General features: G+C 48.4%; 2 protein-coding genes across 2 annotated transcripts in view; one reads left to right on the top strand and one right to left on the bottom strand.

Moving 5' to 3' along the window:
* Positions 1-27,680, top strand: part of ARHGAP39 (Rho GTPase activating protein 39) — a gene marked incomplete at its 5' end in the record, with an annotated part of 73,785 nt that extends 46,105 nt beyond the window's left edge. The window contains 6 exons of the mRNA XM_083358207.1: positions 2,934-3,026; positions 9,580-9,653; positions 20,916-21,115; positions 23,364-23,455; positions 24,450-24,619; positions 25,082-27,680. Coding sequence (XP_083214333.1) covers positions 2,934-3,026; positions 9,580-9,653; positions 20,916-21,115; positions 23,364-23,455; positions 24,450-24,619; positions 25,082-25,276 — 824 coding nt within the window. The 3' untranslated portion in view covers positions 25,277-27,680. The remainder of the gene's footprint in view (positions 1-2,933; positions 3,027-9,579; positions 9,654-20,915; positions 21,116-23,363; positions 23,456-24,449; positions 24,620-25,081) is intronic.
* An 11,818-nt stretch (positions 27,681-39,498) lies between these two features.
* On the bottom strand, positions 39,499-70,166 carry RHPN1 (rhophilin Rho GTPase binding protein 1; the record flags this gene model as incomplete). Its single annotated transcript, XM_083358206.1, has 15 exons — positions 39,499-39,818; positions 42,387-42,545; positions 43,608-43,754; positions 45,852-45,928; positions 50,075-50,269; positions 51,675-51,794; positions 54,515-54,671; positions 56,004-56,191; positions 57,282-57,448; positions 58,546-58,670; positions 59,541-59,618; positions 60,080-60,155; positions 64,798-64,926; positions 69,590-69,705; positions 70,152-70,166. 15 exons carry the CDS (start codon positions 70,164-70,166, stop codon positions 39,618-39,620), a joined length of 1,950 nt encoding a protein of 649 aa, XP_083214332.1. The 3' UTR covers positions 39,499-39,617.
* Positions 70,167-71,144: the final 978 nt, after the last annotated feature.

Here is a 71,144-nt window from a genome sequence, read left to right as displayed (position 1 = left end):
GAACGTTCTAGGGTCTCCTGCTTGAGGAGGTGGTTGGACTAGAAGACCTCCAAGGTCCCTTCCAACTCTGTTATATTGTACTCTGCATGTTCATCACTTTGTCCAGGTTTTTGCTTGATGGAGACCTTATAAAATCAGCAGTTATCCAACATCTATCCTGACATCACAAGAAGGTAAGGAGAACAACCACAAATGGTTTACTTACAGGAAGCATTAGCCTAGTTGAGGGGTCTTCAAACCTTGCCCTTTTATGACTTGTGGACTTCAGCTCCCAGAATTCCTCAGCCTGGGAGTTGAAGTCCACAAGTCATAAAAGGGCCAGGTTTGAAGACCCCTCGGCTAGCTGACGAGTTGTGGTGTCTGTGTCCTAAAATGACCGTAAGTGGAGTCCATCCCATCAGGAAAAGCTAGTAAATGCACACACACATGCTTTCCCACGCTGATACTCCTTGGAGAAGATATTGCTTAGTTGACAGAATTGGATCTTCAAGCATCCCCACTTCCCAAACACTTTCTCCGACATCACTGCTTTCATTTGATGTTGTGAGTTGCGAGAACTCGACGGTGGAAGGATTTTGTTCGTTGTGTACCCTTGTGTTGTCCTCTCCCTTCATTGCACGTTCCCTTGATTGGCCAGTGATCGATCCAGGAAAGGTAAAATACAGGTAGTCCTCGACTCCAGTGGCCACAGCTGAGGCCACATTTTCTGTTGCTAAGTCAGCTTGGCCCCATTTTATGACCTGTCTTGTCTCATTTCCCCCGTCGTAAATACGAGTCAGTGTCGGTTTTGATCACGTGACCCCGGCGAATGGCTGCCACGGTCGTAAGTGTGAAAAAGGATCGTAAGCCCCATTTTTCAGTGCCCTTGTAACTTTGATTGGTCAAGAATCCCAAAGGGGCTTTTTTCAGGAGGCAACTGGACTTTTTTTTGTTTCTTCTCTGAAGACGTTTTGCTTCTCATGCAAGAGGCTTCTTCGGTTCTGAAGTACTTCTCCCAAGAAGCTTCTCCAGAACCGAAGAAGCTTCTTGGATGAGAAGCGAAACGTCTTCAGAGAAAAGATGTTTAGATGTCTAGTCTACAGAAAAGAAGAAATAGGGGAGACATGATAGCAGCGTTCCAGTATCTGAGGGGCTTCCACAAGGAAGAGGGGATCAAATTATTCTCCAAAGCACCAGAGGGAAGGACGAGGAACAATAGTTGGAAAGAGAGAAGCAACCTGGCATTAAGGAGAAACTTCCTGAAAGTGAGGACAGTCATCCCAGTGGAACAGAAGTTGCCTCCAGACATTGTGGGCACTTGATCTCTGAAAGAGAAGAGAAGAGACTGAACAGTCACTTGTCTGAGATGGTATAGTTTCTCCTGCTTGAGCGGGGGGGGCTGGACTAGAAGACCTCCAAGGCCCCTTCCAGCTTCTATTCTATTCTAACTGATCAAGGAGAGAAGCAACCTGGAATTAAGGAAAAGGTTTCTGACAGTGAGGACAATCAACCAGTGGAACAGCTTGCCGCCAGAAATCGTGGGCGCTCCGTCACTGGAGATTTTTAAGACGAGACTGGACATATATCTGTCTGAGATGGTATAGGTTCTCCTGCTTGAGCAGGGGGCTGGACTAGAAGACCTCCAAGGTCCCTTCCAGATTCCTATTCTATTCTGTTCTATTCTATTCTGTTCTATTCTATTCTATTCTATTCTATTCTATTCTATTCTATTCTATTCTATTCTATTCTATTCTATTCTATTCTATTCTATTCTATTCTATGCTATTCTATTCTCTCTTCTATATTCTATTCTATTCTATTCTATTCTATTTCTATTGCATTCCATATTCTATTCTGTTCTGTTCTGTTCTGTTCTGTTCTGTTCTATTCTGTTCTATTCTGTTCTATTCTATTCTATTCTATTCTTTCTATTTCTATTTCTATTCCTTTCCATTCCATATATTCTATTCTATTCTATTCTATTCTTTCTATTTCTATTTCTATTCCTATTCCTATTCCTATTCCTATTCCTATTTCTTTCCATTACATATTCTATTCTGTTCTGTTCTACTCTGCTCCTACTCTACTCTAGTCTACTCTATTCCTATTCCTATTCCAATTACTATTCCTATTTCTATTTCTATTTCTATTGCATTCCATATTCTATTCTATTCTGTTCTGTTCTGTTCTATTCTATTCTATTCTATTCTATTCTATTCTATTCTATTCTATTCTATTCTATTCTATTCTATTCTATTCTATTCTATTCTATTCTATTCTATTCTATTCTATTCTATTCCAGTCCAGTCCAGTCCATTCCATTCCATTCCATTCCATTCTCTATTCTATTCTATTCTATTCTATTCTATTCTATTCTATTCTATTCTATTCTATTCTATTCTATTCTATTCTATTCTATTCTATTCTATTCTATTCTATTCTATTCTATTCTATTCTATTCTTTCCATTTCCATTATATATTCTGTTCTGTTCTGTTCTGTTCTGTTCTACTCTACTCTACTCTACTTTACTCTACTCTGTTCTATTCTATAAACAAGAAAGTCTAGTTGCCTCCTGAAAAAAAGCACCTTTGGGACAAGCGTGACCTGGATGGCTGAGAATCTCCACATTTTGGTCATTAAATCAACTGTTGTTAAGCCGAGGACTACGAGTTGCCTTTTCCTGCCCTTGAGGAACGGTTGATTTTTAAAAAAATATTTATTGGAAATCAAAAGACATTTTACACTGGCTTCTCTGGGGCTCGGGGTCTCAGGGCAAGTTCCTTCTCCTTCCTGGATCACCTGGCCAATGATGGAGGAGGCCCAGGACCTTCTGAAGTCCATTTATTTGAGCAGATGAGCTTTGGAAATGCGCCTTGTTTCCCCGCCCCCCCCCACCCCTTTCTGTCTTTGCCCTTCCACCCCATCGTCCTCATCCTTCTCTTTGTTCCTCAGTTACTCAGCACATTAAAGAGCTCCTGGAGAGAAAGAGTAAGAAGAAGTCCAAACTGAGAAAAAAAGCCAAACCTTATGTTGAAGACCACGATGGTAGGGCCTCGGCTCCCGAGTCCTCCTCCTTTAAGCAGCTTCTTCTCCTTAGTCTAGTCAACAAGTCCCCTTTTTCTGCACCTTCTCGGCCTCTGCTCCGTCTCCCCTTAACACGGCTTCCTCCTTCTCCTAGCTGCTAATTTCGGGGTGCTCCTCCGGATCCTGTTTTTTTTTCCGGGGTGGGGTTGGGGGGAGACCCTCTGCTGTTCACATTTTCTCCGGCACCTGCTAATCTTCCAACGTTTCTCCTTTCGCTCATGGTCAAGGCTGGCTCTGCCACAGGTTACTCTTCGCAAGCATGCACCACCTCACTGGCGGGGCGGAGGGGGGGGCTGAGGGAATGTGGGGGCTCAGGGTTGTAAAAGGGAATCGCAGTCTTCCTATCCAGGAAGGGTGAGGGGGAGGGTGACCTCCTTCCAGTCGTCCATCATCTGGGTCACACCAAAACATAACCTGTGATGTACGTTCACGTGCAAGGTGGCTGCGCACCGTGAACCCCTAGCCCCAATTGCAGGACTGACTGCGTGATAAAAGTTACTTCTGGTGGGGGGGGGGCGGGTCCCCAACCTTGGCAACTTTTAAGACTTGTGGACTTCCGACGCCCAGAATTCTGGGAGTTGAAGACCACGAGTCTTTTAAAGTTAGCGTGGTTGGAGAGCCCTGATTTTATGGAGCCCAAGGCCATGTTGTGACGGGTAAAGTTTGATAGGCGTGGCCCAGCTGATTGGCAGTCATCTTGACCGGGGGTCACCCAAACTTGACCGCTTTAAGACTATGTGAACTTCAACTCCCAGAATTCCTCAAAAGGCTTGCTGGGGAATTCTGGGAGTTAAAGTCCACAAGTCTTAAAAGTTGCCAAGGTTGGAGACCTCTTCTGTAGACAGAAAGCAGAGGTGGAGAGCACTTGCAAAGGACACCTGGGGTGTGAAGAGGAGGGTGGGGGCAAAGTCTGAGTGCCTGGTCAGAGGTTGGGCATCCTGGCCAGAAGACAATCTCCCAGGGCCCAGCCCACCATCTTTCAGGTAAGAAACTGACCGGGCCTAACAACGGTATCTCCTTTCTGCTATGGGTCAGAGTTGATGCCACCTGGGTCCTGCAGAGGTCACAGTGATGTCACGCCATGTGTGAGCGTTCCTTTCTGTACCTGAGAAGGTCCATGGAGGGTGGTGGTGGTGATGGTGGCTTCATAAGATGTCCTAACTCTAGGCTACCTCAACAAGAGATACTTCATCTGAGCATCCTGGATGAGAAGATCTCTCTCTCTCTCTTCCTATGAGTCCCTGGGTGCTCTCTGACCTTGGAGGTTTTCTTGCAGACGTCTCATGACCCAACTAGGGAACATCATCAGTGCTAGAAGGGAATAGACCTGGGTCTTGTGTGTTTTCCGAGCTTGATTGTTTTTTGGCCAACGTTTCATGACCCAACTAGGGAACATCATCAGGGCTAGAAGGAAATACACTTGGGTCTTGTGTGTTTTCCGGGCTTGATTGTTTTTTGGCCAGCCTTTCATGACCCAACTAGGGAACATCATCAGTGCTAGCTATGTTTCCAGGCTGTGAACAGACGCTAGAAGAAGGCCAGCCTTGTTTGAATGAATTGAAGAGAGGGGTTGTGGGAGGTTCAAAGCCCTTCCGAGTTGCATTCGAATCTTGCGTTGTCCTAACAGGTAGAACGTAAGAATTTAATCAACGCACAAATTTCGTCAAGTATAGAATCTCTGTCATTTGTGCAATGGCGACATGATGCGTGTGACATCATCATCATGGCACGCTTGTGCGCACGGTCACACACCAGATATCTGTAGCCTTGAGTATTTGGGGTTTTCTCTTCCGCTTTGGCCCAGTCGGCTGTTGTTGGGTCTGGAAGTAGAACTAGTCACCAAAATACAGATATTGCTCAACTTAATGGCCACAATTGGACCCCAAATTTCCATTGCTAAGTGGCTCAGTGAGTTCTGCTCTGTTTTACGACCGACCCCCTTGCCACAGTTGTTTTGCAGCCTTCTAGTCGGTGGGGAAGCCGGCTTGACTTAACAACCTGGGTCCCCGTCTGTACCCCTGCAGCGGTTCACACAACAAGGGTGACAAGCCAGGTCATGAAAGGACGCTCCACAGCCATCTTGGTCAGCCACAGAAGTTTTGGCCTCACCTGTGGTCGTAATTCGAGGACTACCTGTGTTCTGGGTTTTTTTTTAAAAATGTTTTACTGACTTTCTAATTTTACATTGAGGGACATGGTGGCTCAGTGGGTTAGGACGCTGAGCTTGTCGATCAGAAGGTCGGCAGTTTGGCGGGTCGAATCCCGAGTGCCGCGTAGCAGAGTGAGCGCCTGTTACTCGTCCCAGCTTCTGCCAACCTAGCAGTTCGAAAGCACGTAAAAATGCAAGTAGAAAAATAGGGACCACTCCGGTGGGAAGGTAACAGCGTTCCGTGCGCCTTTGGCGTCTAGTCATGCCGGCCACATGACCATGGAGATGTCCTCGGACAAGCGCTGGCTCTTCGGCTTTGAAATGGAGATGAGCACCGGCCCCTAGAGTTGGAAACGACTAGCACGCATGTGCGGGGGAACCTTTACCTTTACTAATTTTACATTTAAATATTTAAAAAGCAACATGGCGGCTGGGTTAACCAATAATACAATGACATACGAATATCTTTAGTACAAGTCCCAAGCTGCTACATCAATTTTTTCCTCTCTTTTTTCCCCTGTAGTATTTACCGTCTCCTGTTTTAAACTAATGCAATTCTTATTAAATCCATTAAAGAAAAACGACATTCTTAACATTTATCAATAATTTTTGGCTTGTACGTATCCTTATTATTTTAACATCCAGTCCTTATAGACAAATCAGCGTCCTACTGCTAAGCTTGTAAGCCACCCTGAGTCTTCGGAGAAGGGCGGGATATAAATGGAATTAAAATAAAAAAAATAAATAAAAAAATAATTAGTTTCCCCCAATTTTTAACTTCCCGTTAACATTTAACTTAACATTTAATATTTCCAGTTTCCAAGTTTTGAGTAACCAAAGTTCCCTTTATCGCAATCCATCACAAAGTCTAATACTCAGAATACACATCTTATCTTTTTTAATGTATTCTGTTTCTCACCATCTTACATCCACTAATTAATAATACGATATAATTACATTATATATAACATAATAATACGTGTTGTTGTTGTTTTCTCTCTCTGCCAGCCTTATAAGGAGGGTTTGCAAAGGTGGTTGCAGGCAAACTCTCTCCTGGGTTTTCACGCCTTATTGCCCAGGATTGGCGCATGACGTTAATTGTGACAAGGACGCAACCTGCCCTTTCCAGATAAGGCCCCTGTTTCACAATTGATACAAAGGGGTGTGTGTGTGAGAATGAGCAAAAAGCATAATTTTCGCCTTTTGTCTCCTGGGCTTGGTTTTCATGGAAAGCTGTCACTTTTCTATCCAGGTGCGTGGGAGGGAGGATCAACAGCAACAAAAAAGATGACTTTTTTGACCTACCTGGCCCCACACCCCGGACCTTCCTGCTTCCCTATAAAACAAGGGCTGATTTGAATATTTTGAGGAAAGCCGAAGGGCTGCAGCCGAAAAGTGCACTTATTAAAATGCGGTCCCACATGCTAAACGCGGGTTGGGTGTGTTTCCCTCCATGCCACGTATATCCCAAGCCAAATCAAGGTTAAAACTAACCGTGCGTAGCCTATGCATAGTAAATTGCAACCAGGAGGAAAGAAACGAGGATCAGAGGCACGCTCACTGGCGTGTCTCTGCGCGGACACGCAAGCACACGTGTTCTCCTCCTGTGCCGCTGATCTGGGGAAGGGCTTAAATTAATCACAGTTAGGTCTAAGTTAAATCACAGTTAGGGAGGCAAGGGACCGGTGAATCAGCTGTTCCTATGGCTACCAGGTAGTCCTCGACTTTACGACCACAACGGAAGCACACACACACGCAATATCTGCCGTTACGTGAGACATTTGTTAAGCGAGTTTTGCCCCAGTCGACGGCCTTTCTCTCCACGGTCGCTAAAATGAATCACCGTCGTCGGATCAGTTAATAACCTGGCTGTTAAATGAATCAGGCTTCCCCGTTGACTGCTTACCAGGAGGTCACGTGCCCAGCGCCTGAATTGGGATCGCGTGACTGTGGCGGAGGCTGCAAAGGTCGTAACTGTGAAAAAAACGGTCGTAAGTCTCTTTTTTTCCCCTCCGCCGTTGTAACTTTGAACGGTCATTAAGTGAACTGTTGTAAGACGAGGACTGCCTGTACTGAGTGTGTTGTGTGGCTCGGCACCGCCTCTGTCGGTGACCGTCCAACGGAGATACCGATTTTTGCAATCCGAGCAGAGGTAATCCTTGTCTTATGACCACGACTGAGGCTGGGATTTCCATCATTAAGTGAAGCAGTTGTTAAGGGAGTCACAGGTAGTCCTTGACTTAGGACTTTAGTTGGGACTGGAACTTCTGTCACTAAGCAAGATGGTTGTTCAGTGAGTTGCAAGCAGTCCTCAACTTACCGACCACCTTTGGAACCGGAATGACGGTCCCTAAGCGAAGCAGTTGTTAAGTGAGTCACAGATAGTCTTTGACTTAAAGACCACAATTGGAACTGGAATGACTGTCCTTAAGCGAAGCAGTTGTTAAGTGAGTTGCAGGCAGTCCTCGACTTAATGAACACCATTGGAACTGGAATGACTGTCACTAAGTGAAGCAGTTGTTAAGTGAGTCACAGATAGTCTTCAACCTATGACCATGGTTGGGACGGGAACTTCTGTTGCTAAGCAAGGCCGTTCAGTGAGTCGCAGGCAGTCCTCGACTTAATGACCACCATTGGAACCAGAATGATTGTTCCTAAGCGAAGCAATTGTTAAGTGAGTCACAGATAGTCTTTGACTTATGACCACAATTGAGATGGGAACTTCCGTCACTAAGCAAGGTGGTTGTTAATCGAATGACAGATTGAATTTCGATCAGCTGAGTACAGGGAGGCTGCAACAGCCGTAAGGGTGAAAAACAGCCATAAGTCCCTTTTTTCCCGCGCTGTTGTCCCTGCGAACGGTCACTAAACGAGCTGTTGTAACTCCAGGACTGCCTGTAATGGCTCCCACAGGAACTCTGAAGAGTAGTAAATGAGGCACAGCTATTGAAACTACAGCCAGTCCTGGACTTACCCCAGTTAGTGACCGTTGGAAGGGTCAACGGGATTGCAAAAAGCAGCTTACGACCATTGCCCACCCTTATGGCCATTGCAAGCCTCCCTGCGCTCACGCGATCAAAATTTAGACGCTGGGCAACTGACTCGTACTTACGACGGTTGCGGCGTCCCCGGGTGTGTGTGTGTGTGTCACGCGATCCCCTTTTGCGACCGTCGGAGGAGCAAAGTCAACAGGGAAGCCAGCTTCGCTTAAGGGCCGTGTGAGTAACTTAACAATTTCATCCATTCCCTTAGCGACGGTGGTGAGGAAGGTCCTCAAATGGGGCAAAGCTCACTCAGCCAATGTTTCCCCTGAATGGCAGAAACGTCGGGTTCCACTGTGGTCACAAGTTGAGGACTCCCTGTACACCACTGGACAATGGAGCAGGTGTCTCTCGTGGCTGGGAGGTCCAAGGCTAATCATCCCTTTGCTTGTGGTCCCAGAGTGCTGGCCGCCATTCTCCTGGACCTGAAGTTAATGGCCGTTGAGGAGCAGGCAGAAGAAGGAGGAAGGGACACATGGCCAAGAGTTGACTTGATGGGACTCCAGAGAAGGTTGCTAGGATGGGACCTTCTCCCAATAGCATCTCAGCCCCCCCCCCCCAGGGGCCCTTCTTGAGTAGGGACGTCAGGAAGATGCTCAAGACAGGGGAAGAAGCTCTGCTTGCCCTAGGACCTCTTGTCTACTGTCCTCCAGGTCACGGTTGTCCCATGGTTGCATTTTCAGGAGGCAACGGGACTTGCTTGTTTTTCTCTGAAGATCTTTCGCTTCTCCTATGATAAGCTTCTTCAGCTCCGACGGGACGGTGGGGGAAACGGAAGGATTTTTACTCCTTGCGGACAGCCGGTCATTTGCATCCTTTTTGAGAGTCGTTGAGGCCACCTGGAGGCTTTTCCAAGTCCACATTCTGGACAGAGAAGACCGCTGGTTTGAAAGTTCCAAGAAGGCTCCACACCCATTTGCACCACTCAGGTGACCCTGAAGGCACAGATAAACCTCCAAGTGGCCTCAACGACTCTCTAAAAGGATGCAAATGACCGGCCCTCTGCAAGGAGTCTAAATCCTTCCGTTTCCCCCACCATCCCGTCGGAGCCGAAGAAGCTTCTCGGAGGAGAAGCGAAAGGTCTTCAGAGAAAAACAAGGAAGTCCCATCGCCTCTTGAAGAAGCACCTTTGGGACGTGGGACCTCTTACCCAAGACCCCTCTCTGGTTGCGTGGCTTCTTCTCGGTCAGCGGCTTGGGTCTCTCCTCTTGGCCTCTTCCTCTGGGGGTGGCGGCTCGTGAATTGTCTTTGCTCTGACTTTTTTTTTCTCTTCCTCTCTTTCTCTTTCTCTTCCTCTCTCTCCTTCCTCCCTTTTCCCTTGTAGGCGTGGCGGTAAGCACTTACGCCAAGTATTGTTACAGCAAGCTCCAGAAAGCAGCGTTGACGGGCGCCAAGAAGGTATCTATCTTTCCCCTTCTTTTGCGTTGTCCTTTGAGGTGGCCTTGGGAGATGGGAGTTGTGTAGCTCCATGAGCCTGGAACATGTGGGCGATTGGGTCAGAGTTGGAAGCCTAACCCGGGGGTCCTCAGCCTTGGCCGCTTGAAGACTTGTGGACCTGCTGGCTGGGGAATTCTGGGAGTTGAAGTCCACAAGTTGGGAGCTGAAGTCCACAACTTGGGAGTTGAAGTCCACAAGTTGGGAGTTGAAGTCCACAAGTTGGGAGTTGAAGTCCACAAGTTGGGAGCTGAAGTCCACAAGTTGGGAGTTGAAGTCCACAAGTTGGGAGCTGAAGTTCACAAGTTGGGAGCTGAAGTCCACAAGTTGGGAGCTGAAGTCCACAAGTTGGGAGCTGAAGTCCACAAGTCTTCAAGCAGCCAAGTTTGAAGGCCCCTGGCCTAACCCCAGAAGGCTTCCCCAATCTTGACCTGGGTGGATCTCAACAAGTGGGCCAAGACATCCAACTCAACCTTTTGGCCCTTGTGCCAGGGGAACGTTGGTGAAGATGTTGCCTCAAGGGCTTCCCGTCCAGATGTGTCATTGTGCTTACCAACCCTTGTTTCCTCAAGGAGCATAATAATGCAGGAGATTTCAAGGTTGAAGAGGAACCCGGAGAAATCCAGAATCAAGAGGCCATCAAAAACGTACCCGCGATTGTGGGTTTTTTTTTTAATACGTTTGTGCAATATACACAAGCACCCATCTCAACGCCTGTGGCCTCTGGGCAGCTCACAAGGTTGACAAAAATCAAAACCCTTATAAAAGAAAAACCAGTAAAGGAAATGAAAGTTGTTGTTTTTTTTAAAGCAATTGGCCATTGACCATTAAACTTAGAATGTGTTAGAGGACCAGATGAGGACCATCTCATCAGCTCCAAGCCTTCAAGAGATTCCCCAAGTCTAACAACAGGGCCGTCTTCTTCGGGGTCCACCCAAAGGCCAGTGCCAGACCTCGAAAGGGTTGGCTGGGCATTGATTCCCCGCTTGTGTCCCCCTTCTTGGCACTTTTGACCCACCCCTTGCAGATGCTCCTTGGACATCCAGAATTCTACGTCCGACGAGAAGGTGGAGAAGGAAAGCAGAAAAGACCCCCCCCCCAGTTAGGTAGTGCAAATAGAAGAAAATGTTTGTAGCTCACGGTTGAATTGTGGGGTCCTTGTGGGGGGGTTTCTCTTGCAGACGTTTTATAACCCAACTGGGTAACACCATCAGTGCTAGAAGGGAGTGGGGTTTGTGGAGGAGGGGGAGGCGGAGGGGAGGAGGAGGAGGAGGAGATGACTAAACCCATCATAGTAATTTTTAAAACTTAGAAGCCACCTAAAGCTCCGTGACTCTGGGTGGCTCACCATAATTCAACAAAGAAAATGAAATATAGGGCTAATTCACCCTCTCTATTCTCCCTACAAGTCTGCTTTTGAAAGGATATCTTAGAAGTAGGTGTTTTTGAAAGATAGATGTATAAGATAAATGAGAGAGAGAGAGAGAGACAGACAGACAGACAGACAGACAGTGACCAATGAAGGAGAATATTTGCAACTCAGGGTTGAAATGAGGGGTCCTTGGTGCTCTCTGAGGTTGCTTGATGATAGATAGATAGATAGATAGATAGATAGATAGATAGATAGATAGATAGATAGATAGATAGATGATAGATAGATGATAGATAGATAGATAGATAGATAGATAGATAGATAGATAGATAGATAGATAGATAGATAGATAGATAGATAGATAGATAGATGATAGATATGGATGGATGGATGGATGCATGGATGGATGCATGGGTGGAGATAGGTAGATAAGGGATGGATGGATGGATGGATGGGTAGGTAGCTAGGTATAGAGATAGGTAGATAAGTTGGATAGATAGGTAGGTAGACAGACAGACAGATGAGGGAGGGAGGGATGGGTAGCTAGGTATGTAGATAGGTAGATAAGATGTTGGATGGATGGATGGATGGATGGATGGATGGATGGATGGATGGATGGATAGGTAGTTAGCTAGGTCCAGAGAGGTAGATAAGGATGGATGGATGGATAGATAGATGATAGATAGATAGATAGATAGATAGATAGATGATAGAGAGAGAGAGAGAGAGAGAGAGAGAGAGAGATGATAGATAGATAGATAGATAGATAGATAGATAGATAGATAGATAGATAGATAGATAGATAGATATGGATGGATGCATGGATGGAGATAAGTAGATAAAGGATGGATGGATGGATGGATGGATGGATGGATGGATGGATGGATGGGTAGGTAGCTAGGTACAGAGATAGGTAGATAAGATGTTGGATAGATAGATAGATAGATAGATAGATAGATAGATAGATAGATAGATAGATAGATAGATAGATAAGATGATGGATGGATGATAGACAGACAGACATATAGGCAGGTGGACAGACAGACAGATGATGATAGACAGGCTTAAAAGGCTCTGCTTCAGGCTTCTGCCAGGCAAGGCCCCCGCCTGTCATTCATCCGTCCAGGCTCACGCACACAAACCTGGGCAACACACACATCGTGCTTGTCTGAAAGGAATCCCCTGTGAACCTCCGAGGGTCTCGGTGGGCTCCAGCACTGTTCACGGCGGTTGGGCAGCCGTGAAGAGTTGCGCCTGAGCGCAGAAGACCCCGGGGCGTCCCACCCTTGCGTTAGTGGGATTTGTGTAGGAAACTTCCCCCTCCCCCAGCCCGCCCCCCTCCTGGATTGCTGTGCCATAACAGCTGAGGTTCTTGCTTGGATTGTCCGGCGCTGAACTGCGTTCTTTGCTCCTTCTAAATAATGTTCCTTTTCTGTTTTTTGACTCCCTGCAAGCCCACCATCGTGCGTGCGTGCGTGCGTGTATGTGCCACGTTGGAGAAATCTGGGCAGTGGCATTTACGCGGTCCTTGGCGTCACTCTCAGCAAACGCGGGTGGCGGGCACACGCCGGGCATCTGTTCTGCCACAGCTGTGTCGCCTCTTCCCAGTTGCTCCGCTCTGCGTCCAGCTGGTTCGGCTGCATCCAGTGACTCGCCGGGTTTGCCTCCCCACTCCCCACTTTCATTAGGACAAATGGCTGCAGCTCTTGGTTTGTTTATTTATTTATTTATTTATTTATTTATTTATTTATTTAATAATATTTATATACCGCCCTTCTCCCGAAGGACTCAGGGCGGTGAACAGGGCAAGAATAAAAAATACAAAGTTACAAAAGTTAAAAAAGGAATTAAATATATGCCCACTAAAAACAGTAAATACAAATATTAAAATAACAATAAAAAACCCCACCAATCCCCCCATCAAGCCAGGCCGGCTTGTTCGAATAAGAATGTCTTTAGATCGCGACGAAAGGAGCGAAGAAGATCGGGCGCCATCCGGAGCTCAACCGGTAACTGATTCCATAGCTCCGGGGCGCCCACAGAGAAGGATCTCCCCCTGGGTTCCCCCACCCACCCACCCAATTGGCAGGAAAGAGGGTGGGGAGGGGGAAGAAGTAGAAAGCAGAGCAAAGAATGAAAAGGGGATTTATTGTTCAGAGCGAGTTGGGCCAGAATTTCAACGGGAGATTGGTTTGAGAAAGTGAAATTGCAGAGACTGGGTGAAGTCAATCTCTGTAGTATAGGTCAGGGGTAGGCAACCTTGGCCCCCTCATGACTCGTGGACTTCAACTCCCAGAATTCCTGAGCCAGCATGGGGGAACTATGGCCCCTTCATGACTTGTGGACTTCAACTCCCAGAATTCCTGAGCCAGCATGGGGGAACTATGGCCCCCTCATGACTCGTGGACTTCAACTCCCAGAATTCCTGAGCCAGCATGAGGGAACTATGGCCCCTTCATGGCTCGTGGACTTCAACTCCCAGAATTCCTGAGCCAGCATGGGGGAACTATGGCCCCCTCATGACTGATGGACTTCAACTCCCAGAATTCCTCAGCCAGCATGGGGGAACTATGGCCCCCTCATGACTCATGGACTTCAACTCCCAGAATTCCTCAGCCAGCATGGGGGAACTATGGCCCCCTCATGACTGGTGGACTTCAACTCCCAGAATTCCTGAGCCAGCCTGGCTCAGCTTGGGAACCTCTCCCTTTCCCCTCAGCATGGTTGGCTCAGGAATTCTGGGAGTTGAAGTCCACGAGTCATAAAAGAGCCAAGGTTGCCTACCCCTGGTATAGGTGGTTCTCGATTTACGACGATTCGTTTGTTCGTTCATTCGTTCATTTTATTGGGCGCCCCCTTTGCAGCCAACCATTCTGGAGGGCTTCCAAGGAAATCACTGCAGTTCTTCAGGTCGTCACCCCGTTGTTAAATGAATCTGGCTTCTCCAAGGGTTGAGCTTGCCGGCAGGTCGCAGAAGGGGACCCCGGGACCCCGTCCCCGGGACCCTGCCACTGTCGCAAATGTGAGTCGGTTGCCGAGCGGCTGAATCTTGATCACGGGACCACAGGCATCAAAGCGGGAAAAAGAGTCCTAAGTCGCTTTTTCCCTGTGCCGTTGTAACTTTGAATGGTCACTAAATGAATGGTTGTAAGTCGAGGACAGCCTGTATTATTGCTATCGCTTTTTTTGGGGGGGGGGAGACCTTTATTGGGATAGGCAACGTTGTGCCCGTGGGCATCTTCTGGATGCCCACCAGGTTTTCTGCCCCACCTGCCTTCTCTGCTTTTGTGAAGATAGAAGATCTTCAGTCATTAAAGAGAACAGGAAGCTGGCATTTAGTGGGAAGTGGCATGTTGCCCTGGGCTTCCTCCTCCTCCTCCTCCTCCTCCTCCTCCTCCTCCTCCTCCTCCTCCTCCTCCTCCTCCTCTTCCTCCTCCTCCTCCTCCTCCTCTTGTCTATCTTCTCCTTCTTCTCATCTTCTCCTTCTCTGTCTCCTACGGTGTCCCTGAACTTGGTTCTTTTCTTGCAGACGTTTCATGACCCAACTAGAGAACATCATCAGTGCTAGATGGGAGTGGAGGTTTGTGGAGAGGAGGAGGAGGAGGAAGAGGAGGAGGAGGAAGACCGTGGGGTCCTTGGTCCCCTCTGAGCTTGGTGGTTTTCTTGTAGACGTTTCATGACCCAGCTAGAGAACATCATCAGTGCTAGATGGGAGTGGAGGTTTGTGAAGAGGAGGAGGAGGAGGAGGAGGAGGAGGAAGATTGTGGGGCCCTTGCTCCCCTCTGAGCTTGCAGACGTTTCACGACCCAACTAGGGTACAGTCCTAAGTGTGAAAAACGGTCATAAGTCACGCTTTTCGGTGCCGTTGTAACTTTGAACAGACACTAAGCAATGTTGAAAGTCGAGGATTTACCTGCGCATCCCATTTGCAGCTGAAAACATTTTTAAAAAGAAAGAAAAAAGCAGCGGTGCCCTTTGCACGGAGAATCGGGGGAAGTTGGAAGCCGGGATGAGATGCTGGCATCTTGCAAAGGATTCGAAGCAACGGCGCCACCACAAAGTCAGAAGAAGCTGCTCTTTTCTGCATTAATAATAAAAGAAAAGGGATGCAGTTCTAATGACGGGAGGCCCGTATGCTAGCCCTGCTTGCGCGCGTGACGGGAGAAACGTGGAAACAGGACTGCTGGGTAGACCTCGCCCCCTCTGCTTCTAGTCTTAAGGACCAAAGACTAGAGCGGTGGACCCTATTTGGGCCTTCAGTGTGGGCAGGGGATCCGTGGCGTTCTCCATGCTGTGGTTGGGTCCACGTTTGTGCGCTTCAACTTGAGAGGGGTCTCAGGTCCTGGATGGCGGCGGCCTGGCCTGGCGTTTTCCTTCCACATCTGGAGTGGAGAAGCAAAGACATGAAGTTGGATAGTTCATCCAGTTGCAGGATCCAATCTGAGTCGCTCATCTGGACCAGACATTCCTCCAAGGTTTTGGGGGGTCAAGCTTTAGTCCAGGGGTAGAGGAACTACGTCCCCTTTAGGACCTATGAACTTCAACTCCCAGAATTCCTGAGCCGGGATGGACCTCTGGACTTCAACTCCCAGAATTCCTGAGCCGGCATGGACCTCTGGACTTCAACTCCCCAAATTCCTGAACCGGCATGGACCTCTGGACTTCAGCTCCCAGAATTCCTGAGCCGGCATGGACCTGTGGCCTTCAGCTCCCAGAATTCCTGAGCCGGCATGGACCTCTGGACTTCAGCTCCCAGAATTCCTGAGCCGGCATGGACCTCTGGACTTCAGCTCCCAGAATTCCTGAGCCGGCATGGACCTGTGGACTTCAGCTCCCAGAATTCCTGAGCCGGCATGGACCTGTGGCCTTCAGCTCCCAGAATTCCTGAGCCGGCATGGACCTCTGGACTTCAGCTCCCAGAATTCCTGAGCCGGCATGAACCTGTGGACTTCAGCTCCCAGATTTCCTGAGCCGGCATGGACCTGTGGACTTCAACTCCCAGAATTCCTGAGCCGGCATGGACCTGTGGCCTTCAACTCCCAGAATTGTGGGAGTTGAAGTCTAAGGTCCTAAAGGAGCCATATTTCCCCACCCCTGCTTTAGCCCATCTTCAGGGAATTTCTCTCTCCAGAATACAGTATGCGCACGGGGCTGTTCTACGCATTGCATTCACATTTTGTTTACAGGTGCCTGGTTGTGCATGGCTTTTAGTTGGTAATTAGTGTGTTGACGACCGGAAATGAGCCTTTGTCAGTCAATAGGAGTGCTGTTTTATCACCAGCCTACCAGGTGTTTAGCAGCTGGGGGCTTGGTGGCACAAGAAAACAAGAGCTAACAACTTAATAGCTGCCCATCAAGACCCTAATTAACATCAAAAAGCTACACACAACCAGCAACCACGAGTAGAACACCCCACTGCACATTTTCTGGAGAGAGAGAGAGAGAGAGAGAGAGAGAGAGACAGACGTGTCCTGAAGATGGGCTCCAGCACCGAATCCAAAAGCTCGGAAGACTAAACCTCTGATCCCGGTGTCTAACCAAGATTGGATCCTGCAACATTATCCTGGGACCCATAGATTTATCTTTGTTCACAAGTTTACCCAGTTCATACAAGCAAAGGAGTCCTGGGCACCAAGATCTGCTTGAAAGGTGGTTTAATGCAGGTGACCACAACGATAGTCCTGGAGAGAGGAGGACCAAGGACTAGAGCAGGGGACTCCAACCTTTCTGGTGGCGCAGTGGGAAAGCGAGGGGCAGGCCCCTTCATGCGCGCACACACATGCAAATGTGGCTGCATGCACGTGAACGGGGCCATGATGCGCGCTCCACAAATGAGGTTGCTGGTGTGCAGCGCGCAGCTCAGCTGGCACCAGCACACAGCTCGCACCTTGGCTAGCGCCGGTGCATGGCTTGCAACCTCGTAGCTGCGCTAGCACCAGCGCACAGTTCGCGCCTCGGCTAGCACCGATGCGAGGCTTGGGCCTCAGCTGCCGCTGGCACAAGTGGTGTGGGGTGTGTGAGCGCACGTGCACACTGGCCAGCCACTGATGTGGCGGTGGCCAATAGGCCATGGCCTGGTAGTGGACCGCAGCCCACAGGTTGAGGACCTCTGGACTAGAGGGAGAACAGAGCCAATGCAGAAAGTTCTGGCTTCTTGGAATTGTTCCCTGTCAATCCATCAGGAGGATTGACAAGCCTTTTCCTCTTCTTAAACTATCTTCCCTTCAATCTTCTCCTCCAGCTTTTATCTCCTGTTCATTTGAGCCGATGACCTTCTGATGTGGAAGGTGACCTCTGGTTAACGGGCTGCTTCCCAGCCGACGGGCGGCTCGGCCGTTCTCCACCAAAGTCACGCTGAAGCACAATATGACAATCCTGGGTGTTTCCCCAGCAGATGGGGCTGCCCTTTGCCCTTGGGGGCTGCAGCCCCTTCTTAAGCCTTGTGGTCATCGCCTTCGGCCTCCTTGCTGGAGTCAGGCTGCCTCTCTGTGGCCAACATCTGGATTGCGGTACAGAATGCTTTTGTTGTGATTCAGTGTCAGCCTGTGCTCCCAGCAGCTGAGTCCGAGGAATCTGAGGAGGAGGAGGAGGAGGAAGGGTTTGGAGAGCCTTCGGTGTCGGAGGGAGGCTCTGATGCACTGCAGGACTCTCAGCCTGGCCCCTCCAGTCATGTTCCTCATGAGGCCCAGCTATGTGAGCACGAGGTGTTGGACTCAGAGGAGTCACAGCTGAATCTGTTCAGAGACGCTAGAAGCAGAAGGCAATCCAGCCAAGCAGAGCAGAGAAAAATCAATGAGGCAACTCAGTGAGAGGAGGAGAAGGCAGTGAGAAGCCAAGCCTTGGGACAGATAATAAAAGGGGAAGGTGTGGGTGGTGCTGGTTGCTGAAGGCAACCGTTCGGAGACATTCTAAGGGAATCCTGGTCTGTTCTTGCTAATCTGTTTGACTCTTGTTTGTTGACTCTTGTTGGATGTTTAGAATCATGTATTTTTGGTTGAAGAAAATATTCTGCTGCTTTTTTTGTTTGAAAGAGTTTATTATTTGGAACTGTAAATAAATTTGGGTTGGGTTTTTTTCCCCAGCCTATTGATTGTTAAAATGAAAAAGGGGTTGTCCCTGACACACAAACAGGGCCGGTCGTGGGCTGGAACAGGACAGCTTTGCCCTCTCCTTGATTCCACCCCCAGAGAGATCTACCAGGCTTAAAAGTTAGCAAGTAACATGATGGTTTGAGGCTTGGATCCTGGTTGGATCCTGGTTTCTGAAGACGCCCTTATGGGCTGGTCACAATGTTTGCTGGTTTGTTTAAGAAAATTTATGTAGCCGCTCAACTCATAAAAGCCTTGGTGGAGCAGTGGGCTAATGCCTCCTTAAGTAACACCAGCTGCCTGCAATTAGCGCAGGTTCGAGTCCCACCAGGCACAAGGTTGACTCAGCCTTCCATCCTTCCCAGGTAGGTAAAATGAGGACCCAGATTGTTGGGGGCAATTAAGCTGACTTTGTAATAATGCCGCTTGGGTGTGTGTGTGAAAGCCCTAATAAGCAGGCATATACATAGAATGAAGGCTACTGCTAAGCTTGTAAGCCGCCCTGAGTCTTCGGAGAAGGGCGGGATATAAATGGGATTTAAGAAAACAAAACCTTGCTCTCTAGTCTAGGACTCCAGGTGGCTTGACAAAGATTAAAAAAAATAATAATCTAATATCAAGTGATAAATAGCAATAGCTCCTCGCCACCGTGACGACAGCAATTAATCAAAGAAACCACTTGATGGGCTTCCTCCCACCGTTGGTCGGACCAGGACCTTTAGGACCTTGGGAAAGGAGGGTCAAGGTGGGGACCAACTTGATCTCTGCAGAAATGTTGTTGCACAGAGAGGGACCCACCACGGAGAAGGCCCTTCTTCTGGATCCCACTGAACGGATCTCCTTCGGAGAGGGGACCCATAGCATTCCTTGCCTCCCCCCACCCCGCTCTCAGGCCAGGCAGATAGAAGACAGTCCACAATTAATGGGAACCTTTTATGACGGGTGGACTTCAACTCCCAGATTTCCTCAGCCAGGCACGCCAGTTACCCCAAAGGTGCTTTTTTTTTCAGGAGGTAACTGGACTTCCTTTGTTTTTCTTTGAAGACGTTTCGTTTCTCATCTGAGAAGCTTCTTCAGCTCTGACTGGCGTGGCACAAGAATAGGAGAACGAACCCGTCAGGACAAGAGTCAGCAGTCCATCTGCATTGAAAAGACTAAGGCCACTGTTTTGAAGACAGCAAAGTCCACATTTTGGACAGAGAGGACCGCTGGTTGGAAAGAGGGGTCAAAGAGGCCATCTAGGTCAAAATTGAACGCCCCTCCCTCAACAAAGGGGGAGAGATACAGCATCCTCTATCTCCAGTCTACCACACAGCCCTTTCAGCGGTTCCGAGAAGGCTCCACACACCCATTTGCCCCACTCAGGTGACCTGGAGGACACAGGTAAACCTCCAAGTGGCCTCAACGACTCTCCAAAAGGAAGCAAATGACCGGCTGTCTGCAAGGAGTATAAATCCTCCCATTCAGCACCACTCGGTCAGAGCTGAAGAAGCTTCTAGGATGAGAAGCGAAAGGTCTTCGGAAGAAAAACAAGAAGTTCCAGTTGCCTCCTGGGAAAAAGGCCCCTTTGGGATTTCCTCTTAAACCTGTTTCAAACTGGGAAGCACAAAAACACAAAACAGGCTTCACAAATACTAAGCCGTTTTTTGAGTCCCAAACGTTGGCATGGGTTCGAAGTGAAGGATGCAGATGTTAGGTAGAGCCCTTTCCATTGGGAAAAGAAATAATAACAACAACAACATGATGATGATGATGATGACAATGTTGGAAGGGACCTTGGAGGTCTTCTAGTCCAACCCCCTGCTCAGAGGGGAAACTTTGTACCAAATGGCTGCCCAGTCTCTTCTTAAAAGCTTCCAGAGTTGGAGCACTCGCAACTTCTGGTGGCAAGCTGTTCCAACTGAACCCAACCCAACTAGAACTCGGAACATTTATAGCTCTCCTTTAATATGTTGTTGGCGGTTCTGACCTACTACCCTTAAAAGATGGTTGCTTCAGAGCTGGAAAAATGCAGGAAACCAATTTTGTCCTGGAGGGACTCAATCCGTACAACAAACGCATACGTCTTCTGAACGCATCCCGATCCCTCTTTCTGTCGTCGGTCCTCCCACTTTGGAAATCTAGTTCATCAGCTCCTTGGGTGGGGTGGGGGGAAACGGTGTTGGTGTCGGCGTTGCCAGTGACTGTGCTCCAGATCCTGGGAGATCCATCCCACCTGAGCTTGGGGACATCCCTGTTGTGATTCAGGGTCAGCCTGTAGGTTCGGCAGTTGGGTCGGACGATTCAGAGGAGGAGGAGGGGGGTGTTGGAGAGCTTGCTGAGGGGGTTGAAGATCTTGCTGATGAGAGCCCTCAGCCAGGCCCCTCCCACTTGGTCACCACGGAGACCCAGCTGTGTGAGCCTGACAGCGTGGATGAAGATGACCCACAGCTGGCCCTGTTCAAGGACGCCCGACGCAGGAGGCAGTCAATCAGGAGTAAACAGAGGAAGGCAATGGGGCTCCTCAGAAGGAGGCAGAGAGAAGCCACGCCCTGAACTGTTTAAAAGGGGAATGCGTGGGAGGGTTGGTTTGCTGAAGGCAACCGCTTGAAAAGCTCCTGTTTCATGGTTTGTGTCTTGTTTTTGCTCTGTTTGCTTTTGTGTCCATAAATTTGGCAGGCTTAGTTCCAGCCTCTTGCCTTCTTGTAAAGGGGTTGTCCCTGCCTTATCTGCAGGGCCGGTAGTAGGCTGGTACAGAATTCATTCTGCACTTGTCCTACCTTGCAGGGCCTGAAGAAGCCGAACATCGAAGAGATCCGTCATGCCAAGAACGCCGTCTTCAACCCATCCATGTTTGGAAGCTCCCTGCAAGAAATCATGAACATGCAGAAGGAGAGGTACCCGGACAGCCAGCTGCCGTGGGTGCAAACCCGGCTGTCTGAAGAGGTCCTGGCACTCAACGGGGACCAGACCGAAGGCATCTTCAGGTAATTGGCCCCTGGATGGGCTGTGGGTGCAGGCCGGACTCTTTTACATTTCTTCCGCCTCTTTTCTTTCAATCGTAATACTTTACTCCAGTTTATTATTATTCTTATTCTTATTCTTATTCTTCTTCTTATTATTATGTAACTTTTATTCATAAAACATGAACCTCAGTCAACTGCACACTCAAATTGACTGGCGCTAATGGTTGACACGGGCTGCTGCCAGCATCCTAGGTATCAACCGGGCATCTCCTTAAAATGTAAGATGTTCCGAGTAGCGCAGTTGTTTTGTTTTTTTTGTAGCATTGCTGGAGTTATTGCAGGAAGCTGCAATTTCTTGATGTATTTTGCAAAATTTTTGGACATTGTTGCCAGCGCCCCGATGACAATGGGTATCACTGTTACATGTTTCATCCATAATCATGCCGTTTAGATTGCCAGGTCACGGTATTTCGTAATTTTTTCCAGTTCTTTTTCTTTGACTCTGGCAACTCCTGGTACAGTGATATTATTATTATTATTATTATTATTATTATTATTATTATTATTATTATTATTATTATTATTATTATTATTATTAAACTTTTATTCATAAAACATGAAACTTAGTCAACTGAACACTCAAATTGACTGGCGCTAATGTTTGACACGGGTTGCTGCCAGCATCCTAGGTATCAACCAGGTATCTCCTTAAAATGTAAGATGATGATGATGGTGATGATGATTAGTCTCTCGGTCGGAGGACAAGGGTGGAAGTTCATGCTCCGCGTTTGTGGGTGGCTTTCCGAACGTCTCACTACCAGGCTGGGTGACCCCTTCAGTGGTCTTTAGGGGCTGTGGGGGTTGGTGTTCTTCTGCATAGAAGGGCTTCAGGTGTGTGTGGGGGTGTCGAATGGGGGTCTTGTGATGGTTCATCAGGAGAGAGGCTTCTGATGGGTCTTGTGATGGGGACGTTACTGCAGCTGGGGGTGGGTGGTGGGGTGAATTATTGGGATCAGGGCTGAGTCATCAGTGAGAAGCTGGTGGTGGCTCTTGTGGTTACGTCAGGGCAGGGTTTTGGGGAGCTGAACTGCTCGGGGGGGGGTACAGGGGGCTTGCGTGGGTTGGTTGAGGACCGGTGCCGTCTCCGGTTGGCTGTGCGATCGATTTGGATTCTGAGGGGTTTGTAGGCTGCTTGTGGGTCAACGTGTCTTTGGGATCACACCTGACTCATCACAAGACCCTCACTTGACACTCCCACACCTGAAGCCCTTAGATGCAGACAGTCCCTTATCTGAGGTGGTCTAGGTTCTCCTGCCTGAGCACGCGGGTGGACTAGAAGACCTCCAAGGTCTCTTCCAGATTCTATTCTATTCTATTCTATTCTATTCTATTCTATTCTATTCTATTCTATTCTATTCTATTCTATTCTATTCTATTCTATTCTATTCTATTCTATTCTATTCCATTCCATTCTAATCTATATATTCTCTTCTCTTCTCTTCTCTTCTCTTCTCTTCTCTTCTCTTCTCTTCTCTTCTCTTCTCTTCTCTTCTCTTCTCTTCTGTTCTATTCTGTTCTATTCTATTCTATTCTATTCTTTCTATTTCTATTTCATTCCATTCCGTATTTTCTATTCTGTTCTGTTCTATTCTATTCTATTTATTCCATATTCTTATTCTGTTCCGTTCCATTCTATTCTGTTCTGTTCTGTTCTGTTCTATTCTATTTATTCCATATTTCTATTCTATTCTATTCTATTCTATTCTATTCTATTCTATTCTATTCTATTCTATTCTATTCTATTCTATTCTATTCTCTTCTATTATTCTATTCTATTCTATTCTATTCTATTCTATTCTATTCTATTCTATTCTATTCTATTCTATTCTCTTCTACTATTCTATTCTATTCTATTCTATTCTATTCTCTTCTCTTCTCTTCTCTTCTCTTCTATTCTATTATTCTATTCTATTCTATTCTATTCTATTCTATTCTATTCTATTCTATTCTATTCTATTCTATTCTATTCTATTCTATTCTATTCTATTCTTTCCATATTCTTATTCTGTTCTGTTCCATTCCCTTCCATTCCACTCCATATTCCACTCCACTCCACTCTAACGCAGTGAAGCCCACCTCTCTCTTGGCACAGCGGGACGCAGGGTGTGTGAAGAAGACCAGCTGGGGTGTCTTCCTTGTTAGGAGAAGTTAGACGTTGGCCCGACGCGTCTTCATTTCTCTGAGGAATTCCCTTGCTTGTCTTCCGCAGAGTTCCTGGAGACATCGACGAAGTCAACGCCCTCAAACTGCAGGTGGACCAGTGGAAAATCCCCACTGGCTTAGAAGACCCCCACGTTCCTGGTGAGGGCCACAGCCGTGGGACCTCTTGGTCTTTCTCCTCCTCCAGCAGGATCTGCCCCTGGGCAGGGATGGAGAAGCCGTTTTGGGGGGATTTTGACTCCCTTGAATAAGGGGAACGATTTCCCCCCCCTTCCTTTGGCAAGCTTATTTAATTGCTAAATTGATTAAATATGCCCTGCAGGTAATACGGGCGGGAAATATTGGTTAATGTGCTTTTTTTTTTCCTGACGTAGGTCATCGCTCAGCTTAACGGCCGTGGTTGAGCCCCAAATTACCGTAGGCTCAAGAGACGGTTGTTAAGTGAGTTTTGCTCCGTTTTACGACCTTCCTTGCCAAGGTCGTTAAGCGGATCACTGCAGCGGTTGGATTAGTCACGCTGAGTCTGGCTCCCCCCCGTCGGATTTCCTTGGTCAGAAGGTCGCCAAAGGGGCAAATCGCGTGACCCCGGGGACGCCGCGACCGTCTTAAATGCGAGCCAAGTGCTGGGATTTTGATCCCGTGATGGTGGGAATGCTGCGACGGTCGTTAAGCGTGAAAAACGGCCATGCGTCACTTTTTTCCAGTGCCGTTGCAAGCTTGGTCACTAAATGAACAGTCGTAAGTCGGGGACTGCCTGTGGTGCTGCCTGGCGAGAACTTTGGACACCGTCCTGGGGGCTGGCTGGATTGTGCGACACGATGAGTTTTTCCTGCCAATTTTTGGCTGAAATTGCTCCTTTCCCACAATGGTCCAGTTTGTCCTCGACTTACGACGGTCCATTTAGTGACTCTTTGAAGTTCCAACAGCCTTGGGGGGAGAAAAAAAAGTGACTAATGAGATACTTCCTTGGCCAAGGCCAGCACTGGGTCCCTTTTAACTGGCATAATTTGAGCCAATAATTGCACATCAGAGTTTCAAATTATTCCCCCCCCCCCGCTCCCCTCTTTTTTCCCATTAGACCCAGAAGGAAAAATTTTCTGATTTAATCTTCTGCGACCTCCTTTTCTCCTCGCAGCCTCCTTGTTGAAGCTCTGGTATCGTGAACTCGAGGAGCCTCTGATCCCCCACGATTTTTACGAGCAGTGCATCACCCACTACGAGAATCCTGAAGCTGCCATCGCCGTCGTCCACTCCTTGCCGAGGATCAATAAGATGGTGCTTTGCTACCTCATCCGCTTCCTCCAGGTAAGGCAGATCCAGAGTCCAGCCTGCTGGGGTGGGGGGCATGTCCCGTTGACCAAAGACGATCAGGGGACGGGAGGCTAAAACATACGAGAAACGGTGGCTGGAATTGGGTATGTCCAGTTTAATGAAGAGAAGGACGAGGGGGGACATGATAGCAGTCTTCCAATATCTCAGGGGGCTGCCCCAAAGAAGAGGGAGTCAAGCTCTTCTCCAAAGCACCTGAAGGCAGGACAAGAAGCAATGGATCATGGAAACTCATCAAGGAGAGAAGCAACCTGGAATTAAGGAGAAACTTCCTGACAGTTAGAACAATTAACCAGTGGAACAACCTGCTCTACGGCGCACCGATTTGTCCAGTTAAAGCTTACGAGAACAAGGCTTTTCGTAAATATCGCGAGTTTTATCAGCTGTGTGTTGTGGCCTACAGAGTAACACACCTCTTCCTTTCTTCTCCCTCCTCAGGTGTTTGTGCAGCCGGGCAACGTGGCCATCACCAAGATGGACGTCAACAACCTCGCCATGGTGATGGCCCCCAACTGCCTGCGTTGCCAGTCGGACGACCCGCGGATTATTTTTGAAAACACCCGCAAAGAAATGTCTTTTATCCGGGTACTCATCCAGCACCTGGACACGGGCTTCATGGAGGGCGTGCTATAGCCCCTGTGCCAACAGGATCGGACCGCAGTTGGAACCCCCATCACCCCACCCCCACCCCGGATCTTTTCCCGTATCCCAGAGTTTCAACGGCAGCACGGAGATGCCACCTGGTTAAACAACTGAAGGGAAAGCTGACTTTACCATCTCGGCTAATGCCAACCTGGGCATCTGACATCGCCCAGGAACCCCTTTGAGGGGCGGGTGGTGGGGTTGGGGGGGCTGTGCTGTGCTGTGGACAAAACGAGGCTGCCTCTTAGCAGTCCCCTTTGTGGACACCTCCCGGCCAGGACGTCCATCCGGTACGTCTACGTAAATGGACAATCCGACAGCGTTCGGGGAGAAACTGCGGACTCTGGTGGAAGGGGGCAGAAGCCTGTTCACCCCCTCCCGCCTCTCCTCAAAATGAAGTCTCGTCTCGTGGAAAACGGGGGCTCACTCCCTGGTTCAGGCAGCTGAGGGAACGTTGTGAGTGGGTCGATGGTGTGTGTGTGTGGGGGATGGCGAAGATCCAAGATGGCAGCCGGAAGGGCGGGAGGGAACGAACGGCGAGAGGATGCAGATCGCAAAGGCTGGCGTTGCAGGGAAAGTGGATTGCCTCTCCGTGGGTCTGGCTGCTTCCGTGGAAGTGGCGGGGGGAGAAAGGTGCCATCAGATTGACCATTGAGAACTCTAAGTGGGGGGGGGGCAGTGGCACCTCTGGAAGGCACAGAACAGCTGGTTGGCGAGGCTTAAAACACCTGCAGGCTTTTTTTAAGATTTGGGGAAGAAGAAGAAAAAAAAGGGCCCTTTTCTTTTTTCCTTCCTTGTTGCAGCACAGTCACTGCCAAAAGGGGGGGGGGCAGAGCAAGCCATGCACCCCTCCCCCCCAATCTCTACATCTCAGTGGTCCCACAGAAGGCCTGGGGGATGCCAGCCTTGAAACGGAAGCGGGATACCCGAGTTTTAAACGCCGCGATGCAGAACCGGCGCACTTTCTTTTACCCACCCACCCACCCCACTCCTTAAGGGGGTGTGTGGGGGTGTGCGCGTACGTGTGCAAAGGTGACCAGGCCCTCCTTGACCCTCGCAGCTCCCCCAGTTGAGTGGGTGGGTGGGGGGTGGGACAAGAAGTGGGGGTGCCCCAACTCCGGAGCTTCCCCCATTCCCACCCACCCTCGTCTCAACACCCGTTCCTGCACTCGGCGCTTTGGTGTTAAGAGAAGGTCCCGTTCGGGTTCCCGGAAGAAGCTGTGCACAAACCCAATTCCTTACGGCACCTTAAGTGATAAGATTTTGGCTAGATCTGGGGCATTCTCCACCAGGGCTCCAGATTATTTTCTGCACACCCCCCCCAAACAAAAAGGAAGTTCTAAGCTCTCTTTCCTAGGCCAGAAATGGAAGGAGGTCAGCGGTAGTAATGGAAATAAAACATTCTCTATCCAGAGCCGGTAGTCCCCATCTTGCACATCCTTCAGGGGCAAAAAAAAGGCATTTAGAGGTAGGGATTGTGGGGTGGAAGGCAAGAGCTACGAAATGCTTCATCCAGACGAAATTTGAGCCTGTTTATCGCGATCTACGAACGTGGGAGGTGGGTCTGCCCATCCTTTCTTGGAAAGGCGCGGGCGTGGCCCTTCTACCTCTTTTTATTTCTCAAGGTCCCCTGTTGAACTCCGATTTCTTTCCGAGGAGCAAAGCCAAACTCTCAAGTCACCTGAAACGAAAGAAGAATCAGGAAGCGGAAACAGGTGGGCCTTCGTTTTTCCACCCAACCCTTCCCAAGGTTGAGGAGATGTCTCTCTGGGATTGTAGGAACAGAGCTTCCATCGCGACCTAGGTCCAGGAACTGGACCGTTTTTCTCGCGCGTCCGTGCACATGTGTGTAGAGAACCAGAAAAGGGATAGGCACGATGGAAGAGAACCTGGGTGGTCCTGGATGGGACAGTTGGCGGAGAACATCTTGGACTCTAACCGTGATTCTGGCCTACAAGGGTTAGTGAGTTCTGACACACAGCAGGTCTTCTGTCCCACCACCTCTCTCTCGCCCACCTGTATCCTACAGCAGGGGTCCTCAGCCGTGGCCACTTTAAGACTTGTGGACTTCAACTCCCAGAATTCCTCAGCCAGCTTCTGGAATTCCATTCCATTCTGGGCCTGTGCAACAAAAGATTTAGCTACCGGTTCTGGTGCGAACTGTTGTGATTCAGGGTCAGCCTGTGGGTTCGGCAGTTGGGTCGGATGACTCAGAGGAGGAGGGGGGTGTTAAAGAGCTTGCTGAGGGGGTTGGAGAGCTTGCTGATGAGAGCCCTCAGCCAGGCCCCTCCCACCTGGTCACGACGGAGACCCAGCTGTGTGAGCCTGACAGCGTGGATGAAGATGACCCACAGCTGGCCCTGTTCAAGGACGCCCGACGCAGGAGGCAGTCAATCAGGAGTAAACAGAGGAAGGCAATGGGGCTCCTCGGAAGGAGGCAGAGAGAAGCCACGCCCTGAATTGTTTAAAAGGGGAATGCGTGGGAGGGTTGGTTTGCTGAAGGCAACCGCTTGAATAGTTCCTGTTTCATAGCTCCTGCTTCATGGTTGGTGTCTTGTTTTGCTCTGTTTTATGTTAATAAATTTGGCAGGCTTAATTCCAGCCTCTTGCCGTTTGTAAAGGGGTTGTCCCTGCCTTTTCTGCAGGGCCGGTAGCAGGCTGGTACAGAACACGAACTGGCTGGATCCCACCACTGGAGGATTCCCTACATTTGTGTGGGGTGAAACAGCTGGCTGAGGAATTCTGGGAGTTGAAGTCCACAAGTCTTAAAGTGGCCACGGTTGAGGACCCCTGTCCTACAGTGCTTTGGACCCATATCAGCTTTAAGGCCCTCTCTCTCTCTCTCTCCACGTGAGCAAAGGCCAGGATGATGGCCTGTTGAGTTGGATACACTTCTTGTAGCAAGGCCAACTAAGGCAGGCCCACTTCTTGGAACGGTGTTAGCCACAACTAGTGTTCTACACCTGACTTACGGCAGCTGAGGTGGTTTCTAGCCTCTTTCAGTGCTTCTAGAGAAGGACGCAAGGGTGCCCATAGGGGTTATCGGCCGCTCCTGGCCAATTGGAGGAGGAGGAGGAGGATCCCAGTCACCCTTGGGTGCTAAGCAGTTCTTGGAGGAGCTTGCGGTTTCCAGAGAAAGTGCCTTTTATTCCAGCAAACCAGAGCCCTCTTACCTGCAACTTGCTTCTAAAAGAAAGAGAGAACATCACATTCTCAAACTCGCTTATCTTGAGATAATTCCCAGCGCAGACCATTTACTCTTAAGTCACATCCCGGTGCAGGATAAAGTGTGGAGGAGCTACATAGCTTGGCCAACTCAAGGCTGCCACCTTGTTCGTTGTTTCCCCAGCAAACATGGGAGGTAGAGAACGACGCAACTGTCAGAAGTCAACACACGAGAGTAGGAAGCGTGGGACCGGTCCAGAACAAGGCCAGGCTGATTGGCCAGAATGCAAGATTTGATGCAATCAATGTTGGGGCTCTCCACCTCAACAAACCGGAATCCAGAGGGATCTCCAAACGGGTCAGACCCGATGTGGACAAAGGCAGATCGCTATTCTCTCTTAAGGGAAAACATTTATTCCAAACTCAAACAAAGATGGGTCCTCCCATAACAGTGGAAAGGGACCACGTAGAATAGTTCAGCCGGCATTTGGGGTCTAGGACAATTGGCCACAGCCACGTGGACACGCCTGCTTCATCAGGGCCACCAGTCTTCCAGCCTGGATCCTGCTCGAAAAGCATCCAATCAACTCCGGGAGCTCTTTCCCCAGCCTAGCAAGCTCCCAGGTTCCCCCGCAGATCTTTTTTGGGCTGGAGGATCAGTGGGTGGGATTCAAATACGGGAACAACCGGTTCTCTGCGTGGATGCCGCTTCTGGAATTCCATTCCATTCTGGGCCTGGGCAACAAAACATTTAGCTACCGGTTCTGGTGCGAACTGGCTGGATCCCACCACTCTGGAGGATTCCCTACATTTGTTTGGGGAGAAACGGCAACAGCGCCGAGAGAGCGATCCCATTCTGCAAAACCTGGGCCCTTCTCCTCCCCCCACCCCACGGTCTTCGACTGCAGCCCAAGTTGCCTTTTTTTTTTCCTTTTTTGTAACCAGGAAGGAAAACTGTCTTTTTTTTTTAAACAGCTGCTTGGGAATCTAAGTGGGGCTTTTGGGGGTGGGGTGTTAGATCAATCCAGAAGAATGATGCTGGAGAAACGGCCTGGCTCTGAATTTTGGGGGAAATTTGCAGGGTAGACACAGGTCAATCTGATTGCAGATGAACGGAGCATAACCTCGTCTTAACAACAGGAACACAATTTCTGACCTTCTGGAGAGATTTTATTATGTAGAGCGGTGTTTCTCGACCTTGCTCGCTTTAAGATGGGCAGACTTCAACTCCCAGAATTCCCCAGCGGGGGAATTCTGGGAGTTGAAGTCCACCCATCTTAAAACAGCCAAGGTTGAGAAACACTAATAATAAGAGATTTTTCCCACCCCCCAATCTGGTATCCACCTCCAGAAGCATTAGGATTGCAATTCCCAGTGTTCTCGCTGGGGAGTACGGGAATTGCAGTCCCAACCCAGCTGAATTGGGAGGGCGGGGGGGTGGGGAATACGCATTCAGTCACAAGTGGTTACAAAGGTATCGCAGGAAAACCGACGCAACGCGTTGGCTAACCACAGAACGGAGTTCCGAGTTGTAAATATTCATGCCAAACCTTCCTTTATTTGTGCGTGAGAAGAATGCTCTTTTTTTTCCTTATTTATTCGGTTGTTGCTTTCCAGCCTCTTGCCTCTTCCCCCACCCCACCCAACCCCTTCCAGAAATATATTTATTCCTGCTCATGGGAATGAAGCTTTCCGATGACGATTAAAGGGTTACACACAGACTCTTGCATCCTAACAGATCTGGCCTTTTTTCCAGGGGGGGGGGGGGAAGAAAGAAAAAAAATTGTGCTGCCACCGTTGGTGGGAATTTGATTTTTAGATGGTTGAATGGCCTACGGTAGGCAAATGAAGAAGGCAAACACACACACACACACCAAGGAAGTCCACCAAGCACTTTACGTCCCTTAACCCTGCCTTAAGAGACTGAGCGTGCCTCAACCTTAGCAACCTGGAGATGTGTGGCGTTGAAATCCACACATCTTCAAACAATGTTATACATGCAGCGCAACGCAGTGAGACGTTTGCAAATCTGTACATTGGAGAAACAGAACGGCCGCTTCACAAGCACGTGGCACAACCCAGGAGAACTAAACCCATCGGGACGGGATTGAGCAGTCCACCTGCCTTTGAAAGACCCTCTTCTGAAGGGTCCACAACCTGGACACGGAGGACCACTGGTTTGAAAGAGGGGGGGGGTCAAAGAGGCCCTCTCCATTAAGATTGAACAGCCCTCTCTCAACAAAGGGGGAGGGATACGACACCACCCATCTCCAGCTTACAACACAATCAGCAGTTCCCAGGAGGCCCACACCCATTTGCACTATTCGAGTGAGCCTGAGGGCACCGAGAAGGCTCCAAAGGGGCCTTAATAATTCTCAGAAAGATTACTAATGATCAGATGACTGCAAGGAAAGCAAATCCTTCCATTCTCCGCCATTTTAGTCAGAGCTGAAGAAGCTGCTTGGATGAGAAACGAAAGCTCTTTGAGGAAAAACACAAGTCCTGTTGCCTCTTGAAAAAGCACCTTTGGGGCACGCCTCTACAATGTGCTAAGGTTGGGACACACTGCAGAATGTCACTACTTGCCAGACAGATCACCGGAAGCAGAACAAGTCTAGGCCATAATGTTCTACTAGAAGAGGACACTTCAGTCTGGGAATGTCCTAAGCCAGGGGTCTTCAAACTTGGCCCTTTGACGACTGGTGGACTTCAACTCCCAGAATTCCTCAGTCGGCCATTTTGATGAACCTGCGGACTTGGATCCAGACCAGGGGTCTTCAAACTTGGCCCTTTGATGACTGGTGGACTTCAACTCCCAGAATTCCTCAGTTGGCCATTTTGATGAACCTGCGGACTTGGATCCAGACCAGGGGCCTTCAAACTTGGCCCTTTGACGACTGGTGGACTTCAACTCCCAGAATTCCTCAGTCGGCCATTTTGATGAACCTGCGGACTTGGATCCAGACCAGGGGTCTTCAAACTTGGCCCTTTGACGACTGGTGGACTTCAACTCCCAGAATTCCTCAGTCGGCCATTTTGATGAACCTGCGGACTTGGATCCAGACCAGGGGTCTTCAAACTTGGCCCTTTGATGACTTGTGGACTTCAACTCCCAGAATTCCTCAGCCAGGTGCCTGGCTAAGGAATTGTGGGAGTTGAAGTCCACAAGTCGTCAAAGGGCCAAGTTTGAAGACCCCCCTGCCCCTAAGCTGTATTGTAAGACCTCTTTTTCCCTACAACTTTAAAGTAAGCTTTTTGAGATCCACCAGTACCTTAATATCACTGAGCTCGTTCCTTTCCATGGAGACCTACACTCTGATCCTGATTCCTTGTCATTAGAGGAAGGCCAAGTGGTCTTCGGAATGGGGACATCCCGGCCAGTGCACTCGGGGTGGTTTTATTTGGGTTTGGTTGGGAAATGGCACCAGTGATCCCTCTCTTTTTTCTCCCCCAAGCCAAAGGACCACAGTCTGGCCCTTTGGCTGTCCCTGTCCAGCCCACGTGGTTTGCTTTTAGAATTAGAATAACAGTGTTGGAAGGGACCTTGTGGGTCATCTAGTCCAACCCGCCCCCCCCGCCGCCCAAGCAAGAGACCCTACACCATTTCTGACAGAAGGCAGCCCAGTCTCTTCTTGAAAGCCTCCAATGATGAAGCTCCCACAACTTCTGTTCCATTGGTTGATTGTTCTCACTGTCAGAAAATTTCTCCTTATTTTTAGCTTGACTCTCTCCTTGGTCAGTTTCCATCTGTTATTCCTTGTCTGGCCTTCAGGTGCTTTGGAGAATAGGTTGACCCCCCCCTCCTCTCTCTGTGACAGCCCCTCAAATATTGGAACTCACGTGCTATCACGTCTCCCCTGGTCCTTCTCTTCACTAGACTAGCCAAGTCCAGTTTCTGCAACCGTTCTTCATATGTTTTAGCCTGCAGTCGCCCGATCATCTTTGTTGCTCTTCTCTGCACTCTTTCTAGAGTCCCAACATCTGAGTGGAGACCAAAACTGGATGCAGGATTCTTGTTGTGGTAATACTAAAGGCTTTATAGAGCGGTATTAGTACCTCACGCGATCTTGATCGAATCCCTCTCTTAATGCAACTTTTATTTTAAAGCCAATGGTTATTTTTTCCCCCCAGTGTACTTATGAGTGTGCGTCCATGCCTAACGTACCAATCACTTGACTATGAGCCAGAAGCGTGCAGCAGCAGCCAAAAAAGCTAATACAATCCTGGGTTGTATAAACAGAAACACAGAATCAAGATCACACGAAGTATTAGTACCGCTTTATAAAGCCCTAGTAAGACCACACCTGGAATTTGTTGTTGTTAGTTGCGAAATTGTGTCTGACCCATCGCGACCCCACGGACAAGGTTCCTCCAGGCCTTCCTGCAGCCAATTTTGGTCACCATACCACAAAAAAAAAGTTTGGAAAAATTTCAGAGAAGAGCCACTAAGATGATCAAAGGCCTGGAGACTAAAACATACGAAGGACGGCTGCCGGACTTGGGTATGGAGATTCTCAATCCAAGTCATGATCGTCCCAAAGGTGCTTTTCAAAAGGCAACTGGACTTTTGTTTGTTTCCTTAAAGATGTTTCGCTTCTCAATCTGAATAGAGCTGGAAGGGACCTTGGAGGTCTTCTAGTCCAACCTCCTGCTCAGGTAGGAGACCCTAGACCAGACATGTCAAACTCGCGACATCACGTGACGTCGCACGATGTATGGGAACTTTTTCCCCATTGCCGACAATGGGGTGGGTGCGTTTTCGTCGTGATGCGTCTGGCCCGGGAGCCAGCAGTTTGACACCCTTGCCCTAGACCAGGGGTCAGCAGCCTGAAACAGTGAAAGAGCAATGCGGAGCCGGTTCCCTCACAAAAGGAAAAACTGGGAGCCGCAAAAAATGTGTGTGCATGCGCATACATGCGCACATGCGCAGAACAGGGTTGGACTGAAGAGTGGAGCCAAGGCGAGATATGTACCTACCCTGCATATTTGAATTGATTGGTTGAACTTTTTTAGTTCCACTTTTTTTTTTTGGACTGCATATGGCAGAGGACTGGGAGCCACAGGAGACGGCTGAAAGAGCCGCATGCGGCTCCGGAGCCGCGGGTTGCAGACCTGTGCCCTAGACCATTTCAGACAAATGGATGTCATCTCCTTATTGGAAAACCTCCAGTGATGGAGCGCCCACAATTTCTGGTGGCCAGCTGTTCCACTGGTTGATTGTCCTCACTGTCAGGAAGTTTCTCCTTAATTCCAGGTTGCTCCTCTCTTTGGTCAGTTTCCATCCATTGTTTCTTGTCCTGCCCTCTGGTGCTTTGGAGAATAACTTGACCCCCTCTTTTTTGTGGGAGCCCATCAAATACTGGAATACCGCTATCATGTCACCCCTGTTTCTTTCTTTTCTTTAGACTAGCCAGACCCAAGTCCCGCAGCCGTTCTTTGTATGTTTTAGTCTCCAGGCCTTGGATCATCTTAGTTGCTCTTCTCTGAACTTTTTCCAAAGGCTCAACCATGTTTGTAAGGAGGTGAGCAAAAATTAGATCCAGTATTCCAGTTGCGGTCTTTCTAAGTATTTATAAAGTACACTGAACTGAAGGAACATTTTTGTCTGTTCAAAACTGAAGAAGCTTCTTGGATGACAAGCGAAACGTCTTCAATGGTGCGAAAAAATCCCCCAAGAAAGTGGAATTGCCTTTTGGAAAAAGCGCCTTTGGGAATCCTGCGTAGTGAGGCGATCCCATTTGGAGCGTTTGACAGTCGGTTCACCTTTATGGTGATTTGCAGCACAGATGTGATTTTTGAGGTCTTTTGTGAGTTTCCAGTGTTTGCTTCCAATTTCTGGCAAAAGAAAAAAGAAAAAAAAAGCCCGTGGGTAAAATGGATTGACTTAATGACTGCTGCGTTTGTTTAATGCTTGCAAACCATTTTGTAAAATCAGGTGGGTGACCTGCTTAATGACCCTACTGATTTATGACTAATTCTGGGCTCAATTTACAGTTGTAAGTGGAATGTTTTATCAGTCAGAGGCAGCTGGTGGAAAAATAGCCTTGGCCACCCACTCCAGCAAACAGGATTCAGTTGTTGTTGTTTTTTTAAAATTTATGTTTTATGAAGATTTTTTCCCCATAGAACAGAAGCCAAATCAAAAGAAAAACAGGAAAGAGGAAAAAAGAGTCCAAGCAATTAAAAAAAAGAGTGAAAAAACCCCCTCCAATTTAAAAAACGTAGGAATGACCTCTGACCTTCGCAGATTATAGTTCCGATCTTATTGCAATTTCTCTCTTAAGTCTTTATACAAGTCCCTTCTGCCTCTCATTTAATCCACATTAAATTAATTAACAAAAGGGACGCGGTGGCTCAGTGGGTTAGGATGCTGAGCTTGTCGATCAGAAGGTCGGCAGTTTGGCGGATCGAATCCCGAGTGCCACGTAGCAGAGTGAGCACCTATTACTCGTCCCAGCTTCTGCCAACCTAGCAGTTCGAAAGCACGCAAAAATGCAAGTAGAAAAATAGGGACCACTCTGGTGGGAAGGTAACAGCGTTCCGTGCGCCTTTGGTGTCTAGTCATGCCGGCCACATGACCACGGAGACGTCCTCGGACAAGTGCTGGCTCTTCGGCTTTGAAACGGAGATGAGCACCGGCCCCTAGAGTCGGAAACGACTAGCACGCATGTGCGGGGGAAACTTTACCTTTACCTTAAATTAATTAACACATTTCAGGGTGTTTGTGGTTGTTTTTTTTTTACCCCCATGGCTCCTAAACCTTGCATTCTGCCTAGCTTTCCACCGAAGGCAAGGAATGTTGCAAATACTCCTTTTATGAGAAATTGATGATATACTGTAAAGTGATACTTGGGAGAAACCAGGACAATAAGAGCCTCAAACTGGTTGAATCAAGTCTTTGAGCTGAACAACAGCAGGCCAAAACTTGGCATTCCTTTTATTGTTTCCATCACAGCTTCATTTGGCTCAATCTCTCTAATTTTCCTAAAGCTACATTGGAACATGGCTATCATGTCACCCCAAGTTTTTTTCCCGCTGAACTAGACCTACCTAATTCCAGCAACCGTTCTTTACATCTTTTAGCCTCCAGTCCCCCGATCAACTTTGTGGCTCTTCTCTGCACTCTTTCCAGAGTCTCAGCATCTTTTTTACATCGAGGTGACCAAAACTGGATGCGGTATATTCCAGGTGTGGCCTTACCAAGGCCTTGTAAAGTGGTATTAACACTTCACCTGATCTCGATTCTATCCCTCTGTTAATGCAGCCTAAGGACCGTGTTGGCTTTTTTTGGCAGCTACAGCACACGGCTAGCATGGAGTGAAGAGAGAGACATGGCGTACGCTTGAGACACACTTTTTTAAAATTGCCGTAGACCTTTTTCCAAGACTAACATCCAGCACTGGAAGGGATTTCTAAAGTCAGGCCTCAAGTCCAAGCAGCACCGTCGCTGTTAAATAAAATGCAAAAAAAAGAAGCAAAGAAACTGCTCTTCAAACACCACAAGGCCGATGGCTTCCAAGGAGAAAGAATTTTCTCACATGTCGAGTTAGAACAGTGGGTGTGTCTTCAAACGTGTCCCTTTGATGACTTGTGGACTTCAACTCCCAGAATTCCTCAGCCAGGCACACGTGCCTGGCTGAGGAATTCTGGGAGTTGAAGTCCACAAGTCATCAAAGGGACACGTTTGAAGACCCCTGAGTTAAGGACCGCCCTGCAGAATCTTACCTTCAGCCAAATGTCTATGGAGGTTCTCCATCATCTGAGTCCTGGTTGTCCCAAAGCTGCTTTTTCAAGATGCAACTGGACTTTCTTTGGTTTTTTTTGAAGACGTTTCCCTTCTCATCCGAGAAGCTTCTTCAGTTCTGAGGAATGGAAGGATTTATACTCCTTGCAGACAGCTGGTCATTTGCCTTCTTTATTCATTCATTTGCCTTCTCCATTCATTTGCATTCTTTATTCATTCATTTGCATCCATTCATTTGCATTCTCCATTCATTTGCATTCTTTATTTACTCATTCACATCTTTTTAAGAGAGTTGTTGAGGCCACTTGGATGCTTCTCTGTGACCCCGGGATCGCCTGAGTAGTCCAAATGCGTGTGGATAAACCCATCTGCACTACTACTACAGACAAACTCCCAAGCGGCCTCAACGACCCTCTAAAAGGATGCAAATGACCGGCTGTCTGCAAGGAGTATAAATCCTTCCATTCCTCATCATCCAGTAAGAGCTGAAGAAGCTTCTTGGATGAGAAGCGAAACATCTTCAAAGAGAAAAACAAGGAAAGTCCAGTTGCCTCTTGAAAAAGCACCTTTGGGGGAAGGATGAAAGCGAAAGAGGAAGAGGAGGAGGAAGATGGGAGGGAAAGAAGAAGGATAGGAGAGAGAGAGAGAGAGACAGAAAGAGAAAGAAAGAAAAAGGAAGGGAGAAAAGGAAGGAAGGAAGGAAGGAAAGAAAGAAAGAAAGAAAGAAAGAAAGAAAGAAAGAAAGAAAGAAAGAAAGAGAAAGAAAGAAAAAGAAAGAAAGAAAGAAAGAAAGAAAGAAAGAAAGAAAGAAAGAAAGAGAGTCTGCAAGGAGTATAAATCCTTCCATTCCTCACCATCCAGTCAGAGCTGAAGAAGCTTTTTTCTTCAAAGAAAAAAGAAAAGTCCAGTTGCCTCTTGAAAAAGCACCGCAGTCACCAGACATATTGTCCCCATGTCCCCTGTCTTCCAACCACCACCGTATCCAGCATGTCGGGCCAGACAAATTCTTACAGTTCTGGTAATGGAGGTCCTGCAACCATTGGACCATCCCAAGAGGAGCTTCAAACTGTCCCCAGAAAAAAGCAGTTGGTGCCTAGCCGGGAAGGAAAGTCCATTCCCAGCTATTCTCATCGGGCTCTAGAACAGGGGCTGCCCCCAAAGAAGAGGCAGTCAAGCTATTCTCCAAAGCGCCTCAAGGCAGGAGAAGAAGCAACGGATGGAAACTGATCAAGGAGAGAAGCAACCTGGAATTAAGGAGAAACTTCCTGACAGTGAGAACAATTAACCAGTGGAACAACCTGCCTCCAGAAGCGGTGAATGCTCCAACACTGGAGGTTTTTAAGAAGAGACTGGACAGCCATTTGTCTGAAAAGGTATAGGGATTCCTGCCTGAGCAGGGGGTTGGACTAGATGACCTCCAAGGTCCCTTCCAACGTTTATTATTATTATGATGATCTTCCTGTCATCTGTCCTAGGGGAACTGTCTTCTGGAGACCCATCAACAGAAATGGGATGGTTTGTGGATGGTCCAACATGGGAGATTTTAAAGAAGAAATTGGACAGCCATTTATCCAGAATGGCATAAGGTCTCCTGCTTGAGTAGGGGGCTGGACTAGAAGACCTCCATGGTCCCTTCCAACTCTTTTATTCTATGATGGTCTCCTGCCTGAACAGGGGGTTGGACTAGAGGACCTCCAAGGTCCCTTCCAGCTCTGTTATTCTGTAAGGGTCTCCTGCCTGAGCAGGGGGCTGGACTAGAAGACCTCCAAGACCTTCCAGCTTTGTTGTTCTGGCATCTCCCCATCTAAGAACCGACTGGAGAAAGGTTACCCCTAGATGCATATGTAAGCCTAAAACAAACCAACAAACTAGGGCTTAGCCCTGATTTGGAACTCTGAAAACGTTCCACCTAGATGACTCCCCCCCAAAAAAGGGGGGGAATATAATTGTCCCCCTCAATAAGTGACAGAGCGTTAAGAGGGGAACTCTGGAGCAGATGGAACAGACGCCATCCACCACGCAGGTTGTCATTAATATTTCGGTCTTCCTAACTCTGCTCTTCTCCCCGGGTGCGGATCCTGCGCACATTGTCTTGAAGCCAAAAGGGGAAGCTTTGTGGTTCTGCCTACCCTCAACCCCCCTCCCCGCCCCCCAATCCCCACCCCCATGACACCCTCTCCTGCTGAACAGCAGTTGGCCACCATCTTGGTACCAAGCCAACCGCTGCTTTCCTCCAAGCCTCTTCCTTCAGAGGCAGATCGGTCAGTCCTTATCTCCTGCTCTTCCAGAGGCCTTTTAGCATCTGTCTCCTCACTAGGGACTGCAACCCGCTTCTCTTCCCCGCCCCCAAATTCGGTCTGAAGAGAGCTGTACCCTTCTTCCCAAGGACAGGACAGCCCACTCCCTCTTTGGCAAGCTGGGCCTTGGTGGACCCCCTGCCCTGGCCATTCCTCCACTGGGAACGGTTTAAAGGGCCTTCCCAAATTCCTCTGTCCCCACAACCCCACCCACCCCGGTAAGATTCGAAGCCGCTTCGGTTTCAAAGTCCACCCAGCCCCGAAACCCAACAACGCCCGGTCAGATACCTCCAGGAAAAAAAATAATAATAAAATTCACCAAGCAGGCAAGATGGCCACCGTTATCTGGTCTCCACTATCTGGTCTTACTAAAAAGCAGAGACGTCACCCTGCCGACAAAAGTGCGTATAGTCAAGGCTGTGGTCTTCCCAGTTGCAATGTATGGCTGTGAAAGCTGGACCATAAGAAAGGCTGAGTGCCAAAGAATAGAGGCCTTTGAACTCTGGTGCTGGAGAAGACTCCTGCGAGTCCCTTGGACTGCAAGGCGATCCAACCGGTCAGTCCAAGAGGAGATCAACCCTGACTGCTCTTTAGAAGGCCAGATCCTGAAGTTGAAACTCAAATACTTTGGCCACCTAATGAGAAGGAAGGACTCACTGGAGAAGAGCCTCATGCTGGGAAAGATCGAAGGCGAGAGAAGAAGGGGACGACAGAGAATGAGGTGGCTGGATGGAGTCCCTGAAGCAGTAGGCGTGAGCCTCAATGGACTCCAGAAGATGGTAGAGGACAGGAAGGCCTGGAGGAACGGTGTCCATGGGGTCGCGATGGGTCGGACACGACTTCACAGCTAACAACAACAACAATAACTGGTCTTAAAAGAGGCAGCCATCCCGTAATTACGCGAGCTTCACCTTACGTCGTCAGGAAGTTTACTGGCGCAGAATTGATTTTTCTCCCAAGGCACATTTTTCCCCCTCCCTCCCTCGCCCCCCAAAAAGCAAGGTGATACAACTCTGGTCCCAAAATGAGTCTGGTCTGAAGAGGTCCCGGAACATCTGCCTGGTGGGACATCCATCCCCTTCTCCAAGTCCGGAGATGACGGGGCTCGGCAGGAACCACAGGGGGCTCAGCGGCCCACTTTGTTATCCCCCAGGACAAAGGGGAGGGTCCCAGAGCTGCAGCTTTTGCTGCGCTTGCTCTTCCGCCCCCAGGCCAGGAGACCCCCGGCGGCTTTGCTGGGCAGGGGGGACTTGCGACTGTTCTCCTTGTTGCTTTTCAGCAAAGCAGCCGCTCCGGACGATGTGGCTGTCGGTTTCTTGTCCAACTTCTGGAGGGTAGAAAAACAGAATAGAAGAATAACTTTATTATTGCCACTTTAAATGTACCTTAATACATTTAAGATGAGATTTTCGTTGCATGCAGTTCCCAAAGGGTGACCGCCTCCAATATACACTGCAAAAACGCGATCAAAATAATAATAATAATAATAATAATAATAATAATAATAATAATAATAATAACAACAACAACAACAACAACAACAACAATAATAACAACAACAGCAGCAACATCTGGCAGACTGTGCAATGATTAATAATAATAAACATAATAGTGAATAGAATAGAATACAGTAGAATAGAATAGAATAGAATAGAATAGAATAGAATAGAATAGAATAGAATAGAATAGAATAGAATAGAATAGAATAGAATAGAATAGAATAGAATAGAATAGAATAAAACTGGAAGGGACCCTGGAGGTCTTCTAGTCCAGCCAAAGGCGCACAGAACGCTGTTACCTTCCCACCATGGTGGTCCCTATTTTTCTACTTGCATTTTTACGTGCTTTCGAACTGCTAGGTTGGCAGAAGCTGGGACAAGTAACAGGCGCTCACTCTGCTATGCGGCACTCGGGATTCGACCCACCAAACTGCCGACCTTCTGATCGACAGGCTCAGCGTCCTAACCCACTGAGCCACCGCGTCCCTAGGGCTTTATAAAGCGGTGCTAATACTTCGCGTGATCTTGATTCTATGCCTCTGTTTATGCAACCCAGGATTATGAGTTTTTTGGGCTGCTGCTGCACACGGCTGGCTCATGGTCAAGTGATCGTCCACTAGGACTCCAAGGTCCCTCTCACAACTGTTTTTATTAAATAATTAAACATTAAATAATAATAATGATAAATATTAAATAATAATGATAAATATTAAATAATAGTAATAATAGTAAGTTTTGTTTTGTTGTTGTTGTTGTTATTATCATTATTATTATTTACCGACATGCACACACATATATGATCCAGAGAAACAACACCGTTGTCAGAATCCATTTATATCATATTCATAAATGTATGTTTAAAACATTATTCCATGGAAGCTGCCATCTCCCGAAGAGAAGAGAATGGATGTGTATTGAACCGGTATTAGGCATTTCAAAGGAAAGGAGAAACCTTTTGAACTGGGGAAACAAAAGGGGGGGCTAGCATCTGGCTTGTGTCACGGAAGAGAGCAATAAACATGAAAGGTCCTAATTTCCTTTTTCCCACGAGAGGGATGATACGAGAGAAAGGATGGGGGACTGACCAAATGGGGTTAAGGGGGGTTAAACCGGGAACTCTATATAAGGGTTAGTTCGTGGAATAATATTAAGTCCTGTCTCATTTCCTACAACCAAGCATGTCATAGTAAAGATTCTTTTTGTAATAGACTTGACTCCAAGAATTTTGTCTTCCTAAGACGTGGTTTGGGGTGGGTCCTGACAACCGTCTACTCCAGGTGTATACAGATACATGGTAAGAAAAACAAATCTTGTGAGTTTACCAGACAGAGTAAAAGGAAGGGCAGAATGATCAAGAAGAGGTTCAGTCTTCGCCTTACGACCACAATTGAGTCCCAAATTTCTGTGGCTAAGCGAGATGTTTGTTTAAGGGACTTTTACGACTCCATTTTACGACTTTTCTCGCCCCAGTTCTTAAGGGAATCAGTGCACTTATTCAGTTAGTAACCTGGTTCTTAAGTGGCTTCCCCCCCCCCCCGCTTGAAGGTTGCAAAAGGGGATCCCGGGACCGCGGGTCACTGCAACCGTCGTAACTGAGAACCAGCTGCCAAGCGTCCCAATTTTGATCACGTGACCACGGGGGAATAATGTGATGGTCATAAGGGTGAAAAACGGCCGCAAGTCACTTGTTTCAGGGCCCTCGTGAACTACGTGCAAAAGATGGCAATCCTTAAGAGACACCCCCCCCCTCAAGGTTCCAGAACCACTGGGTTCCTGTTCTGTCCCAGCCTACGTAGGTCCTTGTTACTTCAAATGGCAACCCCCTAATTTAGCAGTAGACTGGATAAATAAACCCCTTTTATAGACCTTGTCCACAAACAGAACAGAGCAGGAGCCAAAACAAGAAATAACTCACTGGTAACATAAACAGACCATCATCTCTTGACACAGAGGCTCTTTACAAAGGGTTGCCTCCAGCAACCAGCCCTGCCCACACATTCCCTTTTTGTTAGGAAGTCCCCGAGGCCTGGCTTCTCACTGCTTTCTCCTCCTCCCCTGGAGCCGCCCCACTGCCTCCCTCTGACTTACTCGTGTGACCTGTCTACATTTCCGAGTGTCTCTGAGGTCTTCCAGCTGTGCTTCCTCCGAGTCTGACTCATCCTCCCAGGCCAGCTGGCTTTCAGCTTGACCAGGAGTGGAGGGGCCAGATTCTTCCTCACTTTGTAAGTCTGGTAACTCATCAGAGCCTTCCTCTGATTCTGATGGCTCCCCAGGCCCCTCCTCCTCCTCCTCTGATTTCCTGGACTCAGCTGCCAGGAGGATCACAGGCTGGCAGGGAATCACAACAGTTCCACCCTACCCCATCATCCACCGCCCCCGCCTCCCCCTTGCCTTACCACGCTCTGTCCTTCCGGGGGCAGCAGAGTGATGACGCCCACCTTCACCCCCTCCTCTCCGGCCACCTTCAGCAGCTGCACCACATCGGCGTGCTTGGACCACCGGCAATCTTGACCGTTGATGGAGACAATGTAGTCCCCTTCCTTCAAGCCAGCTTCCTGTCGAGACAGAAGTGGGGGTGATTTGCTGGAGTTCGTTCAGATGGAGGGGAGGGGGGGAAAGGCTGGGGAGTGGGGGGGAGGGGAGGGAGACCTTGCGGAAGGTCAGCCAGGAGAGATCGGCGCAAGATGGACACGCTGCAGGAGGGACACGGAAAAAAAGGTAGGGTTGGAAACACATCACCAAATTAGCTCCACCAAAACAATTCCCCCCCCTCTTGTTTTCCATCTGGCAGCTGGTCTTCTGGACACCCAGCATCTCCGGGATCGGTTTACCCCTCGCGGTTCACGGCGGCTGACAGACTATCCTTCTCGGCCATTAATTTTGCATACTTTCCCTTTGAGGTTCCTCATGGTGGCCGAGGTCTCTCCCTTCGTTGACTTGGGTGATGAAGTAAGTCCTTGTGTTTGTGTCCGGGGACTCAGGTTCCACCTATCTGTTTTCCTAGACCCCAAAGTTCTTACAGAAACGTCTGTTTCTGTAGATGCACAGACACGGCTCTTGTTGGCCGAAGACCAACCTAATTGGCCAAGAACCAACTGACTGAGTGTTCTTCAGCTTCTACTGAATGTCTCCCAGCATCAGATTTCCACCCTGACCCAAGACTGCCCCTGTCAGCTGCCTTCTTACGCTTGCTTGTGTGCTTTGACAGTCTGCGTGAACTCTGGGGAGGGAGGATGGGAGGGAGAAGGCTTGGGGGAAAGCGAAAGTAACTTCTATATCTCCCCGAGATGCTGCTTTAAGGTCACCTGGCTGGGAGAAGAAAGCATACCGACCTACGCTTGAAGTCATCGTTCTGAAAGCATCTCGCTTCAACTCGATTCATCATATGAAGGGGTCAGTGATTGGAAGCCACTAAGAGGGATTTGGCCGGGCACTCTCAGCTCTGGCTAGGCATTACTGCAACGTGCTTGGCTTCTAATAAAACGATACGGTCCTCGACAAATGGCGCCAAGGGCTGGCAGGTCTGACGGCCCCTCCAAAACACACTGGGGATAACCTATAAGATCTCCAAAGCAACCTGGACTCCACCTTGGCTGTTACAGGACTGGGCAACTCACCGCCGCGCAGCCACCAGCGATGATCCCAGCGACCAGGACTGGAGAATCGCCGCGCAGGGTGAATCCAAAGCCGTTTGCTCCACGGAGCAAGTGCACTGTCCGTGTGGGATGCCACTTATTTTTGGCAGAGAAAATGGACAGGGGCCCCTGGGGAAAAAAAAAAGAAACAAAAACAGATGATGGTGAACAGGGGACAGGGAGAGATGGGGCTGGGTTGACGATATTGTTCAGACATTACACTACTTAGCAGAAGGGAATATTTGTAGCTCAGGGCTGAATTTGGTGCTCTCTGAGCTTCGCTGTTTTCTTGCAGACGTTTCATGACCCAATTAGGGAGCATCATCAGTGCTAGAAGAATGTGCAGTTTGCAGAGAAGGGGAGGAGGGGGAGGACTGTGGGGTCCTTGATGCTCTCTACGCTCGGCTGTTTTCTTGCAGACATTTCATGACCCAACTAGGGAACATCATCAGTGCTGGAAGGGAGTGGGATTTGCAGGGAGGAGGAGGAGGAAGACAACGAATATGGAGTCCTTAATGCTCTCTGAGCTTGGTTGTTTTCTTGCAGCTGTTTCATGACCCAATTAGGGAATATTATCAGTGCTAGAAGGGAGGGGAAGTTGCAGAGAGGAGGAGGAGGAGGAGGAGGAGGAGGAAGAGGAGGAGGACGACGACTATGGATCCTTGGTGATGTCTGAGCTTGGTTGTTTTCTTGCAGATGTTTCATGACCCAATTAGGCAACATTATCAGTGCTAGAAGAGAGTGGGGTTTGCTCTCTAGAGATTAGAGATCTAAAAATTAATATCAAGACTAGACCAACTATCAAACAACAAACAACAGCCTAATCAAGGAACTACCAAGAATCCCCCCACCAACAGTGACAGTGACCACTAATGTATAAAATAAGAAAAACCCTCACTCCCTTCTAGCACTGATGATGTTCTCTAGTTGGGTCATGAAACGTCTGCAAGAAAACCACCCAGCCCAGAGAGCACCCAGGACCTCACAGTCCTTTCCTCCTCCTCCTCCTCCTCCTCCTCCTCTTCCTCCTCCTCCTCCTCCTCCTCCTACCCCCACTGCACTCCCTTCTAGCACTGCTGATGTTCCCTAGTTGGGCCATGAAACGTCTGCAAGAAAACATCCAAGCTCAGAGAGCACCAAGGACCCCACAGCTCTCCTCCTCCTCCTCCTCCTCTTCCTCCTCCCTTCCTCAAACCCGACTCCCTTCTAGCACTGATGATGTTCCCTAGTTGGGTCATGAAACGTCTGCAAGAAAGCCACCCAGCTCAGAGGGCACCAAGGACCCCCTCCTCCTCCTCCTCCTCTTCTTCTTCTTCTTCTTCTTCTTCTTCTTCTTCTTCTTCTTCTTCTTCCTCCTCCTCCTCCTCCTCTCCTCAAACCCCCCTCCCTTCTAGCACTGATGATGTTCTCTAGTTGGGTCATGAAACGTCTGCAAGAAAACCGCCCAGCTCAGAAGGGACCAAGGAGTCCACATTACACCTGTCACCCTGATCACTCTTCCCCATTAACTAACACTCACAGAAAGATCCTTCTCCAAGGCCTATTGAACCAATGTGGTCAAGAGCCTCTGACAGACTGTTCTCCACAACTAACTTCATCTCTTTTGGATTTCTGCATGCTCATGGCTACTCCTGCTTCACTGGGCGGTAAATTTTGAAGTTTAGTTACCACTCGGGCAGCAGAGAAACAGCCAAGGAGAAGATCGTTCTTCTTTTGAGAGGATACCAAAGCTTCCTCTACTTTGGTGATGGGACACGAGGAGGTGTGACCTAGACACAATTATTCCACTTGTCCAAGCTGAGAAAAGTAGAACGGAAAGATAACGTAGGGGTTGAATGTCAAAATCTTCGGAAGAGCTACTGATTATACCCCTGACCAAGTTGAGGGAAGGATGGACAGAATCAAGGATAGGATGAAACTGTCCTTGCAACAGCTATTAATGATTGCTGGAGACAAGGTGCGGTGGTGAAGGTCGGTCCTTGCAATCTCCTGGACTTAGAATGGACTTGACGGCAACTAAGTCTATTGGGAAGCCTCAATTTTACTCCATCAGCTTGTGTCCATCAACTTTCCTGGGTCAAAGTGGGAGAAGCACGCATTGATGTGCACAAGTGTCCACTGGAAAATCACAACACACAGGATATTTTTTTGGCCCCGATTCTTTGAAGGCAGGACTTTCTGCTGTCCGCACAAACACGGTCCTCTTGCAGGAGGCATCAAACTTACCAGCCTATGAAAGATGTCTGTGACTTTCACCTTGGAGAAGTTGGGAGATTTGATTTCGGGTCTCTGGTGTGTTTTGGCTAGAAAAACACAAGAAGAGGGGGAAAACGTTACAACTTGGGAACTTGGTTTGTTCCACACTTTAGTTCACCGTGAAGACGGACCTAAAACGACAAAAGTGTGTTTTCCACGCATCTAAATACAGAATTTGACCCCTTGGGCAAGTTCCTCGTCCTTCAGCCTTAGAACATTTCAGAACTTTTTTATAAAATCCCGTTGTTTTAACATCCTTTTCATGTCTTGTTTGAATTTGCAGATTTTACAAAGAACAGACAGAATTTTATCAGATCCTGCTCAAAACACACACGAAAAGTTGATTCAGAAACTCTATATAGATTTCTGTTAAACTTAAAGATGGAGGAAGAACAAGTAAAAGAAACAAGGATAACTTGGGCAAAGAACTTTGGATATAATATAGAATTAGAAGATTGACAAAAAAGTTATGGGAAAGAAATATTAAATTAACTAAAGCAGCGGCGTATAAAGAAAACATATCAGAACTTCTGAAAAAAAAGCTGGGAGGAGAATTAGAATTTCAGAAGCCATGACAGGAGAGTCGATAGCAGTCTTCCAATACCCGAAATGGTATATTTGCTTGAAATGGTATAGGTTTTCCTGCCTGAGCAGGGGGTTGGACTAGATGACCTCCAAGGTCCCTTCCAACTTTATATTATTATTATTATTATTATTATTATTATTATTATTATTATTATTATTAATTAGAAGAGGCAGTCAAGCTATTTTCCAAAATGCCCAAAGGCAGGACAAGAAGCAACGGATGGAAACGAATCAAGGAGAGAAGCAACCTGGAACTAAGGAGAAACTTCCTGACAGTTAGAACAATCAACCGGTGGAACAGAAGCAGTGAATTTTCCAACACTGGAAATTTTTAAGAAGAGACTGTCCGAAATGGTATAGGGTTTCCTGCGTGAGCAGGGGGTTGGACTAGATGACCTCCAAGGTCCCTTCCAACTTTATATTATTATTATTATTATATTATTATTATTATTATTATTATTATTATTATTATCATTATCATTATTATTATTATTATTATTATTATTTATTACAATTCAGTGAGCATAATCAGTCCTTTGATCCTTCATGAGACACTAAAGCAAGATGTCTTTGATACCGATCAATGGAGGTCATGGTTGAACCCAACCTTGTTGTGTTGTCTGCTCCAAAAGCTGTTGTTACATGAAAATGTAATGTCTGTCACTTGGGGGGGTCATGCTGGACTCATGGTTACTATCGGAAGGGCAGTTGGAAGCTGTGGCCAAGGGGTCTTCACCCCGTTTTGGTCAACATGTTAACCCCAACCCATCTGGACATGGTGACTCTCATTCCTGTCCTTGTTGTCACAGGGTAGATTACTGCAATGTATGGCAAGTGGCACCATCCTTGAAGATTGACCTGAAACTTTTAAGTATGAGATAGTAGAGGAAGAGGAAGAGAGAGAGGAAGCATTAAATGTGGAAATAAAAGATACTTTGGTTATTAAATTTAAGATTTTAAGATAGTGAAAATTATCAGAAAATCAGATTATTATATTGCATTACTAGCTTGTCGATGTAGATGGTAAGAGGTGTATCCTGGACATCAAACTTTGGGAGGAATTGTGATAAAGGAGTTGGGGGTCATTTAAAATTTGGAAATGATAGTTATTAAACATTAAATTTAAATATTAATGGAAAATTAAAAATGAGAAAAAATGATTAGGTCAATCGTTGATCGTCTAAAAGATTGAAAGCTAAAGCAACTAAGACATATCTAAACGAAAAATTACTGATAAATGCTAGAGTTATTTTCCATATGATTGATAGAACAAGAATTGCATTAGTTTAAATATGAGACAGTAGATAGTAAAGGAGAAAGAGGGGGAATGGTGATTGTAATAATTTGAGATCTGTACTAATGATATCTATGTGTAATAGAATTATTGTACTCAGCCGCCACATTGCTTTGCAAACATTTAAATGTAATATTAGAAAATCAATAAAAATATTTTTTAAAAAAGATTGATCAGAAACTAGAATTGGAGCCGGCTGGAGCTACTTGCATGCCAAGAGGCCACAACTGTTACAGCTACCTGGCATCTATGTTGTGGGTGTTGTATTACATGAGATTTCCAGGCACAATTCCAAGTATTAATTTAACCTTTCAAGCCCTGCATGGCTTCGCTCTTAGATATTAGATCTTAGATATTGGATACGACTTTCGTCTAGTGAAAAGAAAGATTAGGAGGGACCCAATAGCAGTCTTCCAGTATTTGAGGAGCTGCCACAAAGAAGAGGGGTGTGTGGCTGGGGGTGTCAACTTATTTTCCAAAGCACCTGAAGGCAAGACAAGAAATAATGGATGGAAACTAATCAAGGAGAGAAGCAACCTGGAAAAGCTTCCTAACAGAGAGAACAATTAACCAGTGGAACAGCTTGCCACCAGAAGTTGTAGGTGGTCCATTCAAGGGGATTTTTTAACAAGAGATTGGACAGCCATTTATCTGAGTTGGTATAGGGTCTCCTGCATGAGCAGGGGGCTGGACTAGATGACCTCCAAAGTCCCTTCCAACTCTTGTTATTCTCTTATTATCCCAATTTTACCCCTTTTTGAGCCAAAGGGATTATTCATTTGAGGGTCAGGGATAGCAAAGGCCAAATTTCTCTAAGTTCACCGAAAAAACAAAAGCTAAAAAAAAATAAAATCCCAGTTGCAGGAATTGGGTATGGCTACTCTACAGAAAAGAAGGATTAGGGGTGACATGATAGCAGCATTTCAATATCTCAGGGGCAGCCCCAAAGAAGAGGGAGTCAAGCTATTCTCCAAAGCTCCTGTGGGCAGGACAAGAAGCAACGGATGGAAACTAATCAAGCAACCTGGAACTAAGGAGAAATTTCCTATCAGTGAGGACAATTAAACAGTGGAACCACCTGCCTCCAGAAGCGGTGAATGCTCCAGCACTGGAAGCTTTTAAGAAGAGACTAGACAGCCATTTGTCTGAAATGGTATAAGGTTTCCTGCCTGAGCAGGGGTTTGGACTAGATGACCTCCAAGGTCCCTTCCAACTCTGTTCTATTTTCTGTTTTCAGATCCGGACAAGGTTAGCACTGGCTGCCACCTGATGGATCGCAAACTCTTGGGAGACAAAGTTGAATCCATATCCACTTGTCCACTTACCGTCATGGTTCCGACAGACAGAGACGAATAAAGCAGAACTCCGAGGCTTGCGAATCCCTCAAAGAACATGTTTATTGGTTACGAAGTATCGGCACAGTCAAGAGTGAAACCAAGTCTGGATACACATGTAACAATTTCCCAATGCAAAGTTAAAAATCCCACTCATAAAACGGTGCAAGCAATTCACGTTCCCCAATGCAATCATTTGGCAGGCTCGGGAGCAACAGACGACCTTGGTTCCCACGGGACAAAAGATTATTATGACTAGCAAAGCATCTGGGCAGTGTTGTGATTCAGTGTCAGCCTGTGCTCCCAGCAGCTGAGTCCGAGGAATCTGAGGAGGAGGAGGAGGAGGGGTTTGGAGAGCCTTCGATGTCAGAGGAAGGCTCTGATGCACTGCAGGACTCTCAGCCTGGCCCTTCCAGTCGTGTTCCTCATGAGGCTCAGCTGTGTGAGGGGTCGGACTCAGAGGAGTCACAGCTGAATCTGTTCAGAGACGCTAGAAGTAGAAGGCAATCCAGCAGAGCAGAGAAAATCAATGAGGCAACTCAGTGAGAGGAGGGGAAGGCAGTGAGAAGCCAGGCCTTGGGACAAATAATAAAAGGGGAAGGTGTGGGCGGGGCTGGTTGCTGAAGGCAATCGTTCAGAGACATTCTAAGGGAATCCTGGTCTGTTCTTGCTAATCTGTTTGACTCTTGTTTGTTGACTCTTCTTGGATGTTTTGAATCATTTATTGAAGAAAATACTCTGCTGCTTTTTTTGTTTGAAAGACTTTATCATTTTGGAACTGTACATAAATTTGGGTTGGGTTTTTTCCCCCCAGCCTATTAATCTGTCAAAAGGAAAAAGGGGTTGTCCCTGACACACAAACAGGGCCGGTCATAGGCTGGAACAGAACAGCTTTTGCCCCCTCCCTCTTTTCTATGTGGCAAACCAGAAGGTGCAGGAAAATGGCTGCAGCTGTGCTCAGCTGCAGCGCTGACACTTACGATGAATGTCGGGGGCTTCTGCCGTTTCAAAGAAATCTTCCTCATGGTCAATTTCGGAATATTTGCTGAGGGAACGTTTGTGGGCCAGCGAGAGAACCTCCTGCAGGATATCCATCTTCCTTAAGATTTTGCACAAACTATGGATCCTCATGGCCTCCTCATGCTTGATAATGGCTTTCTTGAGGTGAGCCTTCCCTGTAAAAACACAACACATGTCCGCATTGGAGAACTAGAACCCACAGCCCCAACACCAGCCTTGTGTGTTGGCCACTGGTTGATAACACCTGGAATACTACATCTAGTTTTGGTCACCACACTACAAACAAAAAACCAGATGTTGAGACTTTGGGAAAAAAGTACAAAGAAGAGCAACTAAGACGATCCAAGGCCTATGAAGAACAGTTGCAGGATTTGGGGATGGCCAGTCTAGAGAAAAGAAGAACCAGGGGGGGACATAATAGCAATATTCCAGGATTTGAGGGGCTGCCCCAAAGAAGAGGGGGTCAAATTATTCTCCAAAGCACCTGAGGGCAGGAGAAGAAACAACGGATGGAAACTGACCAAGGAGAGAAGCAACCTGGAACTAAGGAGAAACTTCCTGACAGTGAGGACAATTAACCAGTGGAACGCCTTTGCCTTCAGAAGCTGTGAGTGCTCCAACACTGGAGGTTTATAAGAAGAGACTGGACAGCCATTTGTCTGAAATGGTATAGGTTCTCCTCCTTGAGCAGGGGGATGGACTAGAAGACCTCCAAGGTCCCTTCCAGCTCTATTCTGATTCTGATCCGTCTCATAAAGACCTCGATGGACTAGAAACCTCAAACCTGCCCCATCGGTCAACACAACGGAGAGACTGGCCTAGTGAAATTAACCTCTAAATTTCACCAGTGGGCTAAAAAAATAACGGTATTCTTACCTTAAATTTAAATAGAATCACGTGAGTAGAGGGCACCCACTTAATTTGAAAAAACAAACAAACAAAAATGGTAGTAGTTCTACAAGAAGCTCTACAATTCACACTGACAAAAAATTGTTGACTCTTACGGAAGCAAGTCTACATTCTTCCCAGAAGCGGGTTGGGAATGTTGGCACTTCCAGAATCCGCGACAAACAAAACTGTCACAATCCAAAGTTCTGGCGGTTGGCTAGGAGACAAGAGGTCTAAATCAGGGGTTCCTCAACCTTGGCAACCTTTAAGACTTGTGGACTTCAACTCCCAGAATTCCTCAGCCGGCTGAGGAATTCTGGGAGTTGAAGTCCACAAGTCTTAAAGGTTGCCAAGGTTCAGGACCCCTGGTTTAAAATAATAGAAGAACAGAAGAACAGAGTTGGAAGGGCCTTTGAAGTTTGACGACTGTCAGTACATGTCAAGTGCTGGGATTTTGATCATGTGACCCTGGGGATGTGGTGAGGGTCGTAAGTTGTACGTGGCCTTTTCCAGTGACATGGTAATTTTAAACGGTCACTGAACGAGCAGTTGAGGATCACGGAACATGACTTGCAATCAAGGCCGCGTCCCTGCTCTTGTTTGACATCTTGAGCTCATTCCAGCACCCAGGAAGATTTTTTTTTTGGGGGGGGAAGGGAAGGTGTCACTCACCCAGTCGCCGGCGAGCTTCCTGGTCTTGCAAAAGGAAGGAAGGAGCCGGTCCTTCCGGCGTGGAGACGTGAAACTGGAGGAATGCTTTTTCATGCTCGGGAAAACGGACCTCCGACGTGGCTGCAGAAATAGAGGAAGTTGGATTGAAAGAAGGGATGGACCTTTCTTGGTTTAGTCCAGGGGTGGGGAACGAGCCCCCCCCCCGTTTATGACTTGTGGACTTCAACTCCCAGAATTCCTGAGCCAGCAAGATGGATTAAAACAGGGGTGGGGAAGTAGGCTACCCCTTTATGACTTGTGGACTTCAAATCCCGGAGGTCTATGGAGCTTCTCCATCATCCGGCTCGTAGTTATCCCAAAGATGCTTCTTCACGAGGCAACTGGACTTACCTGTTTGTCTTTGAAGAGGTTTCCCTTCTCATCCAAGAAGCTTCTTCAGCTCTGGCTGGATGGTGGGGGAATGGAAGGATTTATACTCCTTGCAGACGGCTGGTCATTTGCATCCTTTTAGAGGGTCGTTGAGGCCACTTGGAGGTTTATGGAAGCCCACATTTTGGACACAGAGGACCGCTGGTTTGAAAGAGGGGTCAAAGAGGCCATCTGTCTCCCAACTGAACAGCCCTCCCTCAACAGAGGGGGAGGGATATGACATCCTCTATCTCCAGTCTACAACACGGTCCTTTCAGCGGTTTCATGAAGGCTCCACACCCATTTTCACCACTCAGGTGACCCTGAGGACACAGGTAAACCTCCCAGCGGCCTCAACGGCTCTCTAATAGGATGCAAATGACCAGCAGTCTGCAAGGAGTGTAAATCCTTCCACGCCCCACCATCCAGCCAGAGCCGAAGAAGCTTCTTGGATGGGAAGCGAAACGTGTTCAAAGAAAAACAAGGAAGTCCAGTTGCATCCTGAAAAAAGCACCTTTGGGATATAAATCCCAGAATTTCTGAGCCAGTAATGCTGGCTCAGGATTTCTGGGAGTTGAAGTCCACGAGTGATGAAGGGGCCATAGTACCCTCATGCTGGCTCAGGAATTCTGGGAGTTGAAGTCCATGAGTCATGAAGGGGCCATAGTTCCTCCATGCTGACTCAGGAATTCTGGGAGTTGAAGTCCACGAGTCATCAAGGGGCCATAGTACCCCCATGCTGACTCAGGAATTCTGGGAGTTGAAGTCCATGAGTCATGAAGGGGCCATAGTTCCCCCATGCTGGCTCAGGAATTCTGGGAGTTGAAGTCCACGAGTTATGAAGGAGCCATAGTTTCCCTCATGCTGGCTGAGGAATTCTGGGAGTTGAAGTCCACAAGTCATGAAGGGGCCATGGTTCCCCCCTGCTGGCTGAGGAATTCTGGGAGTTGAAGTCTGCAAGTTGTGAAGGGGCCATAGTTCCTTGACCAGCGTAGAAGCCAACCAAAGCAATATGAAATCTCTTCTTTCAGACCAGGAATGGTTGGAATGGGGTGAAAGGATCACGGATCCTGTTGCCTTAGCGATCTCTAGGACCCGGCTGGACAACTGTGGCCTGCGGACTTCAACTCCCAGAATTCTCTGCCTCAGGTATTCAGGGAGTTGAAGTCCAGAAGTCATCAAGGGTCCGTAATTCTCCACCTCTGGCTTAGACGCTCAGGAATAACATCTCTGAGGGGAAGGGGGAGGGGTCCGGAAAATGAGGGGGGGTACCCCCAACTTTCCTTTAAAAACTTCAGGAGAGGGATAAAGCAAGGTAATGCAGCTCTCCTAGCAAATTCAGAGCAGGCCGCTCCAAACAAAGGTTGCCAGCGAGGAAGGAAGCTGTGCAAATTCTAAGTAAAAAAAAAATCTGTTTAAAACATGCTCAACTTGTCTGACCGCCTCGGACTGATCAGATCCTGAACATGATGGGAAGAGAGAGATCCAGCATCTCCAGGATGAAATCTCGCCTTATCCTCGTTTGCCAGCTAAAGCCTCACTGGTTTAGCGAAGGATGACGTTTAGGATCACGGCCTAAGCAACGGAGGCAGGGGAGGAGCTATTTACAAAGCCATCGGGGAACTTGAGTAGAGCTGATATTTCATTAAAGGGTGGTGAACATCTGGATGCGTTCCCCCCCCCCCCCCACACACACACTTCCAAGAGCAACAGATTTATCTTCCGAAGGAAAGATACACCAGGTTTCAGAAGCGAAGCCTTGGCTGACCCACTCAAGTCGCTTCCTAAATGTTGCTTCTAAATCCTCTAAGAGGGAGGGAGGGAGGAAGGGAAGGAAGGAAGGAAGGAAGGAAGGAAGGAAGGAAGGAAGGAAGGAAGGAAGGAAGGAAGGAAGGGAGGGAGGAAAGAAAGATAAGGGAGGGAAGGAGGGAAGAAGAAAGGAGGGAGGAAGGGAGGAAGGAAGGAAGGAAGGTGAGGAGAAGGGAAGGAGAAAGGGAAGAAGGAAAAAAGGGGAAGAAAAATGAGAAAGGGAAGGAGGAAGGAAAAAGGAAGAGGAGAAGGGAAGGGGAAAAGGAGGGAAGGAGGATGAGGAGGGGAAGGGAAGGAGGAAGGCAGGCAGGAAGATGAGAAGGAGAAGGGAAGGAGGAAAGAAAAGGGAGGGAGGGAGAAAGGAAGGAAGGAGGGAGGGAGGGAGGATGGAAAGAAGGAAGAAAAAGGGAGGGAAGAGAGAGGGAGGGAGGGAGGGAGGGAGGAAGGAAGGAAAGAAGGAAAGGAGGAAAAAAGAGGCTTCACCATATCAAGCGGACGCCCTACAGCTCAGATCTATTTTCTCCTTATGTAAGTCTCCTCCACCACCTCCTCCTCCTCCTCCTCCTCCTCCTCCTCCGACGGTTCTTTGTGGGAACAAGAGAAGCTCTTGGCAACTTACTCACCCGGGCAGTCACAAAGTGCCACCGCGGCGTAATAGTGGGAGAGGGCCTTGAAGTGTTCGGCTTTGACGTGCACCATGGAGGTCCAGGAGAACGGCACGTAGTCTTTGACCTGGGGCTGGTCCATGGTCTGGTGCACCAAGGAGTAGACCTCTTCCACCTGGGGAGGCAAAGTGGGAGGGGGGCGAGGTGACGACGGGAAGCCCAAGGAGGCCAGAAAGAGGACACCGTCCCTTGAGGGCCACCAGAAGCACATCTGGCTTGGCTTCCGTGGCCGGTGCAGGCCCTGCAATGGTGGTGAAGATCTGCAGCTGGGGTGAAGGAGGCGGGTGAAGGTTGGGTCACCTCGGGTGAGGGTCGCTGGGAGGTGAAGTGATGGCTGGGGAAGGGGGGTTTGTGTGGGTTGGCACTCCACCAACAATTCCATCCACAGACCCATCGACCTACAACCAGCCTACGAACCCCACAGAATTCAAATCAACCACACAGCCAAGCAGTGACAGCAGCGACCTCAACCATCCCGCACAATCCACCACTCCCACCAGCACTTCGCCTGCCAAGGACCCTCCCCCGACGTGACCTCCCCATCACAAGACCCATCACCTCACCTGATGTGACCCACACCTGACCCATCAGTAGACCCTCACCTGACATGACCCTCACCTGACCCATCACAAGACACATCACTAGACCTTCACCTGTGACCCACACCTGACCCATCAGTAGACCCTCACCTGACGTGACCCTCACCTGACCCATCACTAGACTTTCACCTGTGACCCACACCTGACCCATCAGTAGACCCTCACCTGATGTGATCCATCACAAAACCCTCACCTGACGTGACCCACACCTGACCCATCAGTAGACCCTCACCTGAAGTGTCACACAGCTGACCCAACACTAGACCCATCACAAGACCCTCACCTGATGTGATCCACCACAAAACCCTCACCTGACATGACCCACGCCTGACCCATCAGTAGACCCTCACCTGATGTGATCCATCACAAAACCTTCACCTGACGTGACCCACACCTGACCCATCACAAGACCTTCAACTGAGATCCTCACCTGACCCATCACTAGACCCTCACCTGACGTGACCCATCACTAGACCCTCACCTGACGTGACCCTCACCTGACCCATCACTAGACCTTCACCTGTGACCCACACCTGACCCATCACTAGACCCTCACCTGACCTGACCCATCACTAGACCCTCACCTGACCTGACCCATCACCTGACCCTCACCTGACATGACCTCCCCACCACCAGACTTACCCACCATCACTCGACAGCCCTGATCAGCAGGAGAAGACCAACCCTGACCTCCGCTGAAGAGCTTTCCTAGCCCGTTCAAGGAAATGTTCACAAACCTGCCCACCGGCTCGGACAGTGGACCTCCACCCTCCCTCCGCAGGGTCCCCTCTGGCGGGACCCCGCCGTCTCCGCCCCACCCGGCACCCCCTGGCGCCCCGATGCCCTACCCGGGATGCCTCCTGGGCCAACTGCAGGCAGGTGAGGAAGTCCCTCTGGGCTCCGAGCAGTAGGACCTTCTCGAAGACGCACTCCTGCACCTGGGCGACCATCAGCCAGACCAGCATGTTGAGGGAGGGGCTGCTCATGTCGAGGCTGGGGGCGTTGGAGAAGTTCTCCTTCAGGTAGTTGAAGGCGCCTGCAAAGGGAGCGAAGGGGTAGGCCCGAGATCAAGCACGGGGAAGTCCTCGACTTACAGCCGCCACTGGAGCCCCACATTTCCTTCGCTTAAGCGAGGCAGCTCTTTAAGGGAGTATTGCCCCATCTTTAGGGCTTTTCTGGCCGCAGTTGTTAAGGGAGACCGCTTCGGCGCTTCAGTTTGCAACCTGGTGGTTGAGTGGCTTCCCCACCGAAGGCTGCAAAAGGGGGTCACATGACCCCCTCCACCCCCGGGACGCTGAAACCGTCGTAAACACGAGCCCGTCGCCAAGTGTCTGAATGGGGCTGCGGCAATGGTCGTTAAGTGTGGGGGGAAAAAAAACAACGGTTGTGAGTTGCATTTTTCAGAGCTGTTGTAACTTTGAAGAGTCACTGAATGAACGGTCGTAAGTCAAGGACTGCCTGGAATGGCCCCAACTCTAGCCCTATCGAAGCAACAGTCAAATACTATTGCACTCAATAGGATTTAGTGTAGAGTAGCCGTGCAAAGGATTGCTGTCAAGTTGCTATCTTGCTCAGAAGGAGAAGCCCCTCTTCCAAGAAACAGGCAGGAACCGCAAGAAAAACCAACCCCTTGTATTCTCACAGACCCGAGTCAATGTCCAAGGAGAACAAACCCAGTCCGCAGAAACTCCATCCTCAACACGAACGGCTGCCTTCGGCAACCAGCATCTCCCACACCTTCCCTTTTACTATTCAGCCCAGGCGTGGATTCCCAATGCCTTCTCCTTTGCCTTTGGAGCCGCCCCATTGCATCCCTCTGTCCTGCTCGCTTCTCTTGCCGGTGCTTTCGTGCATCCTGGATATTTCCCAGCTGTGCTTCATCACGGTTCAACTCAGGCTTCCAGCACAGCCGTGTTTCAGCCTGAGCGCGAGTAGAGGGGCCAGGCTCCTCGTCCGACTGTAAGTCTCGGAGCTCCTCAGAGCCTTCCTCTGACACTGATGTCACTCCAGGCCCCTCCTCCTCCTCCTCCTCCTCCTCAGACTCAGCTACCGGGTCCGCTGGCTGGCCAGGAATCACACCACTAATCCCCCCTCCCCCAAATAGAAATGCGAGAAAGGCGCCGTACCAGAGGCCTTCTGGAAGGCTTCGATGGCGCGGTCCACCCCCTGCAGAGTGCTGCGGTCCTGGCGGGCTGCGATCTGAGTGTGCAGAGCGCCGATGTTGAAAAGCACGCTTCCTTTCTCGAAAGCCAGGGCCCGCTGGTGGGAAGGCACCCCGGTCAGCGAATCGTACCTGGAAAGGGTTAGAGCAGAGCGGTAAGACCACACGGCGCTGGGGAGATGACAAGGGGGCTCCTGGGCTCCAGAGGGTCTGATCGGCTTCCCGCTAGATCGCCGTTTAGGGAAAGGGTCTAATAAAAGAATATTTGTAGTTGGGGGTTTGAACTGGGTGGGTCACAGGTGCTCACTGAGCTGGGTGGTTTCCTTGCAGACGTTTTGTGACCCAGCTAGGGAACATCATCAGTGCTAAAGGGAGGTGGGTTTGCAGGGAAGAGGAGGAGGAGGAGGAGGAAGAGGAGGAGGACTGTGGGGTCCTTGGTACTCTCTGAGCTGAGTGGTTTTCTTGCTGACGTTTCCTTACCTAAACTAGGTAACATCATCAGTGCTAGAAGGAAATGGGGTTTGCATAGTTGAGAAGGAGAGAGGGAGGAGGAGGAGGAGGAGGACGACGACGACGACGATGACGACTATGGGATGCTTGGTGCTCTCCAAACTTGGTTCTTTTCTTGCAGACATTTCATTACCCAACTAAGTAACATCATCAGTTCTAGAAGGGAGTGGGGTTTGTGGGGGGGAGGAGGAGTAGGAAGAGGAGGAAGAGGAGGACTGTGGGGTCCTTGGTCCTCTCTGAGCTTGGTTGTTTCCTTGCAGACGTTTCATGACCCAACTAGGCAACATCATCAGTGCTAGAAGGGAGTTGGGTGTGGGAGGAGAAGCCAGTGGGGTCCTTGGTGCTCTCTGAGTTTGGTGGGTTTCCTTGCAGATGTTTCATGACCCAACTAGGTAATACTATCATTGCTGGAAGGAGTAAACTCCTCTTTTTAGCACTGATGATGTTCCCTAGTCGGGTCATGAAACATCTGCAAGAAAACCATCCAGCTCAGAGAGCAGCAAGGACCCCACAGTTCTCCTCTTTCTCCTCCCCCTCCTCCTCCATTCCACAAAACCTACTCCCTTCTAGCACTGATGATGTTCCCTAGTTGGGTCATAAAATGTCTGCAAGAAAACCACCCAGCTCAGAGAGCACCAAGGACCTCCCCCAGTTCAACCCCGAGCTACAACCATCCTCTTCTGCTGACTCCCTACCCCAGCTTGAAAAGGCCCACTGACCAATGGAAGAAAAGTCCCAGGTTGTTATTGGGCGCGAAGAAGCGGTTCTCGAGGAAGTGGAGCTGGCTGTAATATTCCATCAGCAGTTCAAGTCCTGCCTTGTTCCGGCTGGGTGCTCGTACGGCCTGTTGGGGACACAAGACGGGAGAAAGCAAAGAGCCATGAACCACGCAGCGTTGGAAAGGGGCCCTGGAAGGGTCCTCTAGTCCAACCCCCTGCTGAACCAGGAGACCATTGCAGAACAACAGAATCATAAATTGATGTCGTTAAGTGACTTTTGCCCCCTTTTAAAGACTTTTCTCGTGAAGGGAAAGTCCCCGTTGTGCTCCCCTCCACCATCTCAGCATCCCGCGCCACAACCGCAGCCCCCCTGGCAGCCGCTGTCGTCCGAGCGCAGCTGTAGAGCGCCCTGCGCTGCCGCCGGGATGCGAGCAGCTAGAACATCCGGCTGAAGCGGCTGAGGCTCCATAAGTCCTGCGCAGCTGCCGATGGTCGTTTCCAGCCGCTTCACAGCTGATCGCTGTGAAGTCCCGTGAGGCCCGCGCGACCGCCGGCAGTTGTTCCTGGCCGCAGTTGTTCCTGGCCGCCTCCCAGCTGATCGAGCCGCACGACCGCCGGTAATCATCTCCGGCCGCCTCCCAGCTGTCCGTGCTGGCGCGGGCTCTCTGTGGCTGTCTGTAGCTGTCTCCGGCCGCCTCTCAGCTGTTGGTGCGGCCGCGGGTCCGGCGTTCGCCCGCCGGACAGCTGGTGGGCGCGGGCGCGGCTGGGTGTCCGGTGCTAAGCAGGTGCTGCCGGTTGTGCTCCCCTGGTCCCCTCTGTGGTGTCGAGCCTGTAGGGCTTGACACGCTGACTCTGCTCAGTCAAAAGGCTGCAAAAAGGGGCCTTCAGCGCCGTCGTAACTTTGGATGGTCGCTAAACGAACTGCTGTTAAGTCGAGGACTTACCTGTACACACAGACCAGACCCAAACTCCTCTTCCTCAAAGGTCACACCTACCTGGCGTAAATCCACAAGGGCTTTCAGCTCGTCCTTGTAGGAGTCTTCCTCTTCCTTGTAGTGGTCTTTAATCACAGCCTGGAGTTGTGGAGGAAATCAGACACTTTAGTCTGCCTTTTGCCTGAAATTCCCATCTTCAAGCTCACCTAAAGTCCTCCGAAACCAAGCCCCCTTCACAGGACAGGCAGTCCTCGGCTTACGACCACAATGGCGTCTCTGTCGTTAAGCCAGACTTACTTAACAACCGTGTTACTAGCTTTTTCTTTTGGTTTCTCCGAGTCCGGCTGGCAGGGTCGCCCCCGGGATGCTGCGACCGTCGTAAGTGTGAGCCAGTGGCAAAACATCTGAATTTTGTTCACGGGACCACGGCGATGCCGCGACGGCCGTATGTGTGAAAAACGGCTCCTCAATTCGCTTTTTTTCCAGTGCCGTCATAACTTGGAGCGGTCACTAAACAAGCTGCTGTAAGTCAGGGCCTACCTGTAAAACCGCTTCCCTCAATTCTATCAATCTCAAGTTTTAGGAAATTGGAAGTTTACCTTCAGAGGAGATGCCCAGTCCAGTTCCTTGGTCTCCTTCAACCCCAGTGGGATCATTGGGACGCTAACTGAGTCACTGGGAGAGAGAGAGAGAGAGGGAGAGAGAGAGAGAGAGAGAGAGAGAGAGAGAGAGAGGGAGAGAGAGAGAGAGAGAGAGAGGGAGAGAGGGAGAGAGAGGGAGAGAGAGAGAGAGAGAGAGAGAGAGAGAGAGAGAGAGAGACGGTCCAATTACAGGTGGTCCTCAACTTAAAATTGTCCATTTAGTGACTGAAATTTTAACAGTACTAAAAAAGTGGCTTACAAACATTTTTCACACGACTGTCACAACATTCCTAGAGTCGCGTGATCAAAACTCAGCCACTTGGCAACCGACTCATGTTTACAACGGTCACAGGGTCCCCAGGGTCACGCGATCCCCTCTTGCAACGGCCTCCAAAACAAGCCGAGTCACTGGGGAAGCCAGACTCACTTTACAACTGCGCTACTCACATAGCCACTGCAGTGATTCACTTAACAACCGAGGCAAGGTCGTAAAATGGGGCAAAGCTCAATGGACAACGGTCTTCTTTCTTGGACTCAATTCTGGTCGCAAAGCCTTCTGATTTGGCCCGACAGAAGGTTGCCAAAGGGGATCGCATGACCACCCCCCCACGAGACACTGTGACCGTCATACATAAGAGTCAGTGGCCAAGCAGCCGAATTCCGATCACGTGACCCTTGGGATGCCGCGACGGTCGTAAGGGTGAAAAAAAATGGTCCTGTCCCTTTTTTTCCAGGGCCGTCGTAACTTCGGACGGTCACTAAGCAAACGCAGTAAAACGAGGACTACCTGCCTTGCATTCCCGTCTCCCAAAGTCAGCATTCGGATTGCAGATAATTAAGGGCGACTCAGCCAATCCGGTCAATGTTCTCATTTGTTTGTCCCACAACAGGTTCTGACCTACGCCGGACTTCGTCACTGCATGAGTCAACCTGGGAAATGGGCCAGGGCTGTTTGAAGGTCAGGTGGTCTTTTGGGACAATTCCAGCCCTCTTTTCCCCTTCAAGGAAGCAGGTTTTTTCCAAGAGAACACAAAGCTGTTTGTCGACAATCACCTGCCTGAGATGGTATAGGCAACCTCGGCTCTTTTATGACTCATGGACTTCAACTCCCAGAATTCCTGGAATTCTGGGAGTTGAAGTCCATGAGTCATAAAAGAGCCGAGGTTGCCTATCCCTGGTATAGGGGCTGGACTAGAAGACCTCCAAGGTCCCTTCCAGCTTCTATTCTATTCTATTCTATTCTATTCTATTCTATTCTATTCTATTCTATTCTATTCTATTCTATTCTATTCTATTCTATTCTATTCTATTCTATTCTATTCTATTCTATTCTTTCCATATTCTATTCTATTCTATTCTATTCTATTCTATTCTATTCTATTCTATTCTATTCTATTCTATTCTATTCTATTCTATTCTATTCCATATTCCATTCCATTCTATTCCATTCCATATTTTCTATCCTATCCTATCCTATTCTTATTTCCATTCCATATTCTATTCTTATTTCCATTCCATATTCTATTCTTATTTCCATTCCATATTCTATTCTATTCTATTCTATTCTATTCTATTCTATTCTATTCTATTCTATTCTATTCTATTCTATTCTATTCTATTCTATTCTATTCTATTCTATTCTATTTCATATTCCATTCTATTCCATTCCATATTTTCTATCCTATCCTATTCTTATTTCCATTCCATATTCTATTCCATTCCATTCCATTCCATTCCATATTTTCTATTCTATTCTATTCTATTCTATTCTATTCTATTCTATTCTATTCTATTCTATTCTATTCTATTCTATTCTATTCTATTCTATTCTATTCTATTCTATTCTAATTATTCTACTCTATTCTACTCTACTCTATTCTAATTCTAATTCTAATTCTAAATTTTGTTCTTTTCTGGTCTGTTCTATTCCATTCCTATTCCATTCCATATTTTCTATCCTATCCTATCCTATCCTATCCTATCCTATCCTATCCTATCCTATCCTATCCTATTCTTATTTCCATTCCATATTCTATTCTATTCTATTCTATTCTGTTCTGTTCTGTTCTGTTCTGTTCCTGTTCCTACTCCTACTTCTATTTCTATTTCCATTCCATATCCTATCCTATCCTATCCTATTGATTGCATGGGAAGGAAGGAAGGAACAGGTAATCCTTGACTTATGACCGCAATTGACATATGACTGTTCCTCACACTTACGACCGCTACAGCAACTCCAAGGCCATTTGATCAAAATCCAGCTGGGTCATATACGGCTGCAGTCTGGCTAAGGGAGTCTTCTCCCAATTTACGAGTCACTGCAGGTGTTAAGTTACTAACCTGGTTGTTCAGTGAATCTGACTTCCCCGTTGACTTTGCTGGTCAGAATTGCTAAGTGAGTTTTGCCCCGTTTTACGACCTTTTCCCCCGCAGTTGTTAAGTGGATCGTTGCCATTGTAAAGTTAGTTTCCACAGTTGTATAGTGAATCCGGTTTTCCCGCATTGACTTTGCTGGTCAGAAGGTCGCCAAAGGGGATTACGTGACCCTGGGACACGGCAGCGGTCGTAAGTGCGAGTCAGTTGGAAACTGGCTGAATTTTGATCGCGTGACTGCGGGAAGACTGCCACGGTCATAAGTGTGAAAAACGCCCCCAAGGTCACTTTTTTCAGTACCGTTGTTAACTTCAGATGGTCACTAAACAAACGATTGTAATTCGAGGACTAGCTGTAATGTACTGAATTGCTTGTAAAGGTAGTCCTCAACTTAGCGCCGGTTGCTTAGTAACGGTTTGAAGCTACAATGGATCTCCCTGAGGATACTTCAACCAGTTTCAATGGCTGAATCCCTTCCTTCATGTTGGGCGCACGGCAACTGGCCGACATTGATGGCCTGTTTGCAGTGTCCTGCATTCACATGACCTTGTTTTAAGACACCCTGGCCAAAAAACCTGGCATTTTCCATCTTCAGCAACAAAAGTGTCCCATTGGTTTGCTTAATGATCCTGGTGTTCATTAACCACAGCCACAAAAAGAGCTTGCAAGATAAGATCAGGTTAGTCACACAAATGACCTTCTTTTATGACCGGCTCCCGTTATGGCTGTAAGTCGGGGACCACCTGTAGAAGGTCTAAGATTCCATTCCAGAGGTCTCCAGTTAAAAGGAGAAGAAACAGGATGTGGGAATTGGTCAAGGTATTGATCTGGCAGCCAACCAGGTTATGTAGTGTGGGATGTAAGATGTAATGCAGGGGTCTTCAAACGTGGCCCTTTGATGACTTGTGAACTTCAACTCCCAGAATTCCTCAGCCAGGCAGTCATCAAAGGGCCAGGTTTGAGGACCCCTGATGTAATGTAATGATGAGACTGATTCAGCAGGGTCTGTGTCTCTTTAAGAGCCTTTGTATAAACAGAAGGCTCTGCTGATGTGTTCTCTCTCTTGTCCGTTTCCTGCTGTAACTGTGGTTTGTTGGATCCTGCTGTATTAGCACGTGTATACATATTGTTCCTGGTGTATGATACTATAGCTAGCGTAAGATAAACCATCATTGAATATAGGCCACTGTTTACTGGGTTTACTCCTGGCTTATCTCACGCAATAAGTCTGTGCGTGCTCCGACCGGATTTTTTGATGTAGCAGAGGGCAACTTCATTTCCCTTTTCCCTGATGGTCCACTTCCGGAACTTTTCCCTCCCCAAACAGACAGCTAGGTTTAGGTTTAGGTTTATTAAATTTATATGCCGCCCTTCTCCCTGAGGACTCAGGGCGGCTCACAACAATAAAAAGTTAAAAGACATAAATACAAAAATTAAAAGAGGATTAAACAATATGAGAAATAAGAACAGTTTAAACCAATAAAAAACCAAATTTAAAAACTATGATCAGTCCAGGCCCGCTTGTTGGAATGACCAGGTCTTTAGGTCACGGCGGAAGGACCGAAGGTCAGGGGCCATCCGCAGCTCCGGGGGCAGTTCGTTCCAGAGGGTCGGTGCGCCCATAGAGAAGGCTCTCCCCCTGGGGGTCGCCAGCCGGCATTGCCTGGCTGACGGCACCCTGAAGAGGCCGACTCTGTGGGAGCGGACCGGGCGATGGGAGGTTGATATTGGCAGCAGGTGGTCATGCAAGTACCCCGGGCCTAAGCCATGCAGGGATTTAAAGGTGATTATCAGCACCTTGAATCGCACCCGGAGGGCAACCGGAAGCCAATGCAGCTCGCGCAGGAGTGGTGTAACATGGGAGTATTGAGATACTCCCATAAGCACCCGCGCGGCTGCATTTTGCACCAGTTGAAGCCTCCGGGCGCACTTCAAGGGCAGCCCCATGTAGAGAGCATTGCAGTAATCCAGGCGAGAGGTGACAAGGGCATGGGTGACCGTGCATAGGGCATCTCGGTCCAAAAAGGGGCGCAACTGGCATACCAGGCAAACCTGTGTAAAAGCCCCCCCCCCCGGTCACGGCAGTTAGATGATCTTCCAAATTAAGCCGTGAATCCAGGAGGACACCCAAGTTGCAGGCCCTTTCTGAGGGGGGCAATAGCTCCCCCCCATCAGAAGAGATGGAACCTGTCGACAGTAAGAGATGCCGGTATCCACAGCCACTCGGTCTTGGAGGGGTTCAGCCTGAGCCTGTTCCTTCCCATCCAGACCCGCACCGCCTCCAGCTGCCAATCATCTCTAACCTGTCATTCTGGTAGACTTCCATGCAGCTGTTCAGTTCTTCCAGTTCCTCCTTGAGCAGCTGCAGGTTCGAGTTGACGTAGCTGAGCTCCAAAGCGACCGTCTCTTTGACTTTGTGGTTGCGGGTGGCCCTGAGACCAAAAAGGACAAGAGGAGGGGGAAAAAATGACTTACACCACTTCTCTACAGCCAGTCCTCGACTTACGACGGTTCGCTCAGTGACGTTCAAAGTCACAACGGCACTGGAAAAAGTGACGTAGGAAATGTTTTTTTTCAAAGTCACGACCTTTGCAGCATCCCCGTGATCACGTGATCAAAATTCAGATGCTGGGCAACTGACTCGTACTTATGACGGTTTGCAGTGTCCCGGGGTTCTTGTGATCCCCTTTTGCGACCTCCTGACGGGCAATGTCCACGGGGAAGCCGGATTCATTTAGCAACGGGGTGGCTAACTTATCCACGGCAGCAATTCACTTAGCAACTGAGGCCAGAAAGGTCGTAAAATGGGGTAAACTTTCGCTTGAGCAATCCCTTGCTTAATGAATGAAAATTGGGGCTCCGTTGAGGTCGCAAGCTGGCGACTCCCTGGCTGCATTAGAGAGATCTTGTGTTTTTCTTAATAAGAACCCTACGATGCAATCTAAGTTGGAGAGAGTGACTTAGGGAGCCCTCGACGTACGATGGTTCGTTTAGTGACCATCCAAAGTTACAACAGCAGTGAAAACAGTATGTGTGTGTGTGTGTGTGTGTGTGTGTGTGTGTGTGTGTGTGTGTAAATTACTAACAAAGAATTAAGGGAGACTGAGATGCATTTCTGACTCTTTAGTCTTCATCAGTCAGACATACCCTTCTGAGATTCGAACCTGGGCTGATTGCACATTAGGCAGTGTATTTACCTCTTTGAGCCTATATGAACTGTCCGGTTTGACTACAGCCTGTTCGATGGCCTTCAAGATAGGCTGAAAACAGGAAATAAAGATTTGCCCCATGTTTGGGGCCTAGCAAGGTAATCTAAATAGTTAACATTTGACACACACACACACACATATATACACACACACACACACATCACACATACACACTGTATAGAGTATATATATATAACTGCCTAATGTGTAATCAGCCCAGGTTCGAATCTCAGAAGGGTGTGGCTGACTGATGAGAACAAATGAGTTTGAAATGGCCATATCAGTCTCCCTTTAATTCTTTGTTAGCCAGACATGTCAAACACAAGGCCCGGGGGCCAGATCCGGCCCGCGAAGTGGTTTCATGTGGCCCCCGGAGCCATCCTGGAAACAGTGAGGGAACGGCCCCCACCACCTTGGCCCTAGCCCAGAGACCCTCCTTCTGCCAGAGACCCTCAGATCTGCCCCACTCCTGCCCAGGCCCCCATAGGCACCCTTGATGCAAACGATGTAGAGCTGGCCATGCCCACCCAGTAGGCCATACGCACTCTAGCCACGCCCACCCAGTAGGCCACGCCCACCCTGGCCATACCCACCCGGCCTCCCAAGGGCAACCACAATGCTGATGCGGCCCTCAATGAAATTGAGTTTGACACCCCTGTTGTTAGCAATCCAAAAAAATTTACACAAATACTGTATGAGCTGCCACTGCTGCGGCTACTGCCTATACATGGCCTTGGGTTAGGTTGAAACAGGCAATAAGATTTGTCCCGTGTTTGGGGCCTAGCAAGGTATTTTAAAATACTTAACAAATACTTAACACATATCTCCCTTGCCTCTCAGCTAACAAAGCGAGAAAGAGCCCGTGGCTTAGAGGTAAAACAACTGCCTAATGTGTAATCAGCCCAGGTTCGAATCTCAGAAGGGTGTGGCTGACTGATGAGAACAAATGAGTTTGAAATGGCCATATCAGTCTCCCTTTAATTCTTTGTTAGCAATCAAAAAAAAATTACATACTGTATATAGAGAGCGGAAAGGGACCTTGGAGGTCTTCTAGTCCAGCCTTGCTCAGGCAGGAAACCCTAGACTATTTCTTAAAAACCTCCAGTGATGGAGCATCCACAACTTCTGGTGGCAAGCAGTTCCACTGGTTAATTGTCCGCACTGTCAGGAAGTTTCTCCTTAATTCCAGCTTGCTTCTCTCTTTGACTACTTTCCAACCATTGTTTCTTGTCCTGCCTTCTGGTGCTTTGGAGAATAGTTTGACCCCCTTTGGGGCAACCCCTCAAATACTGGAACGCTGCATGTCTCCCCTTTAGACTAGCCAAACCCAAGTCCCGCAGCCGTTCTTCGTATGTTATAGTCTCCAGGCCTTGGATCATCTTCGTTTCTCCTCTCTGCACTTTTTCCAATATCACCATCTTTTTTGTCACGTGCAAAATTTGTCACGGAATCATTTTTTGTAGCGCAAGGACTTATAAAAAAATCTCCTTGCACTCCCCACGGTCCTCTGATCAAAATTTGGGTGCTTGGCAACTGGCATCGTGTCCACCACGGTTGCAGCGTCCCAGGATCACGTGATTTCCCCAATCGGCAACTTTCCCAGCTGGCTTCTGATAAGGAAAGTGGGGGGGGGGAAAGCTAAAAGACTGTGTGATCCACTTTAACAACCGCAGAGGCTGGCTCTTTCCAGTTCTAGACCAATGAACTACTTGCATTTCTCCCCCCCCCCCAATCTCTACCCCTGGGAGCTTTTAAGGGCTCATTAAAGGAAGGATGAGACAACCTCCTCTAGCACCAGTGACGCATCCCACCTGATACAATCTCGGCAACCTTGTTTGGACAGCTGTGGGGCTGGGAAACTGACAAGCCACAACACAGGAGCGCCCCAGCCCGGTGGGGAGGCACCCTAGAAAGTGGAATTGCTAACGCTCAGCATTTCCGTTCAGGCTGAGCCAAAGGAATCTGAGCAACCAAACAGATTTATTTATTGATTTATTTTTATAACATTTATATCCGCCCTTCTCCGAAGACTCAGGGCGGCTTACATTAAAGGCCGGGAGACTTAAAAAAACAAGTGAACGAGGGTTGCAGGATTTGGGTATGGCCAGCCTAGAGAAAAGAAGGAGGGGGGGGCAGGATAGCAGTATTCCCGCATTTGAGGAGGGGCTCAACCTCTTCTCCAAAGCACACGAAGGCAGGACAAGAAGCAACAGATGGAAACTCAACCAAGGAGAGAAGCAACCTGGAATTAAGGAGAAACTTCGTGGCAGTGAGGACAATTAACCAGTGGAACAGCTTGCCACCAGAAGTTGTGGGTGCTCCAACAGTGGAGGCTTTTTAAGAAGAGACTGGACAGCCATTTGTTCTGAACTGGAATAGGGTCTCTTGCCTGAGCAGGGGGTTGGACTAGAAGACCTCCAAGGTCCCTTCCACCTCTATTCTGGCTGATGGGTGGATTGTGACCGAGATAAAACGCTGTTGACATGTTACAAAATTATGGCTGGAGGTCCAAGAAAGAAACTTTGCGTTCTCCTTGGGTGCCCTCCCAAACTTGGTTCTCTCCAAGTATGCTGGAAGACAGGTAGTTCTTGACTTATCACCGGAGTTCAGATCAGAATTGCTGCTGCAAAGCAAGGTGGCGGCGAAGTGGCCGTTTCATGTCCTTTTTTGCCCTGCTGGTTAAATGAATCACTGCAGTTGTTTAATAACAACAACAACAGCAGCAATAATAGTTTGAAGGGACCTTGGAGGTCATCTAGTCCAACCCCCTGTTCAGGCAGGAGACCCTTGCAGAATAATAGTGTGGGAAGGGACCTTGGAGGTCATCTAGTCCAACCCCCTGCTCAGGCAGGAAGCAATATGCCACTTCAGACAAATGGCAGTCCAGTCTTTTCTTAAAAACTTCCAGTGTCGGAGCATTCACCACTTCTGGAGGCAGGTGGTTCCACTGGTTAATTGTTCTAACTGTCAGGAAATTTCTCCTTAGTTCTAGGTTGATTCTCTCCTTGATGAGTTTCCATCCGTTGCTTCTTGTCCTGCCTTCAGGTGCTTGGGAGAATAGCTGGACTACCTCTTCTTTGGGGCAGCCCCTGAGATATTGGAAGACTGCTATCATGTCCCCACTCATCCTTCTCTTCATTAAACTACACATACCCAATTCCAGCAGCCGTTCCTTGTATGTTTTAGCCTCCAGTCCCCTGATCATCTTTGTTGCTCTTCTCTGCACTCTTTCTAGAGTCTCAACATCTTTTTTACATCGTGGTGACCAAAACTGGATGCCGTATTCCAAGGTAGTATATAGCAATAGCAATACTTCAAGTGACCTTGATCCTATCCCTGTTAATGCAGCCTAGCACTGTCTTGGCTTTTTTGGCAGCTGCAGCACACGGCTGGCTCCTATTTAACGGTCAGAAATTGCACTGGTTGAGAATTTAGCACAATGGTGACGAATATTGAAAAAGCCTTCAATGAAGACATTTATATAAACGGGGTGGTGGTTTTTTTAGTGCATAGATCTCTCCAAAATGGACATTTTGAATGTTTTAAACCAACATCTCCCTCCTTTGGAGGAGGTGGGCGTGTAGGCAGTTGTGCGCATTGCTGTGCATCTACAAATGTTTTTCTTCCCTCCCTTTTCTTAGATTCTGAACACCAAGCAGCCACAAAATGCTGAGCATCAGACAGAAGAGGGTGTGTGTGTGGGGGTCCCCAGCTGGCCCTTTAATCCAAACTTTGCCTACCACCTGCCCCAAAGTTGCAGCTTTGGGTTTTTCACTCTTCACGCAAGCAAAACAATCCCTGTTTACGTCTTCTGGTGACTCGTCTGATGGTTGCGAATCGCATCATTCGCAATCGCCTTTATGATGCTAATTTAGCCCACACAGACCTGAACAGATTCTCTGCACCGGTTCGCATCCTCATCTCTTTGTTGATCTGCTGGTTGATTCTTGCACGGCGGTGTTGCAGCTTGGTGCGTTGCGTCTGGCCCAAGGAATCAGAACCCTGCCAAAAAAAAGAAAAAGAAATTAACAACAACAACAACAATAAGGATAACAATGTCCCTGAAGGACAGATAGATTCAAAGCTAACATGGCTGAGATAAGGGGTGCTGAAGAAAGAAAGTGAAGGCTTCGTTTTGGCTGCCCAATTCCATGAAAGCAAAAATTCAAAATGTCAGTAACAACAGCAACGCTCACTTACACGATGAGAAAGCCGAAACAGTGGATCACTTTATCAGTGGCTGCAGCAAAAAAAAAAAAAAATCTCACAAACCGATTATCTACAACGTCATGATCAAGCTGCCAAAACCACAGCTCGCTCTGCTGGTGCAACTATTGCTTCTTAGCTTGCCAATAAACTTGGGGGAGAGGATGGGGAATTGGAATGCAGGCTACAAAGATAAAGAAGGCAGACCGTGAGAATCAAGGACGATTCACCAGGTGCCTGACCCGACTCGGAGACATCGGCCCCCACCGCCTTGGCCCTGGCCCAGAGACCCTCCTTCTGCCAGAGACCCTCAGATCTGTCCCACTCCAGCCCAGGCCCCCATAGGCACCCTTGATGCAAACGATGGAGAGCTGGCCACGCCCACCCAGTAGGCCATACGCACTCTAGCCACGCCCACCCAGTAGGCCACGCCCACCCTGGCCATACCCACCCGCCCCCCTGAGGGCAGCCGCAATGCTGATGTGGCCCTCAATGAAATTGAGTTTGACACCCCTGGTATAGGTGGTCCCTTGCTCAGCAGTGAGAGGGATCTCGGAGTCCTAGTAGACAATCACGTCAATATGAGCCAGCCGTGTGCTGCAGCTGCCGAAAAAGCCAACACGGTGCTAGGCTGCATTAACAGAGGGATAGAATCAAGATCACGTGAAGTACTAATACCACTTTACAATGCCTTGGTAAGGCCACACCTGGAATACCGCATCCAGTTTTGGTCACCTCGATGTAAAAAAGATGTTGAGACTATGGGAAAAGTGCAGAGAAGAGCCACAAAGTTGATCGGGGGACTGGAGGCTAAAACATATAGGGAACGGCTGCTGGAATTGGGTATGTCTAGTTTAATGAAGAGAAGGATGAGGGGTGACATGATAGCAGTCTTGTAATTTTTCAAGGGATGCCCCAAAGAAGAGGGAGTCAAGCTATTTTACAAATCACCTGAAGGCAGGACAAGAAGCAACGGATCCAAACTGATCAAGGAGAGAAGCAACCTAGAACTAAGGAGAAACTTCCTGACAGTCAGAACAATTAACCAGTGGAACCACCTGCCTCCAGAAGCTGTGAATGCTCCAACACTGGAAGCTTTTAAGAAGAGACTGGACAGCCATTTGTATGAAATGGTATAGGGTTTCCTGTCTGAGCAGGGGGTTGGACTAGATGACCTCCAAGGTCCCTTCCAACTTATTATTATTATTAAAAGTTCAAAACTATTTTTATGTACC

Source organism: Vipera ursinii (genome assembly GCF_947247035.1).
Source record: "Vipera ursinii genome assembly, chromosome: 3".
Classification (NCBI taxonomy): domain Eukaryota; kingdom Metazoa; phylum Chordata; class Lepidosauria; order Squamata; family Viperidae; genus Vipera; species Vipera ursinii.
The sequence above is the reverse complement of the archived record's forward strand: the minus strand, read 5'-3'. Positions and strand labels throughout refer to the sequence as shown.